The 60,948-nt window shown below is 39.7% G+C and overlaps 2 protein-coding genes across 3 annotated transcripts in view; both read left to right on the top strand.

The window, feature by feature from the left end:
• Positions 1-2,310: 2,310 nt before the first annotated feature.
• Positions 2,311-29,825, top strand: hmgcs1 (3-hydroxy-3-methylglutaryl-CoA synthase 1 (soluble)). Its single transcript, XM_088355670.1, has 10 exons — positions 2,311-2,604; positions 9,631-10,079; positions 11,320-11,445; positions 13,311-13,475; positions 14,877-15,045; positions 15,693-15,863; positions 21,720-21,826; positions 21,896-22,021; positions 24,417-24,577; positions 27,296-29,825. Exons 2-10 carry the CDS (start codon positions 9,632-9,634, stop codon positions 27,371-27,373), a joined length of 1,551 nt encoding a protein of 516 aa, XP_088211796.1. The 5' UTR covers positions 2,311-2,604; position 9,631; the 3' UTR covers positions 27,374-29,825.
• A 12,641-nt stretch (positions 29,826-42,466) lies between these two features.
• tln1 (talin 1) overlaps positions 42,467-60,948 on the top strand; it is a 165,364-nt gene continuing 146,882 nt past the window's right edge. The window contains exons 1-2 of one of the 2 annotated variants that reach the window (XM_088355363.1): positions 42,467-42,636; positions 46,958-47,017. The gene's annotated coding sequence lies outside the window, so the exon portion shown is untranslated. The remainder of the gene's footprint in view (positions 42,637-46,957; positions 47,018-60,948) is intronic. The other variant, XM_088355364.1, reaches the window with a different exon arrangement.

Raw genomic sequence — 60,948 nt, 5'->3', positions numbered from 1 at the left:
TCCGTGTCGGCGCCTGTCCTGAAATGTTGTCAAGTTTCAGTGATTTGTCCCTTGATAGGCTTACACAGATGGTCAGGAGCGCCAAACGAACTACTTGCCTGCTTGACCCATTTTGAGCTTTACTGGTGAAAGATCTGTTTGGGATCTTATGACATTCAGTTTGAAATAATATTAATATTATTGCTCTCCTTGGGTATTGTTCTGGTAGCCTTCAAGTCTGCTGTCATTAAACCCATGCTTAGGCGACCTAACCTTGAACTGGAAAGCTGATGTAATTATAGGCCAGTGTCAAATCTACCATTTTTTAAAAAAACATTATTTGAATAGATTGTTGCAAAGCAGCTGAATCACTTTATGTCTGAAAGTAATCTCTTTGAATCTGTCCAGTCAGCATTCAGAGCAAATCACTCTACTGAGACAGCCCTGGCTAAAGTAACCAATGATGAAATGAAATAATCTGCATTTATATAGCGCTTTTTAAGTAAAGACTTCCCAAAGCGCTTTACAGTGTGCTCCACATTTCCCAATAGCGGCCGTGCAGCCATGTAAGGCGCTAACCTACATATTGGGGGTATTAGGGGTTCAGTGTCTTACCCAAGGAGACTTAGACAGGTAACACGGAGGAGCCGGGATTCGAACTGCGATCTCTTGATCCCAAGACGAACGCTCTACCTCCTGAGCCACTGCATTGTGTTAACTACGGCAGTCTGACCTTTCGATGTCCCCCGTGGCATTCCACAGGGCTCTGTAATTGGCCCCCTTCTTTTTAGTATGTACTGTATATGCTTCCACTTGGTGATATTATCCGGAAGTATAATATTAGTTTCCATTGCTATGCAGGTGACACTCAACTGTATCTGCCACTAGAGGCAACTGCTCAATTAAATTCTAGAAATTTGGAGGCCTACCTTTCTGAAATACAAAGATAGAGGTCACTTAATCTTTTGCGCCTTAACCCAGAAAAAAATGAAATGATGATTGTTGGTCCAGCTCATTGTTGTGATTTGTTCTCAGACATTGCTCTGAACCTCAACACATGTAATATTACCCAAAGTTTAGGTGTTATATGTGATCCTAAACTGTCGTTTCAGTTAAAAATACTAGAGCAGCTGTCTTCCACATCCGTAAAATTGCGAAGATTCGCCAGATGCTGTTTCAATCAGATGCTGTAATTATAGTTCAATGGTTTATTACTTCTCTGTTTGATAATTGTAATGTATTGCTTTCGGGTCTCCCGATGTCTAGCATGAAAGGTTTGCAGCTGGTTCAAAATGCGCTAGTGAGACTTCTGACTGAGACAAGAAAGTTTGACCATATCACTCCTGTATTATTTAACTTGCACTGGCTCCCAGTCCGTTTAAGAAGTGACTTTGAGGTTCTTTTGCTGAGAATTAATGTTTGCATGGACTTGCCCACTCTTATCTCTCTGATTTGATTTCCCCTATGTTCCTGCATGGACCCTTTGCCCGGAAAATGCCAGGCTACCTGTGACTTCAAGAGCCAAGAAGAAGTCTGGAGGCTCGAGAGCATTCTCCTTCCATGCCTCAGTGCTGTGAAAGGTCTGTCTCTAAGATCTGCAACCTCAGTAAAAGTTTTTAAATCTAGGCTTATACTAGACTAGACTATTCAATAGTTTACAATTGATGCCCACCTCACACTTTTCTTTTCCAGTCCTTTACCGACTGCCTGGCTGGTGGTTGTATGAAGGAGGATGAATTGAGTTGAGTCAGCCGACCAGCGTCTGTACCTTTTAAGCATGTCAACGTCTGCATCAACCAGCCGGCAGAGATGGGAAGCTGTGTCGTTGCTGTCATGGACTTTTTGGACAATTTCCAGGCTTGAGGTTTTGTTGCTGTCATGCACTTTCTGGACAAATTTCAACACATTACCTATGTTTAATTTTAATGAAGTTAGCTATGTTTTGTGTACTGTTACCCAATACTAAATGTATTGCACCCCAGCCATCCAGGATGGGGGATCAACACTTGTGAGGCCCCTCCCAAGGTTTCTTATTTTCCTCGTGTTGAGGTTTTGAGTTTTTCCTTGCCTGCATGTTGGTTTAAGATCAGGGGACGGTGTTGTTGTAACCTATGCAGTCCTACGAAACCTCTTGTGATTTAGGGTTATATAAATAAATGTGACTTGAATTGACTTGTTACTACCATCCCTGTGAAAATGTTCTTTCTCACATTTGGCCCCCGAGCTTAGATGAGTTTGACGCTCCTGCTTTAACGCATGAACATGTCATGAAGCGGAAACGTTCGGCTCTTCCAACAAGATCCACTTACCGCGCCAGGAATTACTTACAAGCTTCTAATTGGTTGTTTCTTCTCACCAGACATCGTGCAGTTTATCCTATTGGTTAACTACTCCGGTGCTGACGTGTTGTGGCAAATCCTACATTTGGATTGGCGAGGAAATGTGTGCGCTTGGTAGCACTGCACATTGACTCGTCTTTCCTGTCATCTGATTGGTGGAGTAGCTGTGTAGCTTGTATTCTCGCTCTTAAATACTCTACAGCCGGGGTTAGTTTAATTTTTAAGCTGTCACTTAGTTAGCAACCAGTCACAACTAAAGTGTATTACTGGAGTTACAATCACAAAGGTAAGGTTTTTTGTTTTGGATGCCTTTTTATGATTGAGTTCGATCAGTTGTCTTCCCGTAAACATATATAAACATTAGCTGTATCTTTTCCAATGGCTTTGCTTGGACACGGATTGTTGTCATCATATGGATATGTTTTCATTGAAAATCTTTATTGTAAGTTTATATACAAAATATATCCCAAGAAGAAAAAATAAGCTAGCTTGACGCAGCGTTGACGCATGTCCGACAATCTTTTTTTCCGGCTAGGAAACAACACTACACTACTTCTTTTTATCTACAAGGATAATTTTACTTTCAAAGGTCAATTTATCACCACAAAGACTTGTGTTTGGGCAAATGCCACTATTATTACTACTTTACGAATTAATGACCACGGTAGACAGAAGTGACCCATCTTAACTTTAGTCGAATATTATTGACCTTTCGCCTAGTTTTTGCGATTGTTTTCGCTTGGGTTCATATTTAAAGAGACAGTGTGTATTGTTTAGCGAGACACACATGAAGAGAGACAAACAAAAGAAAGAAAGTAAATTAGACAGAGCGAGAAAGAGGAAAAAAGGTAGAGAAAGAGGGACAGATACAGAGATATAGTGGCTTGTCCTGGCTTTGACGACATCAAGGGGACATATTTCAAACTGCAGCTCATGTCTCTCTTGCGCTTCTCTTAGTGTTGTCTCGAGGGCCAGATTAAAACTCACGGCGGGCCTTATGAAATGAAATGAAATGATCTGCATTTTATATAGCGCTTTTCAAGTCAATGACTTCTCAAAGCGCTTTACAATGTGCTCCACATTTCCCAATAGCGGCCTTGCTGCCATGTAAGGCGCTAACCTGCTTATTGGGGGTATTAGGGGTTCAGTGTCTTACCCAAGGACACTTCGACATGTAACACGGACGAGCCGGGATTCGAACTGGGATCCCTTGATCCCAAGACGAGCGCTCTACCTCTAGCTACTGCCGCCCCGCGGGCTACATGTTTGACACATATAGTTTAGCGCCTCCCTAATGGGAAAAAAAATCATTCATGAAGAAATAATATTGAATTGTATAATAAGCAAAAATTACATGGACTTTCATACATGCATCAAAATTTCAATTTGTTTTACATAACATAAGCCTTATCTAGAAAGTGTGCAACCGTGTAAAATGTTTACTCCAAAACACGATAATGCCGACAGATTGAAAAAAAAATCACCTCTTAAAGCAGCCCTGCTTCGTTAGATGATCCTTATTGAAATCCGTTCAAATCCCTCTATAACTCCCTTTTAAAAAATAAACATACTTGTAATATTGTTCCCAATATGGTATTAGCCTCTTGACTTTTTGATTGACACGAGTCTTGGCCAATACCAGGCTTTTTTTCACAGTCCGCAGCCCACATCAGCCTATTTGGGCCTGTTTGAAAAAAAGGGAGATCGCCTCCAGTGTGTCTGAATACCTTTAGCCAGTAGTTGCCGTTTCGAATGATGATTGACACATTAGTTAGCCAATGAAATTCCCAACATAAATTTGTACATTTTTTCGATATGCATTTGAATTGGAGCAGAAAATAAATGTGCCTAAATGCAACTCGGTATCCATTTTTACGCACCGTTGTTACATGCAAGTGTACACAATTATTTACTTATTTTGAGGGGGAAGAGAAGTAAATTATTTCCAAAAAATGTAAGGTTTTAGTGTTGTGAACTGGTCATCTCCAAATGGCCACTTTTGGAAACTCATAAACCTACATTTAAAAAAAAAGTGTCAAATACGATGTTTAGGTTTTCAGATTGTGATCCAATTTGAGACTATTGTCTCACCTGTTTTCCAGCTTAGATGCTGACGCTACACTCATTTGCAGCCATTTGATCTAAAAAAGAAAACTTAAGGCGGGACAAAAAAGATTCTATTTCTGTGTGTTCCAACTCGCATTACTCAATGTTAATAGCCCTTGCGGTAAGTTTTACCTTTTTAAGAGACCAAAACTGTCTATCTTCTCAAAACGGTTCAAGAACAGCATTAATTTTACTTTAGTACGTCTTGTTTTAGATTTTAGGCGAATTTTACAGTTAAGGGGTTATATAGGCCCAATCCCATTTCTCTCACTCGGCCCTGAGGACCCTCCAGTGAGGTCCCTCGAAGAGGAGTGCCCTCCGCGAGTGAAGTGCAAAGCGGAAAAGGTTTGGACAAGACTTGCAAGGTTCCACCCCTGTCCAGGAGATGGCGGTAATATTAATTGGCTGTAGACCTCAGTGACGTATTGGTCTACGTCACATGTAAACAACTCGAGTCTCAACTCGTAGTGTGTCAGTTGGAGAGTTCGTGCAATGTTAAAAATGCCCGCTACTGCTGTGTTATTACCGATTGCCTGAAAGCTCATCATCTTTTCCGTGTCTCCAATAAACGGAGGAGAAATGTGCTATACTGAAGACAGCTTCGGCGCTATGTAGTGCTGATTCATCTTTACAAGGTACGTACACTCATTAAAAAAATGACCCGTTCGGTCAAATACAGTAAAAGTTAACATACAATGCACGTTCATATAATACCTTATGTTTGTGTAGACATAAATGGCAATCTACTTATTAGTATCTTAATGCCATTTTATGACATATAGTAGGGGTCTTTAGTGTGTGACATGATGAAAAGTAAACAAACACAAGAACAGTCCACCTGACCCTTAAGCTGACATAATATCGTCACCAAACTTCCCTGTACGACCCAAAAACCTTGGTTCATAAGGAATTTAATTCAAAAGAGTTGTCATTGGATATAAAAAAGCTCATTTCAACATGTTTTCATGATGCTTACATCATCTATGCCCACATTTATGTCTAAATTGTCTGTTATCTATTGTGTTCCAGAGTGGCTGTCCCATAAGCGTGGACAGGTTGGACAGGAATGTTCCCATCCTGTGCTTATGGTTCGATGTGAAGTCAAAACTCATTCAGGACTTAAGGTTGAGCAAGAAGGTCATGTGGGCCCTGCAGGAGCTGCTAAAGAGGGAACAGGGCCATGGCTGGAGGGCCTATACTGGCTGGCCCACGGTCTGTCCTACCGTGTGGTGTCACGGGTCTTCAGGGTTCCCAGGTCCACGATACACAGAATTGTCCACAGTTAATATGGAATAAATTGCCCAAAAGCCATGTTTTAGGCTTTGGAAGTCAGACCCACATTTGCATTCCGTGCTTTTCTGCATTACTATTCAATAAACATCTTTATTTTGAGTAACACCTTGGTGGTTTATTTCATAATGATGTGAGATACTGTGTGTGAACTATGTGACTGTTGGACAGAAAACAACTACAAATCACTCCAGTTTAAATAATAGTTTACTTTCAGAAAAACAAAATCACATTGGGCCGAAATACATAATAGTAAATAAATAATATGTCACAAATTGTAACAAAAATATACCAATACTTCCATAAAGCTGGAAAACACAAACTGGAACTTCATTGAGTTCTTAATAAAATAAAATATTTTCCTTTTATAAAACAAAGGGAAACATTGCAGGGATGTCACTGTTCTGGAAATTTGTCCACGAGCTTCCCAAAAAGGACGGGAACCGCTCAGTTTTGGCCACAGTTTCCTCGAGCCTTTTCCTCACTCCGGCAGACTCCGCTTTCAAAAAGTCAAGGAGTGTATCGTGCTTCCTTTTTTTTCTGGGTGATTTGGGGTTTGGCGCCGGATTAGAAGATGCCAACGACGTGCCCGTCGGTGTGGATGGCGTGGTAGCTGTGATGGTGGCCAGCTCTTCCACGGGACGTTCTACATTGGCCTTTAGGTTGGGTGGAAAAAACAAGAATTACTTAATGCTTGTGTATTGCACAAAAACAACTGTGTATAGGATGCTCAACAAGTTGATGTGAGAAATTATAGGATGTGTTCTGGATAATTATTTGATAGTGAATAGATACACAAAATTGACATGTTATTCTTATGGCTGTAAGAGCCTTCTATTGGCCAGCATCACATATGCTTTAGAATTGTCTCCACATTTGGACAACATTTTGAAAAGGTAATTAGTTTACTTAATATGTGTTTACAGAGAAGGCAGTGGACTGTGTGATAGTAATTTGTTTCAACTGTATTTCCACGTGAAATTCGGAGACATTACTCATAATGCATGATGAAAACTAATGCATTCTGATCTCACATGAAATAATCATATTGTAAATAAAACACGACACCCGAAATTGTGTGCAGTAAACAAGCGCGTATGTCCAGAACGTTATTCTGACTATGCTCCTTTAGCGACTGGCCATGTACATGTAAAAGCACGACTCGTTTAAGATACAAACAGGGATGGGCTGAACCGTGATTTTCTGCAGTTATCCTACTTTAGAGTTTGTAGCGTGAAGATTATTTTTTGGCAGCTCCCTTGGTAGATTTGTGCACTTCGTAAAGTAGCGATTTTGCAATGTTCATGTTTTAACGCGAAAATACGATTTTCTATTGCATTTACGTCCAACTAAGATATCTCAATACATTTTGTTGCAAATACATGCGTGGTTGTGGAAAACTACTTACATTTGTGCGGTTCCTTTCCGGGCATGTTTGTTGATATTGAGAATTCGCAAAGCCTTCTGGGTAGTCACTTCGCTGCCAAGGGAGGTCGAGAGCCCCCTCGGTCTTGAAGTGGCTACGACATGGTTTGAGGGCACTTCTGCCTCGGTCTTGAGAGTATCGGGACACACCCCATTTTCACGTGAACGCGCAAACCGAGTGACTAGGGCACATAGCGAGTGAAAGTGCGAAGAATGGGACTCAGCCATATACTCTTATAAATTGAAACCAAAGAACCAAGCCTATTTACAGAGTCAAGCATTTTTCAACAAATAAAAGTACTGTATTTTCCGCACTATAAGGTGCACCGGGTTATAGGGCGCACCCCGAAAAAATAGTTTTTGGTCCTATATTTGACATACATAAGGCGCACTGGATTACAAGGCGCTACAATGGGAACGTCGACAAAACAGTCAGAAAGTTCAGTCTAACTTATTACTCCCTTAACATTCCAAAAGCTTGCAAAAAAGCGAATACGTGTCTCAGACACGTGCGGATGCGGTGTCCGTACGATGTCACTCAGATGCATCATTCCAAATATCATTCGGAAGGTTAAAGTCTTGGGATTCAAGAAATGCCAACCATTCCTTAGTTTCTATTTTCTTTTTCGCTCGCAACTTTACTGTGCATATGACAATAAACACTTGGAATTGAGTTTAATTTAAAAATAGACACTCCATTCCATCCATTATCTGCACCGCTTATTACAGAAACATCGAGTTCAGTCTGAAACAAGATACTGGGAAAATATATAGCCGGAGTAGCTCACCGAAGTCGTTGTGTTCAATAATAATGTGGAACCATGGTCCTCTTATATCCGTGAATGTAGTAAATCCAGGAGAGTAAAATATTTACAAATACAGTACAGAATAGTAAAATATTTTTTCCTCCCCCGCCGTAGTTCGACCTAACATGCTATTCACATTCATCTTTTTCGGCCAATTGCAAGCTTTGTTTTGCCACTTTAGCCTATACAAGCCTGTAAATGATAAAAAGGATCCGCCCCCTTTACCTCCGAATAACTTAAGCCTATAGTGATCAATTCAACTGATGATTGACACATCTTTTTTTCCGGCCAATTGCAGGCTTTGTTTTTCCCCTTAGCCTATACAAGCTTGTAAATGATAAAAAGGATCCGCCCCCTTTACCTCCGAATAACTTTAGCCAATAGTGATCGATTCAACTGATGATTGACACATCTTTTTCGGCCAATTGCAGGCTTTGTTTTGCCCCTTTAGCCTATGCTAGCCTGTAAATGATAAAAAGGATCCGCCCCCTTTACCTCCGAATAACTTTAGCCAATAGTGATCGATTCAAATGATGATTGACACATTGGTTAGCCAATGAAACGCCGGTATATAAATCCCAGCATACACCGCGGACTACTCGTGTTCGGGGGAAATCTAGTCGGCGGCTGCTTGAAATAGTTGCAAGACTTTGGGACTTAATATTGATCCATAAATAAGGCGCACTGTATTATAAGGCGCATGGTCAGCTTTTGAAAAAAATAAAGGCTTTTAGGTGCGCCTTATAGTGCGGAAAATACGGTACATTAGTTTATAAACGTATTATTATTTATTTTTATTTTTTTGCAATTCCCAATTCTGTACTGTCAAATTATTATTATTATTATTTTGAAAACAATATCGCTGTTATATTGCAATACTGAGTCCAAAAAGGAGTGGAAATGATTTCAGGACACAACTTTTTTAATTCAGATGATATTTATTTGCTATCATGTGGACGGTATGGAAAACAAAAATGTGGCGTAAAAATTTTAATGTGAAAAGTACATGCCAAAAGATAAAAGTACTGCACTATGTTTTTTTTACAAGTAACTTTCGTTAAAAATTAGAATTTGGGAAATTATCTTGCTGCATTATGGAGCTACTGATTCCAAAAAAGGGATAGTAATGATTGCAGGGCAATACTTTGTTTTACCTCAGATGATCTTTTATTGTCATTATTTGGACGTTATTGGAAAACAAAAGTATGGCGTAGCATGTCAAGAAGTCCAACTTTGTCAGCAATAAAAGGCATCTTTGTCGCCCTCTTGGGGATGGCCACAGGTGCTTTTGTCGTTTTGTTGACATCATGACTTTCACAGAAACTTAAGAAAGGTTTGCGCGTACGTAATGTAGCTTTAAGTTGTTTTACTGGCGAGTACAACTTGACTGCAATGTTACCACACAGGTAAGACACAGGCAGAAAACGACAACTGTTTAGCCATCGAAATGCAGAACGCAATGCACGATGAAAATCCGCGGAAGCGAAACTGCAAAGAGTAAACCGTGATTCAGTGAGGGATTACTGTCTCTCATTTAGGTGTCACCCATTAGCCGAAATTCAATTTCCAAGAAGGGATCTCACGCCTTTACCAGTGTGTTGCTGCACACCGGTTGAAAAGCTCCATATTACAACGAAATAGTCCACTAAATGCTGTTGTTAAATTCACTTTCTTACCCTAAACAGGATGCCTGGATCCGCCTCTATTAACAGCTTGGGGCCATGGCCCAAAGACGTTGGTATAATTGCTATGGAACTCTACTTCCCATCACAGTACGTGGACCAAGCAGAACTGGAACAGTTTGATGGCGTTTCATCCGGCAAATATACACTAGGCCTGGGTCAAGCCTGTATGGGCTTTTGCTCTGACCGTGAAGATATAAACTCCCTTTGCCTAACGGTCGTTCAGAGACTGATGGAGACAAACAACCTATCCTACGATACAATCGGTCGTTTGGAAGTCGGCACAGAGAGCATCATCGATAAATCAAAGTCTGTAAAAACGGTTCTCATGCAGCTGTTCGAGGACTCGGGCAATACCGATGTGGAGGGCATTGACACAACCAATGCCTGTTACGGTGGGACGGCTGCACTTTTCAATGCCGTGAACTGGATTGAATCCAGCTCATGGGATGGTAGGTGAACATGCTTCATGAGCGCACAAACTCAACATTGCTTTTTGATGACAGAGGGTTTGTACGGGTGCTTAAAATCCTTGGAAAAAGCTTGAATTTTAATGTTGAGTTTTCAAGGTCAGGAAAATGCTTCAGTTTTGGGTGAAGTGCTTGAAAAAGATTTAAATTGTTGTCTTTGCCATGTTTCTTGGCAATTATAGGCAACGCAATAAATGAAGAAAAATGTAGATAAAACTGAAATGCGCAAATATGACGCCAACAGGCCTGCGCTGGTGGCCTGTCATTATGACGTTGTTATGTGAATCATCACTGCCCCCTACTGGTCGCACCCAAGAGGACAGCTCTATTTAGAAAACAGGCTTTTTTGTCTGCTCACTGAGAAGAGCAGCTTCCAAACGGATTCTCAGATTTTTTTTTTTTAATGACATATTCTCGTTACTAATAAAGATTATAAACCAAATTATTTCGTAATTAGTACATTTATGTTTTGCAGGTGATCCCTGAAAAACACATGATATATAACTTAGAATATTCACTGATCTACAAATGAAATTGTCAAATACAAAACAATTAGCTTTTAACAGACTCAGCAGATTTAAGGTCAAACAACACACAATCACTGTAAATGCAATAAAATTAAAAATTTACTCTTCATCGCTACAAATAAATAAAAAAATGCAAAATTGGCAATGCTATTTTAACCAATTTAATAAATTCAAATAAGTAAAAAAAAAAAAAAAGCAAAAGATCAGCAGTTTCAAAAATAACAGATTGAATGCACTCTGCTTCAAAATAATCAATATCATTAAAATGAGTCCAAATGATATTTTTTTCTGCTTTTTATACATACATTACTTTGTCATCTGCATTGAATTAAATTATTACCTATCAATCCCTTTCTGTGTTTGCTAACAAGTGTGGAGTATTCAAGCTGCATGTGTATTGTTAAAGCATAATGGCAGAATTCATGTCAAGTTTAGCGCAGCACCATTACAGAAAAAAAATCAGTAGATCATAAATAGGAACAGGTCAAAATAGCACAGTATGTGCAAGCAACAAGATGTCGACCTTTTCTTTGTCATTAAAGTCAACAAAAAAGTGTTCTTTTGATCAGTGCTGGATTTTGAAGGTACTGGAAAAATTGAAAATTGGCCTTGACAGTTCTTGGATTTTGCCATTAAAAAGGCGTAAAAGGACCGGGCTTTTTTTTTCTTATCTTGATCTTGTTCTCCCTCTACAGGCCGCTATGCCTTAGTGGTAGCAGGGGACATCGCTGTTTATGCCACTGGAAGTGCAAGACCAACAGGCGGTGCCGGTGCTGTGGCGATGCTCGTTGGGCCAAATGCGCCTTTAGCTTTCGAACGAGGTCAGCAAGTTTGTGAATTTGTTTAACTGTGACTAACTTGGTAATACAAGATCTCAGTCTTTGATTTAAAATACACTGGCCCGTCTACATTCGTGAAATTCAAGATCCTAGATGTAATTTGAGCAAAAAATCTTGCCCGACCTACGAGAGAAAATTCTATCATGAGTTCATCCCAGTGCCTTTTCTGCCTTTTTTTTTTGTTTTAATCACCTCAATCAATATTCCTTAAAAACATATAATACAAATTACGATAGAGACACCTCTCTGTCAAAACGCAGCGCTAAGAAGCAAAGCAAAAAACAAGTGCGCGTTCATGTCAAGGGTTGTGAGATACTTTTGCAGGGAGTCGAAGTTAGCCCTTACACTCGTACCTACTTTGCTCGGAAATACATGAAACGTACCTTGTAAAAATGCTGGCTGCAAACCCTAGAATAATTTGAGGGTTGCGAGTCCCTCGTTGTTATTTGCAGATAAACATCGCCGTATTCTCAAAACGGTTACGATAACATTTTAGATTGGGCTAAGAACCTTGCTGGTTGGCACAGCAATAATACGTATTTGTTTCAACTCTACTGCCTATTCACCTGCATATCGGGTGACTAGGTTTGGGATGCATTACTATAGGTTTCAATCCCCCGCTATACTGCTATTACACCTTGCAACCCTCACCTTCGAACTGATCAATGTTATATCCTGGGGTTCTACTAGTGTTTTTTCAAACTCATTCTGGGACATACAAGATGACTGATTCTGAGAGGATTTTGAAGTTTTATAATAGATATTTTGGGTTTCCCATTTATGATCAATACTACATGTAAAGTCATAAGAGTTGAGATTAGAGGTCCGCCGATAGTCTGCACGGATATTTGGAAATTTGTAATATATTGTTGTCAGCAATATAATTTTTTGACGGGCCGATTATTTAGGCTTATATGCAGCTGAGCCTCTCTTGACTCCCTCCTACCCAGCGCTTTCTGATTAAGTTTGCGATCGGGAGCAGAGCCACTGAAGCAGGGAGTATAACGTTAGAGCGGAGTAAACAGCAGCACCTCTGATGACTCCTGAGTTCCAACAACATGCTTTTGAATCAAGACCGCTGATAATATTGAGATTTTAAAAAGACCGTGCAGTGGTAGAAAAGCGTTTGTGTGATTAAGAGAGTGCAAAAAGTGTAGTTAACTTGTTTTAGGGAGGCACGTTAATGTGGAGACTGATATATTTGCTCTCATCATAGTTGGTTAATCAAATTTGTTTTTGTAATTTAAAAAGCATGCTAAAAGGGAAGGCTAAGTGATTAGCTGTTACCATAACATTAGTTTGTCAATCTGAATCTAAAATAGGAGTGCCCCCACTCTTCAATTCGCAAGCTCTGTGAAATTTCAATGCACATTTGCTTTAAGTTGACTTGAGTCATGTTGGTTGTTTTAACATTTTTATTTATTTATGTGTTTATATACCTCTTATACGAATTGCTGCTATGTCTAGTTTTATTTCCTTTTAGTTTTTAGTTTATGTAAAAGATGAATCATGTTAGTAGTGTTGAAATTCGTATTTATTAAATGTTAAAGGTTTCAGAGAGCTATTCATGTTTTATTTGAAATTATAACAAATATTCTTTGTCTCTCTTTGCATTATTAAAAAAAATATATGCCAATTTTGAAGCTTTTATAGCAAATAATTATTGTCTCCCAGTAACTGTAATCAGCCTCCTCTTAAAGCTAATAATTGGTATTGGCACCGAAAAACCCATATCCGTCGATCCTTGGCTCAATATGTAAATACTTCTTAACTATCAAAATGATTTTCTACACAGTTCTCAAATTAAATATTTTTTTTGTTTCATTTATGCAAATTGTTTTGCACAGGTCTTCGAGGTACTCACATGTGGCATGCGTACGACTTTTATAAACCTAACCTCATGTCGGAGTATCCTGTTGTGGATGGCAAGCTGTCCATTGAATGCTACCTGAGTGCCTTGGATCGCTGCTACTCTGTGTACCGAAACAAGATCCACGCACAATGGCAAAGAGGTTAGTTTAACCCCTTAATGTTCCTGTTAAAGTTTCCTAAACTCCCAATCCAAGATGTACCCAAAGTAAATTGAATGCTGTTCTTGAACTTTTTGGAGAACAGGAACGTTTGTTCTCTTTTGAAAGGTAAAACGTCTTTCCCCAACTCAAAAAAATCACTGCAAGGGCTGCTAACATTTAGTCCTCTAAGTTGGAACACACCCAAAAAGATTTTTATTCTCGCCTGAACTTTTTTTTTGCAATCAAATGCGTTCAAAAGAGTGTAGCATGGGCATCCTAGCCTGAAACCAGGAAAGATAATACCTTGAATACTTACCTGGTACCTGTCAAATTCAATCACAATCTGAAGAACCAAACAGTGTATTATAAACATTTGTCAAAGGGTAGGTTTAGGTGTTTCCAAAAGTGGCCATTTGGAGACAACCAGATTACAGCACTAAAACCTCTGCGACTGTATTTTACTTAGGCCAATTTATTTTAAACATTTTGAAAGAGTTGTAAATGTTTGACTTTTCTTTCCGCGTCGTTATTACTATTGTGCACACTTGCGCATAATAATGGTGTGCAAAAAATAATTACCAGTGGCAAGTTTATTTTGGGGTCAAATTTGAATACATTTTGGACACCTGCGCATCGTTCTTCTCAGAATTTTATTGGCTAACCAATGTGTCGATCATCATTTAATTTGGTTACTACTGGCTGAGGATTTTTTTTAAGCTAAAGGAGGCGATCACCGTTTTATCAATCAGGCCCTTATGAACTTATGCAGGCCGTGGACCATGAAAAAAAGCCTCCGAACTTGAAAATCATTTTACGGGTCTGTTTCTTTGCAAACGGGAATTATGTGGTAAAACAGATTGCAACAAGGATGTTGAAAGAGGCAGAAATACCTTTAGGCTGTGTGTGTGTGTGTGTAATATATATATATATATATATATATATATATATATATATATATATATATATATATAATGTCAGCATTATTGTGTATTTAAGAGTAAATATTATACACTGTTGGGTTCTCTGGACGGTCTTGGATGTCCATATTTGCAGGGAATCCTATAATCAGCTGACTAACGGGACGTAACTGGTGAGTTTTGCCGGTTTTATAGATTTGGGGTATTTTGTTTTTTGACAGTTAGAGACTGATAGTGATGTTTTTGGGATGAGTGTATTTGTCAATGGTTTTGAATCCCAAAAGGTTAAGCTTTCCGATGATATGTGCCATAACATATTTCAGTGACATCGTGAAATCTTCTATCTTTATCAACAATCCGAAAGATTTCATCTTATAGTCTGGCCCTTGTCAGATTTTTTTTGTAGCATGTGGCCCTCAGCCAAAATGAGTTTGTAAGCCCTGTATTAGGGAAGATATATTGAACCACCGCCCCCCCCTGACAGAGGATTCGGACAAGCGCTTCTCTTTGGAGGACTTTGGCTTTCTGGTCTTCCACTCGCCGTACTGCAAACTGGTGCAGAAGTCGCTTGCCAGGTTGATGCTCAACGACTTCCTGAACCATCCCAGTCAAAATACCCGGACGGGCCCATTCAGCGGCCTTGACGCTTTTAGGTAAATTAGCAGACTTTTTTCCTTTTCTTTTTATTACCAGGTACTAATCAGGTACTAATCAGGTATTAACCTGGTAATAACATAATAAAAACATGAAAAGTTGTTATTTTAGAAATTCTTATAAATTCCAGTTCATTGGCTTCATGAAAAAAATTCAAGCATTGATAATTACTTTCGAAGCAAAAAATTCAGAGAGTAGAATGAGATTTTTTTTGTTTACTAAACATATTTTTAATTAATCTTTTTATTGATTTGTTTGTTTGCTAGTTAGCTCTTTAAATTTTTTGCAGGCTATCCAGCTAACATTTTATTTTTTGCTAGTTATCAAGCTAAATTTTGGGCTCCTTTCTAGCTAGATTTGTTTTTAGCTTTCTATTGGATTATTTAAATAGCTAAAGTAGTGAAAAGCTATCTATCTCCCTTTTAGTTTTCTACTGTCTTGCCTGTATAGCTAACTATCAAGCTACTTTTGAGCTATTTCGCGTGTCATCCAGCTAAGTTGCTATTTTATAACTTAATTTCAAACTGGGTGACCTTTGCATAATTGGTAACAAACGTAGTTTGACACTTGGAACAGGTTGGAGACCCCTGCAATAGTAGTACTTTCATGTCCTGTCGTCATATTGTAATTGTGTCCTTCTTTTCAGAGATATCAAGCCAGAGGACACCTACTTTGACCGGGATGTTGAGAAGGCCTTCATGAAGGCCAGCGCGGACTTGTTTGAGAGAAAGACCAAGCGCTCTCTGCTTCTATCCAACCAGAACGGAAACATGTACACCCCTTCGGTCTATGGCTGCTTGGCGTCTGTCATTGCACAGTAAGTAGGTGAACAACAAATAAATGGAGGACAGATCCTGCCCTCTGTAGAAATTGATTTATAAATAAATCAGGGTTTGTATGGGTGCTTGAAATCCTTAAAATTTAATGATGTGTTTTCAAGGTCAGGAAAATGCTTAGATTTTGAGTGAAGTGCTTGAAATTGTTTCCATTACCATGTTGGCAGTCTTACACCAGGGTTCCCGCTGATCCTTAAAATCTTAAAAAGCATTACATTCTTTATTCTAAAAAAATAAAGCCTTAATTGGCATTAAAATTTCTTAATTAAATTTTTAAAAGTCTTAAAAATGCTAAAAAGATTTAGTTAAAAAGTCATTTTTTTGTGATTCACGATTAAAAAAATGCTCTCGAATGTAGCAGAAGAGTTCAATGGAATGAGTAGTTATCTGCCAGTTTTGACTGAACATCCATGATGTACTGCAAACATCATTTTTATTTATTGTTTTTCATCCCATGCTAAGAACATTATCGGGGACCCCTCTCACCCCCATCATGGACTGTTCACTCTGCTAGCCTCTGGGAAGAGGTACTGCAGTGTGCGGTGCAGGACCACCAGGTTCCACAGTAGTCTAGTCCCCCTGGCCATTAGACTGTTAAATGGTCAATCTAACATATAGTTAACCTAAATCTAAACGGCTGCTAATCTGACTTTTTGCACTACTGGCAGTTCTTTATAGCTTGCCACTCCTTGCACATTTGCTCTCTGCACTATTGTACTTACAGCGTTATTGTTACAGTGTTAATGTTACTGTTTACCTGACTTGAACCTGAATGCCCATTTTGCACATCTGGTTAGCTACTCCTCTTGCACTATCGGCACTATGGTAAAATACTATATGTAGCCATAATACAATACAACTTTTACTTATATCTGTACATTCGAGGAAACTGTGCGGGTCAGATGTATCGACATTTCGTTCTGTATACACGTGTACTAGAATGACAATAAAGTAGATCTGAATCTGAATGTCTAAAACTTTGGAGAGAGCTTTGTTTTTCAGGGGAGGGGTTTCAAATGGACCATATTGTGATTTAAAAAAACATTTGTTTAAAATTGCCTCTAATTCATGTGGTAATTTGGGGTTTGTTTCAATTGGAGTTTTTTTGTCTTAAATTTGATTTCAAATGGCATTAATGAAGTCATAAAAAGACTTGAATTCAACTTTCTTTCAGCTGTAGGAACCCTGTACTCTGTCGACTACGTAATAAAAGAAAAACAATTTTATTTAATGTGCGTAAAAAAGTCATGTTCATTTGTATTGCCCTTAATCACAATGGATCTCAAAGGGCTGCACAGACCACAGATTATTGCAAATGACAGACTTTTATTACACCATCCCTTGATCTAAAACCTACATGATGGCAAGGAAAAACTCAAAAACCTCAACATGAGGGGGGAAAAGAAAACTTGAGAAGGGAACGCACATGAGGTAATCCCCCTTCCAACACACCTGCTCTGGTGGATTGTCATCATGGCCTCGTCATGGGAAGCATTACCGCCCCCTACTGGTAGCACCCAAAAGAACAGCTCTATTTAGAAAACTGGCTTTTTAGGCTCAACTCACTAACAACTCCCAACGGCTTTTCAGTTTTTATTATCAATAATAATAAAAAATTATGCTCCATGCTATTTTGTGATGAGTAATTTCACATGTTTTGCAGGGATCTCCCCTGCACCAAACCCTCGAGACTTACTCACCGATTCCTTAACGGTTGATCGAACCCAGGTTCATATGAAAGAGATCCCCTGAAATATAAATTTAACTATTCACAGATCTACAAAAAAATGTAAAACACTGAACAAATTTTAAGATATTAACTATCCAGTGCTATATAAGTAAAATGCAAAAAAAAAATCAACTATTTATAATTCTTCTTTAACCTATTTAGACACAGGTCCTCTGAAAAACATGCAAAAGATAAAAATTAAAATAAGTTAAACAAAAGGCAAAAGCTCAGCAGTCCCTAAGATTTAAAGATTGAATGCACTCTGCATCGGAGCAATCAATATCATTGAAATGAGTCAAAATTAGGCTATTTTATTTCTGCTTTTTAACAGTACTTTCTTTTGTTTTGTCTTCCATATTTAACTCTATTACCCAACACCCATAGAGCCCCTTTCCGTGTTTGTAAACAAGTGTGATGCATATAATCTGCAGGTGCATTGTTGAAGCATAATTGCAGAATTCATGTCAGTTTATATCAGCCCATTGACACAAAAAGATCTTGGATCATAGATAGGAACAGCTCAAATGGCAACTATATTCTAGTCACCATCGTTGCCCCAAAAAACGATCTGTTGATCGGTGCTGGTTTTCTTCCTTTGAAGGTACTAGGAAAAAATGGCCTTGAAAGTGCTTGAAAGGTGCTTAAATTTGGTCATTAAAAATGTGTACAAACGCTGTCTGTGTGTCTTGACCTCCGCAGAAGAGGCTCCACCAAACCCCCAAGACTTACTCACCGATTCCTTAAGGGTTTGATCGAACCCAGGTTAATAACCACTGATTTAGGTATTCCGGGATTTATTTTGATGTGTTCATTTATTTATACATTTATTTATTCATATGGTAGAATTGGTCCTTACATTGACAAAAATATCAATTTTGTTGTCATAAATCACCTGAGTTCCAACTTGATCAAACTAAGACCTACAATTCTTTGAAACCACTGTATTTTCCACACTATAAGGCGCACCCCCCAAAAATAGCCTTTTGTTTTGTATTTTTCATACATAAGGCACATGAGATTGAAACTGCAGTCAGAGCTACTGTAGGTACAGTACATATAAATGTAATCATTTATATACACTGCAGACCGAAATAGCAACACATTGTAACATTGGGAATCAAACCCAAGTAGTGGAGGCGAGAGCGCAATACTGATTTGCATAGTGCATTCTGATTGGTAAAACAGTCCCTCCACTGCTTGTGTATGTCATTTGTACCAGTAGTGTCGGCACACTCACCGCCATTTCTCTGGTACTATTCCCGCTGCTAACAATGCAATTGCAATTTAGGTCAGCAATATATATATATATATATATATATATATATATATATATATTTAATTATTATTATTGCTAAATAATTCCTCGCACTTTTATATGATGTCTCATGTATTTTAACTTATCATTTTATTCTGTTCTATTTTTTTAATTTCCTTTTATTTTTACCACTAGAAGGCGCTAAATAATACCAGATGCTGAGAGGAACCTTTTTTTAAAGGGACAGTGTAATAATTTACTGAATCCTCCATCCATTATCTGCACCGCTTATCCCCAGTAGGGTCACGGGGGTGCCGGTGCCCATCCCAGCTATCTTCGGGCAGTGGGCATGGGACACCCTGAACTGGTTGCAGGACAGTCTCAGGGCACGCAGGAACAGACAACTCACTTGCTCATTCACAAATAGGGACAATTTGGACCGCCAATTAACCTGACATGCATGTTTTTGGAATGTGGGAGGAAACCGGAGTGCCCGGAATAAACGTACGCAAGCACGGGGAGAACATGCAAAGTCCACACAGGAAGGTTTGATCCTATTACCTCAGAACTGTGCCACACACGCGCTAACTACAGCAATACCGTGCTGCCCTTAGTACATCCTAGTGGTACAAAAAAACTTTCATTCAGTATAAAAAACAACAAAAACACTATTTTGAATAATAAGCAAAAATACATGAAACATCATGCCAATGTTAATTTTTATGAATATTTGTCAAGAAATTTGTATTTCATTTACATAGCACAATCCATACCTCATAGGTGTCACCTTGTTTGGTGTGATGTTACGCTTTGCACATTTGGCACTAGTTTTCGTTCGCATCAGACAATACAGTGCCATCTAATCGTTAAATATTACACAATGTACCATTAAGGTAGGGGTTGGGAACCTATGGCTCTCTTCATGAGCATATCTGGCTTGAAGATAAAATTGAATTTGTGCAGCCATTTACTGTTACATACATGGCGTATGTGTGAAGACAAGAAATCTCTGACTTCCATGGAGTTCGGTCCAGTATACGGGTATGTAGGGCACAGTGTCAACTCCAGTTAACAGTCAAGGTGTCAACAGACCATGTCTTGGCTGTAAATCACTAAATGATCCTTTATATGGAAGTTCATAAAACAATATGTTTATTGTTGAGACACTTTATTGTGAAAATCCACTGAACAAACTAAACACCTAAAAATTCTAGCAAAGCACTCAGACCTTGATTGGATGAGCGGTAGGAATAGGCGAACTATACAAACAGGACGCGCACTCCTTCACTCCTTGCCCAGCACCATCTGCTTCGGAGCAAATACAGTATCCTTTTTGTTTGCAGCCCCCCCCCCCCCCTTTTTTTTTTTTTTTTTACAAAAGAACTTTGCTCCCACCTTGTTTAAAAACATTATTTAGGACAAAAATCCCTCAACGCTATTAAGTGTTATTTTTCAATGATATTGGACTTAGGTTCGAGCATTTATTATTCTATAGATTTTATCAAACCATCAAACATCACTGCGTGAAATAAAATGAGATGAATTAGCTTTTGTCTGGAAAGCAAGTTTGGTGGTTTTGTTGAATGTTGTTTTAAAATAAATGGTGTGGCACTCTATTAAAATTAATATTAAAAAATATACATATTTTAGCTTTTATGGCTCTTTGGGTCAGAAAGGTTCTCCCTGACTGCTTCGAGGTATCTGTGTTGACAAAACAGAAATAATGTTAATTACTATTATCATAATTAATAATAATATTGTTGTTGTTATTATAGTAATCAATTTCTCCCTGCCACCCTAGTGAGAATAAGTGGTTCAGAAAATTGATAATTTCTTTCTAAAAATGTTTATGATTTCGACGATAAGATGTATATTTTTCTGTTTTACTAAAATAATTCTTAAAATTGGCAATCATCTTATGCAGCAGTGTAGATAGTTTATATTATGTAGATATTTTCCAAGAAAAAAACATTTTCCTTAAGTAAGCAATTTTTTTCTGCCAATAAGGTAAGGTTATTAACCCTTAAATGACCAAGTGTGATACAAGCAGCTTGGATTTTTTTCTTTTTTGTTGTTATATTGGCCTGGAAAGAGTCAGAAATGATGAGTGATTTATATTTGGCACTTTTCTTTTTCAGAACAACCCAAACTTTCAATATCTGGCAATATCTACCATAACTATGAGCTAAGACCATGTAATAATAATTTCAAATAAGAATTAAAACAAAAAAATGACTTCTTTTTTTTTCGGGATTATAATAAAGTAGAGACTGTAACTGAACATGAACACATTTTACTACAACATAAACTGGAAACATGATCTGTTCTAAATATATACAAAAACGTTTTTGAGACTTGCTCTTCACCATGACCAGGTGTTTTATGGGCCTGTGTGGTAGATGGTGACGCAACTCCTGGTGACAAGAGACCCACATCATAAATGACCCATCAGTACCTTAATTCATTCCCCTTTGACAATCAAAACTAATAAACTTATGCTCAAGACATGTTTTTTTTTTCATCCTAACAGATAATAAAAAATGCATTATTTAATATGCCCCGTCTTTGTCATTTATTGCTTGCAATTGGTCCGTTGCCACACGTGAATGGCTTTGAGATATGATTGTTTGAAACTGCTTCCATCTTGTGGGTGTTTTGAAGAACTACTTTGATTCAATTTGATTATGGTATTGTATCGCTGCAAAGCCCGTCTTCTCTTCTGGAACTGTCGCAGAGTTACGGTAATTCAAATAGCACTCGTAAACCGGCAACAACACCCCCAACGTTATAAAAAGGTTTATTTTCTTGCAATGTACAGTGTTTCTAATATCACTGTTGCCATCCTTTTTGCAGGCACACATCTTCAGAATTGGCAGGCCAGAGGATTGGAGTCTTCTCGTACGGATCAGGATTTGCTGCGACTCTATATTCTCTTCGGGTCTCGCAGGACCACACACCCGGTGAGTTTTTGAATTGTAATGATTCTATAATATTTCTGCAATGCATTTATTGAAGGTTTTTGCCAAAAGGTTCTGCTCTTGACAAACTTATCAGTAGTATGAGTGACCTGAAAGTCAGACTAGAGTCAAGGAAGAAAGTTTCGCCCGCTGTCTTCTCTGAAAACATGAAGCTCAGAGAAGAGACTCACCACCTAGGTATGATTTTTTTTTTTATTTTTTTTTTTTATACCTGTCAACCTCAGTCAAGCTCTCCCCATGATTGCAATATCCCTTATTAAGCGATACCAAACCTTACAGACAACGCAGCAACTATTTACTCACAGCAAGATGGACTATGCAGAATACTGTGACGATATTAGCATCTTCGATTACGTTGTTGTCTGCTATTAGCAGTGTTGGGCATGTTACAGTTACTAATTACTTCTTCCGACTAGTAACTGAGTTAATAATTGAGTTAATCTATAGTATAATAACCAACTATGACTGTGACTTTAAAAATAAGTTGTTGTATGTCAAAGAATTAGACATTTTCTGAGCAGTATTTGAGTCCGTTATAGAACAGACAGGTAGTTGTGTTACAGAGCCTTGTAGTATTGTTTGCACCTCCCAGCAATAGATCTGTCCTACCCTTTAAACAAAAAAAGTGAACAATATAATAACACGCACAAAAACATACGTAAACACACACAAAAATATACACACACACACACACACAAATGTTCATAAATGCATGCACAAAAACGGACATGAATATGCACGAAAACATATGTAAAGGTGTGCGGAGACACGCGCGAAAACGAACGTAAACACGCATGAAAAATCCCGAAGTTAAGCCAGGTCTCCGCGACTGAAATACAAGAGTCACAAAAAGCAGTTTCCCAAGAGTTGCAGCTCCAGGTCATTCGTCTTAGGGGTAATGGATCTGGCGTTAGTGAAATAGAGGCTCGGCAGTGGTGGCTTGCTATGTCGTCGGAGCAGTAGGCCGGACCTGCAGCACCGCGATTGCTTCCTCTCCCGACACCGCCATGGTCTCTTCCCGGACCCAATAACAATCCACCAAGCAACCGCTTGTCAGGTGATCAGTATTTCTTTGCGCCCTTCTTTCCTCACAGTCCTATTTAATTGATCAATTCCTTTTCAATGTAACACTTGGCTAAAATGCTAGATGTAACCGTGCTTTGAAGTTTGTTTTGAGTGGTCACGTTGACTAGTGCGCCTTCCCACCCCGGCTGTTTGACTGATACCATACACCAGCATATCACAGTTGCGTACACAGTCATGTACACCCAACTCTAGAGGTCGAGGCAGGCTGATAATCGGTCCAAATATTTGGGAATCTGACGGATATCTGTATGGGCTTTATTTTTTATTTACTCCTATAGCTGATCTAAATACATCTAAAACTGGGTTATTTAGGGTCAGATGCAGCAGTCTCACCTGCTCCCTGCTCTTTCCTCAGACGCTACCCCTCACGCCTTCTGATTGGATAAGTGACCGAGAGCGGAGTCACTCAAGCAGGAACAATCACGTTAGAGTGGCAGCTCTGCTGACTCATCCCGACATGCCTGTGTCCGCACTAGAAAATCATGTTTGTGATTGAGATAGCGTAAAAAGTGGAGTTAACTTTTTTTAGGGGGGAACGTTCAGGCTGAGACTGATATATTAGCTCTTATTATAACATTAGTTAGTCAATCAAGCATTTGTGATTGACAAAACATAAAAAGCTGGCTAAGCTCGAAAGCTGAGTAATAAGCTGTTACCATAAGATAAGTTTGTCAATCTGGCTCTAAAACCGGAGTGTCCACACTTTTCAATTTGCGAGTTCCGTGAAATTTCGATGATCTTTTTTTTTTGACAATTTAAATATTGTGTAAAAAAGACATCACGGCCGTGCAGTTTGGAGCGCGTGTGCGATACAGTTCCGAGGTCACTTCCTGTGTAGAGATTGCATGTTCTCCCCGTGCTTGCGTGGGTTTCATCCGGGTACTCCGGTTTCTTCCCACATTCCAAAAACATGCATGTCAGGTTAATTGGCCGGTCCAAATTGTCCCTAGGTGTGAATGAGTGAGTGAGTTGTCTGTCTCTGTGCCCTGCGACTGACTGGCAACCAGTTAAGGGTGTCCCCTGCTCACTGCCTGAAGATAGCTGGGATGGGCACCTGTATCTCTCTTTCACGCTCTCTTTCTTATTTTCTTCCTCTTTTGTTCTTTCCCCTCTTTCTGGTCTCTTTCTCTATTTTAATGTCACTCCCGCTTTATCTTGTCTCTCTTTTTGTCACTTTTTTCCTTTCATTCTTTATCCCTTTCTTGCTTTACTTCTTTTTCTCTTTTTCACTCACTCTTTTCTTTCCCTCTTTCTTTAGTCTACTAGTCCGGTCCCTTTGAGTGTTTTTTTACCATGTGGCCTCTGAGCTAAAATGAGTTTGACACTCTTGATATAGATATAGATATATATATAGATATAGATATAATGCAAAAGCAGTTATCATTTTTCACATTATGTATGTTTTAGAATGTGGGTATCCCTTTAAGCAGCCGCAATGCACAAAGGAGTGAAAGCCAGCTAACATGTCGGAAATCTCTCTTAACAGCAAGCTACATCCCTCGTGCCTCTGTGGAGGATCTGTTCCCAGGTACTTGGTATTTGACACGAGTGGATGAGAAACACAGAAGGGAATACGCCAGGCGAGCCCTGGACAGCGACATGCCTTCAGACCTGCCTGAACGGCTTGGTGGCAACATTGCCACTGAGGTAAATATTCCATTAACAGACACTGAAGTAATGCATTGCACAAAAATATTTGATGCAGGGTTTGTATGGGTGTTTGTTAGCAGTCTGACCCTATAGACAACGCAATAAATTAAAAGTTGAAAAGAGGGCGTAAAAATGATGCCGAACCATCTGCTCTGGTGGCTTGTTTATGGCGTTCTGATGTGAACCGTCACCGCCAACTCGTGGCACATAAGAGGACCGCTCATTTGGCTCAGCTCCCAAAAGACTACTCAGATTTATTTAGGGTTTTTTTATGATAAATTTTCAATAATAATGAAATATTTGGCCTCAAGTTATTTTGTAATTAGTATTTTTAGTTTTTTCAGGGTATCCCCTCAACACATGAAATAAACTAAACTATTCAGATTCAACCCAAAACTAATTATTATAAAACAATATTAGCTTTTTACACACTGTACAGATTTAAAGTTGAACAATGACACAAAATCCCTGAATTGCAAAATAAAATTAAAAATATTATTTCTTCAGTGCTTTAACTATTTACAATTATATTTTAACTTATTTAGACATAGATCCCCTGAAAAACATGCAAATAATATAAAGTTAAGTAAAACAAAAAGTAAAAGATCAGAAGTCTCTAAGATTGAATGCACACAAAATATTTTTAATGAAACCAAAATACCGTATTTTCCGCACTATAAGGCGCACCTAAAAGCCTTTTATTTTTTTCAAAAGCTGACCATGCGCCTTATAATACAATGCGCCTTATTTATGGATCAACATTAAGTTTTCCAACTAACTTGCAGCCGCCGACTCGATTTTCCCCCGAACGCCAAGTAGTACGCGGTGGATGGTGGGATTTATTTACCGGCGTTTCATTGGCTAACCAATGTGTCAATCATCAGTTGAATCGATCACTATTGGCTAAAGTTATCCGGAGGTCAAGAGGCGGATCCTTCTTATCATTTACAGACTGCCATTGGCTCAAACGGCAAACAAAGCCTGCAATTGGCCGAAAAAGATGTGTCAATCATCAGTTGAATCGATCACTATTGGCTAAAGTTATTCGGAGGTCAAGAGGCGGATCCTTTTTATAATGTACAGGCTGCCATTGGCTTAAACAGCGAAACAAAGCCTGCAATTGGCCGAAAAAGATGAATGCGTATAGCATGTGGCCGATGGCATAGAGAAAGCATTTTTTTCTATTCTGTATTTGTAAATATTGTATTCTCCTGGATTTACTACCCTCACGGATATAAGAGGACATTGCCTGCACATTATTATGAACACAATGACTTCGGTGAGCTATTCCCGGTTTTATATTGTCTTGTTTCAGACTGAACTCGATGTTTCTGTGATAAGCGGTGCAGATAATGGATGGAACGGAGTGTCTATTTTTAAATTAAACTCAATTCCAAGTGTTTATTGTCATATGCACAGTAAAGTTGCGAGTGAAAAAGAAAATAGATACGAAGGAATGGTTATCATTTCTTGAATCCCAAGACTTTAACCTTCCGAATGATGGAACGATGCATTTGAGTGACATCTTACGGACACCGCATTCGCACGTGTTCTCGACACGTATTTGCGTCTTTGCAAGCTTTCGGAATGTTAAGGGGGTAATAAGTTGGACTGAACTATCTGACTGTTTTGTCCACGTTCCCATTGTAGCGCCTTATAATCCGGTGCGTCTTATATATATATGTCAAAAATAGGACCAAAAACAATTTTTTCGGGGTGCGCCCTATAACCCGGTGCGCCTTATAGTGCGGAAAATACGGTATACTTATTTTTCTGCTTTTTATACACAAAGTATTTGTTTTCAGTATTAAACTCAATTATTACCCAGCACCTATAGAGCCCTTTCCATGTTTGTAAACGAGTGTGACATATATAAGCTGTGGGGGCATTGTTGAAGCAGAATGGCAGAATTTATGTCAGTCTATAGCAGCCCATTGACACAAAAGATCTTCGATCATAGATGGGAACAGTTCCAAATTGGACAAAGTATGTGCTAGCAGCAAGATAGTGACCTTATATATAGTCAGAGTCAACAACAAAAAACATTGGCTGTGAATTTCTGCCTTTGAAAGAACTGGAAAAATTGACCTTGAAAGTGCGTGCACTTGGCCATTAAGGTGTTCAAACCCTGTATTTGACAACATTTCCATCTTCTTTCCTGTTGCGATTAAAGTAGCGTTACTTTCAGAACGTTCGATGTTGTACGGTGCCTTTACTGTGAAGCCAAATTGACTTGGCTTTGCATTTGTCATTGATGCGTTAACTGACCTCAAAATGAGGACAGAAGACATCCTACACAATCTCCTTTGCAGGTATCCAATATTAAACACCGTCTAATGTTGTCATTCATCCACTAATAAGAGATTTCATATAGGTTTCTGGATTACTAATTGTGAAAAATTAATAATGTGTTTATAGTTAAGTAGAACTTATACATATAATATACAGTATATGATGTTTTTGTATTGATACATTTAACAAAGACATGTTTAGAAAACCATTACTCTTATAATAACAAACTACTTGGGGATGATTTGGACCAGGTCTGAATAATTATTTGGAGTTGGTGGCTTTGGTAAAAAAAAATCTGGCCAAGGGCCCTCTGGAGACAGATTCAATTTCATTTATAAATAAATGTTATATTCATTGAATATGAAGACGTTTATTATAGTCCCTAATTTTGTCCTTTCGTGACTGCTGTCTGCGTCCTTCTAGCACATCCCGAGTCCAGTCAAGAAGATGCCGCGGATCCCGATGCCCACCTCCACGTGCGATGCTAGCGTTAGCAACTGAAAGCCGTTAGCGCTTCTTCAAGGTACCAAGGCCCAGTGATTAAGGAAAGTGCAAACACCAAGCTGCCCAAAAGCCACCGTGTCATCTGGTCTCTAAAAAAAATCCTCAGATTTCTTCTTGGCTCTTGTCACTAAATACAGTACTAATCTACAAACTGTAATAGAAAAACTAAATGACTCATAATTAAGAAAAAGCAAGTCTCCATGTTAAGTTTTGTTGTTGTTTTTCTGGGCGTTGGTTGTGGCAAGTTTTTATATGTGGCGTCTCTTGTTGTTCTTGACCACACTGACTGTAATGCTTAAAAGGACAGTGTGACAGGGTTTGTACAGGTTCTGAAAATCTTTGACAATGCTTCAATTTTGATAGTGTATTTTCAAGGTTTTAAAAGTGCATAATAGGTGGTGGTAAATGCTTGAAATTATTGCAATCTTTCTTGGGTTAGAAGCTAGGGTTTGGACTTCAAATAAGAGTTTTAACCCTAACCCTATTTGGTGATAGAAACTAAAGTTTAGGCTCCTTATCTGGGTATTAAACTGAATTTAGAGTTCTGAGGGGTTGGGGCTATGGTTCACACCTACAGTTAGGTGCAGGGTCAGGAACTAAGGTTTAAACGATAGATGGAGTTCTAAACTGAATGTAAAATTAAAAAAAATAGTTAAAGGCTAATGTTATATTTTGAAATAAGATAACATCTGTGGTTAGATGTAGAGTTAGGATTTGGACTGCAAGGTAGGTCTTTAAACAGATTTTAGGGTTCTGAAAATTGGCTTTAAAGGGTCCTTGAATTTGACCATGAAAAAGATATACCAACTCTGGATTGTGATATTTGACCACTAGATGTCATATGTTGTAGTGCAGGGGTCTCCAACGTGGTGCCTGCGTGTATGGTTATTGCAACATCTGTTGCAGCCTGGTAATCATGGAAGGGGTATTACCTCATGTGTGGTACCTTCTCAAGGTTTCTTCATTCTCCTCAAGTTGAGGTTTTTGAATTTTTCTTTGCCCTCATGTAGGTTTTAGATCAGGGGACGGTGTAATAATAGTGTGCAGTCCGTAAAAGGTTGTGGTCTGTGCAGCCCTTTGAGACTCCTTGTGATTAAGGGCTATACAAAGAAACATGACTTGACTTGACCGGGTAGCCTCCCCTAAAAAACCTGAGTAGCCCGCATACCAGTTCTAATAATCGCACACTTGTGATGAATCAAAAATTTTCTAGTAAATTTTATTTCTAACTGGCATTAACATGATCAGTGTCTTTAAATAAATGATCATTTCTTTCAAAATTCTTTTTAAAAAATAGGGTATAATTTATATATGTAAATGACTCTGTACTCTTATTCAAGACATGTTTTAATGGTTCATTGCTCTACTTCGAATAACTTTGTAATAACACAGTAGTAACATGAAAAGCTAGTAAGTAGCCTTTCACGCTAACCGGGGACCAAAAAAGGCTATTACTGCTTCAATAATAATAATAATAATAATAATAATAATAATTTCCTTGTATTGTCATTCTGTGTAACAATGTACACAGAACGAAATGTCGATTGCACCTGACCCGTTGTAGCGAGCCGATGCAGCCGCAGCCAACAGAGGGCGCCGCCGACCACTTTTTAAGTCTTAGGAATGACTCGGCCGGGGCGCGAACCACCGACCTCCCAAAGGTCTATTTGAAGTTTTTGGGTACCCTTAGCAAGATGGCGAATAATCTGTCAGATTCCATAAAGTGAGGCTCATGCAATGTAAAATAAAAGCAAATTTTCTTGACCTATCGTTATATAAAAATGCATGTTTGTAATTATCCATATTAGCGTATTTTTGCTTTTTAAAATCAATATAGTTTTTCTTTAATTAAGTTTTTGTACTACTAGGAGGCTGTAAATACACACTGTCCCTTTAAACCCCAAATTGCATTTCAGTATTTTTCTGACGTTTATCTGTGTCTTTCTCGGTGTTTAATTCAAGCCCAATGTTGTACAATACAGTCTATCCATCAAGGGCAGGAAAGTACTCTGGTAGAAAGCATCACATCTTGACATTCACTGTGATGTGGACAATTTAGAGATGCACTTTTGAGTTTGGCCCTTTTTTGAAAGTACGTTTGCAGTATGTTCTTAAGATGCCTTACAATAATGAGTATGTAATAATAATAATAATAATAATTTCCTTTGTATTGTCATTCTTTGTAACAATGTACACAGAACGAAATGTCGATACACCTGACCCGTTGTAGCGAGTCATGCAGCCGCAGCCAGAGGGCGCCGCCATTATACCAATTAGGTATGTCTCGGCCGAGGCGCGAACCAGCGACCTCCCAGTCATGTACAGGAAAAGAGTAGAATTATTTATGCTACGTAGTTAAGATTGAATGGATGATTAGCCACATTTTTAGAGTGGTCATACAATTTCTGTCAATCTTCACAAAAAGAATGAATTATGTATACAACTTTAATCGGTTGTCAGCTGTCCTTCATTTTATACTAGTTTGCACACTAAAGGTATGCTGCATGTTTTTAACACGAGAAATCCCAGGAGTTTTTTACCCCTCGTGAATGACCAGCAGACAGCCAAAAAGCTGTGTTATTTAAAACTAACAACTCAACTGCCCATTTTATCACAATTGTTCTGTAAATGGAGCAAAGTCGGGTTGTTCAAATGGAATGTGCTGGGTGTGGTCTTGATAGATGCATAAATAGCTTGTGCACAGGACCCTTGTTTAATGATTTGTTTTATATACACAGTTCTTTCTTAAAAAAAAGGCATATTGTGATAAAGTCTGAAGTAGAAGAATCTAGGGCAACAGTGCACCGGCGTGTGAAGGAAAATGGGCTAAAGGTGCCGCATTCCTTAGGTCAAGCCACCTTTGAACCAGAAACACTAATAATGGATTGTTGCTCAGTGGAGGAAAGTACTTTTCGGATGACAGCAAATTTTGCATATTCTTCGGAAATCAGGGTGCCAGAGTCTGGAGGAAGACTGGGTTGAATAACATGCCAGAATTCCAGAGGTCTACTGTAGTGTCAAGTACCCACAGTCAGTCATGGTCTGGGCCACCATGTCAGCTGCTGGTGTTGGTGCACTGAATTTTATCAAGGGCTGGGTCATTGCAGCTTGCTATCAGGAGATTTTGGCGCACCTAAGGCTTCCATCTTCTGAAAAGCTTTATGGAAAATGTTTTATTTTTTCAGCATGACATGGCCCTTGCTCACAGTGGCAAAACCACAGGTAAATGGTTTACTGACCATAGTGTTACTGTGTTAATTAGCCTGACCTGAACCCCATACAGTATGTGGGATATCGTGAAGAGGTAGTTAAGTAACGCAAGACCCAAAACTAGCCGCTATCGAAGCATTCTGGGCCTCCGTAAGACCTCAGGCTAATTGCTTCAATGCGGTGTGGCATGGAGGCAATCATTTCTGCTATAGGATTCCCCACCATGTAATGATTGCATAACTGAAGATAATTATTTGAAGGTTGACTTTTTAACTAAAAACACTTATTGGTCGGATGAAATATGCTAATAATAAGATTTTGTTTTTCCTTACTATTGTTGCCAAAATCATAATTTAAACGATAAAAGGCTTGAACTACTTCAGTTGTGTGTAATGAATCCAAAATAAATATGAATCTAAGTAAATTGCTAAACATAATGAACTTTATCACTATACGCAAATGTTTTTAGAAGGATGTGTATTTGTTTTTATGTTTTAGTAGTTTACGCTTCTGCGGTACATTTCTAGTTCAAATCCAGCTACCAACTTTTCTATGTGGAGTTTGCATGTTCTCCCCGTGCCTGTGTGGGTTTCCTGCAGGCACTCATTTCCTACCACATTCCAAAAGCATACTTGGCAGGTTGATTGGTGACTCCAACTTGTCTGTAGGTATGAGTGAGTGTATGAATGGTTCTGTCTGTGTGCCCTGCGACTGGCTGGCAACTATGGGCAGTAGCACCCGTGCGACCTACTAAGGATAAGTGGTGCAGCTAATGGATGGGTGGCTGTTCTTGTCAGGGACAGTGCAATAAACAAAGAAAGAATTATGATGTGGTTCATATAGGATATTAGGCATTGAGCTAGTTCACCACACATAGCATACCAAGTGTGAAAGAACAAAGCACATACATTACAATTTAGATACTTATTCACTTGTCCCCCACTAAACATTCTTATCTTCACATTAGGATGCAAAGGATCATTACTGAGTTGTTTACATCATTTGCAAAACAATGGTCAAACTAATCTAGTAAGCAAAAATACTACGCATTAAACGTCAAATTTTTAGTTTTTCAAAACGCGGACCAACTATTGTGTTGTCTTCTTTTTGACAAAAAATTCTATAAAAATACCATAAATGTATAGCTACAAAACATACAACTACAATCTCATCTCATTAGCTGCACCGCTTATACTCAGTAGGGTCGCGGGGGGCTGGAGCCCATCCCAGCCATCTCCGGGCAGTGGGCAGGAGACAACTACAGTAATACTACAAAATGCTACCCAAAAAAATGCTGTAGAAATACTACAAAATAAAAGTACAGTATAATATAATTTAACAACAGAAGTATTGCAAAAATCAGAAAGAAGGCATGTTAAAAAAATACCACAACTATAATAATACTTGTACTGGTTACACCCCCAACAAACATTCTTTTCTTCACATTAGCATGCGAAGGGTCATTAATGAGTTGTGTTCTTCACACCACAGTTTGCCTCATTTGTAGATAATGATGAAACTAATCCCGTCAATTGGCTGTCCTTTGGGCATTCTATGTAGGAAAGACAAATGGTTTGGCTGTGGTACTTCTAGTGTTTTAAAAGTCTGAGTTTTCTATTTTAACATTCAAAAAAAGTTAAAAAAAAAAAAAAACTTTCACATTGTCATAATGGAGTATTTTGTGTAGAATTTTGAGATAAAAGATTAAATTCATACAATTTGGAATGAGGCTGTAACATAACAAAATGTGGAAAAGTGAAGCGCTCTGAATACTTTCCGGATGCACTGTGTGTATATATATATATATATGTATATTTTTTTTAGGCATTTTTGAAGGGGCGTCGCTATTTCACGGATTTTCACTTTTCGCGGGTGGTTTTGGTCCCCATTAACCGCGATAACCGAGGGATTACTGTATTTTGGTTTGGCACACTAAGACCTGTCTCTTTTGGCTCCTCAGAATTTTTAGTTTTTTTAATGATATATCAACATTAATAAAATGTTATGCACCATGTTATTTAATTTCATATGTTTCCGAGGAAATCCCAGCAAAATACACGTTTTACACACTGAAGAGATTTAAAATCAAACGACACAAAAATCCGTGAAAATGCAAAATTAAAATTATGAACTCTTCAGTGCTATTAATAAATTGCAAAGAAATCTCTCAAATAAAAAACCCTATTTACAATTCTTTTGACTTAATTTAGACCCAGAAGAAAAGAAAAATTGACCATGAAAAAAAAGGTGTACAAACCCCGAAAGAAAGACTGTGACGATGGTGGACATGATATTGTCAATTGAAATTACTTTTCCGGATGGTGACAAATTTCAACAATACAATATCATGCGTTGAGACCATGTACCAATAAGTTAGTGAAAATAAAGTTTATAAACTTTACATTTGTCTGAACTATAACATTTTATAGTTGTTATAAAAGACATTTAAACACATTTAGAAGCTTAAAACATTGCCTTGTTAATTCTTCAAAAAGGATTCAACATGCAAAAGTCCTATCAGCCATCATGTGAGTATGTTTATAATGAGCTGGCAGAAGTGAAAGTGACGTGAGAAACCTGGAAGTAGTATTAATTCACTACCACTTTGCAACTAAAAGCTGAAATAAAAAGACAATTTACATATAGAACACTTAATGAACTCATGGCCGCTTTCAGCCTTGTGTTACATTTTATACACAGTTACTTATATGTTAAAGAAAAAAAAATTGCCTTAAGGGCAACACATGAACAGTAAATGTTAGTTTAGCGAGGCATCAATATCTAGAATACCAGAGTCAACAAACATGATCCAAGTTATATGCCAGCGGTTGCTACTTGAGTTCTAATAAACTCAAGTAGCACCGCAACAATTATGATCCAGAAGGGCAGGCAGGGGTTTAGTACACTGGAAGAACTAGGAGCCAAGACAAGAGTGCGGGATATAACAAGGAACTGTTGGCGTAGATATTCCGTGTTCAGTTTCAGGGACCAGACAGTATTTGGATGAAGAGAAAATACAGCTGAAGAAAACGGTTCAGTTGAGGACATTTATTACACAGTTACAAAATAAAAACCAGTGCCCACCTGACCAATCAGGAGAGCGTTTTCCCCCTGTCTTTTAGGAAAAGGGCTTGGATTTGACAAATGAAAACGGCAAAGAAAGGAAGTCACTTATTCATAAGCAGATAACGTATGACAAACTAAAGAACACTTGGAAAAATGACTGGAAAAGTCCCAAATTATGGAATCATTGAAACTTTAAGGGAACACATAAAGTGAATACTTTAAATACTGTATGTGCATAAGTACACGGTGCATTTATAACAACTATATTGATTATGTATGTCATGATTACTGATGTGAGTCACCTGTGCCCACTCCTTTGGCGCCAACTGCCTCGGACACTGATTGGCTCCCTGTTCCTATTTAAACCCACTCCTTTCTGTCACCTGTTGTCAGTCCGTCTGCGAACCTCAGTTTGCTCTAGGCAAGCTTTCCGACCCTGACTCACTCCTGTTTTGGCTCCTGTCTGTTTCCCGGCTCCGACCCGTTTTTTGTTCTTGACCACGTCTACTCTCCTCTCCTGGCTTTCGACTCGTTGCTGATCTCAACCATGTTTTTTGCTCTCCTGACCTGTTTTTTCCGTTCCCGACACCGCCATCGCTCTCCACGGAAGTGCCACTTCTGCGTTCAGAGCGACCTGCTCCCCGCGACCAGCGATCACTGGGTTGTGTGTGCAATCCTTTCCCTTCTTCCCAATAAAACTGAGAGAAACGTAAGCCAGTGGGTCCTGTCTCTGTTCTGGTCCTGACAATGTAGTTGTCAAAGTAATGATATTATAATTAAATAATAAAACTCATGTGATAGTGACAACATACACAGTGACTCATTTTATTCACAAAACCAAGGGGCAGATTACTAATAAAGGGCAGAAGATGAGTTGTGATTGGAGAGAAAGCCGTAAGGAAGTCAAGACAAGTGGCCACAGATGTGAAGAGGAAAATTAAAACCGGAAGTGAGTGAGCATATAATGTGAGCTATAGAAAAATAAGACTGATAGAAACCAGAGGGCAGGACTGTAAAATAAAGACTTAGTAAACCAAATATGCGAGTAGAAAATTATATTAAGTTTCACATGTGTAACTTTCTGGACATGAGCGGACAGTTTAACATGAAAATGGCTTTTCGCCAGGCAATTTATTGAAATTTTAAAATTTGATCTGCCCCTCCGTGGCTGAAAATGGCAGCTGCCACAAAAATTTGGCTACTTTGACGTGTGAACAGAAGCAAAAACTCAGATTAACCGTTGTGATACAAGACATAAACTGATCAAATGTGTTTAACACAGTTGACCCAAAGGCAAAAACTCATTGAAAGTTGCTCACAGGTGCGTTCAGTACGCCAGGGATGTCAAACTCATCTGAGCTTGGGGGCCAAATTGTAGAGCAAAAAAACAAGTGATTAAAGACAAAAGAAAAATAGAAAAATGAATAGACAAAGCGAGTAAAAGAATGAGTAGAATGAAAAAAGTGAAAGATACAAGAGGAAGAGAGAAACAGAAAGCTAGAGACAGAGAGAGAGAAAGAAAGACAAAAAGAGAGCAAGAAAGAGATAGAAAAGATAAAGAGACAAGAAAGAAGGAATCGATAAGAGACAGAGAAAAGATAGGAAAAGAGGAAAACAAAAAAGTCTGACAGAGCAAGAGAGAAACAGAAGACAGAAAAAGAGAACTGGAGAGAGGAAGAAAAAGAGAAACAGAAAGAGAGCAAGTAAAGAGATAGATGAACTGAGAGAAAGAAAGAGACAAAACGAGAAAGAGGGAAAGATGAGAAGAAAAAAGCGAGGAAATAAAGAAAAAGACAGAGGGAGAGAGGGAAAAGAAAATAGACAAAAAAAGAGAAAGTAAAAGAAGAAGAGAGACTTTTTTTGCAAGTGGCGCCTGGATTTGCAGACATATTTCAAACTGCGAATCCTTTTTCTCTGCACTTTTCCCAGTAAGGATGTCATCTTGAGGCAAGTTTGCATAGGGACACTATGTTAAAGTTCTCCCTCAAACCAAAACGAGCACAAAAATGCACTTTTCTTTCATATCGAAAACCACATCGAAATGGCAGTACAGGTCTGAAAAATGGCAATTAGGTTTTTCCTAAATTGTGCAGCCTGAGTTGTTATGTGGCAAAAAGCATGACATTCAGTAGCACTCCTCCTAAAGAGATACAAGGCTCAATTGTTTTAGAAAAATTACATCCCACATAAATCCAAAACAACTGCGTCTGCCTAATTGGCCAAGAAACTAGCCATTTTCAAAGAATAGAATATCAAGAGGCACTGCCAGACAAAATTAACTACAAAGAGCTAACTGAAAACAAATGCTATAAAAAAAGGTGAAGCAATTGAAAACTGATTTAACAGCACACCAGCACTTTCTCAGGAGACCCTGTGAGCCAAACGAAAATGCTACAAAGGCGAGCTGTGAGATTTCTACGCACATCACCAAGCACTGCAAACCTTTCACGATCTGCTACCTTATCGTGGTGGAGGAGTTTGTGTGTCCCAATGATCCTAGGTGCTATGTTGTCGGGGGCTTTAAGCCCCTGGTAGGGTCACCCATGACAAACAGGTTCTAGGTGAGTGGCCAGACAAAATGCAGATCAGAAGACCTCTATGAAGAATAAAAACGCAATTTTCCTCGCCCGGACGCGGGTTACCGGGGCCCCCTTCTGGAGCCAGGCCTGGAGGTGGGGTCTGCTGGCGAGCGCCTGGCTGCCGGACATTTGCTCCTGGGGTCCTGCCGGGCACAGCCCGAAAGGACGATGTGGGTCCCTCTTACCATGGGCTCACCACCTGTAGGAGGGGCCAAAGGGGTCGGGTGCGTAGAGAGCTGGGTAGCGGCCAAGGGAGGGGTCCTTGGCGCGACGTTCCCCGGCTGACCAGCTCGGTAGCCTAGATGGTAGGGCGCCCGCTCCGAGACTGGGAGGTCGCTGGTTCAAGCCTCGGCCGAGTCATACCTAAGACTTACAACATTGGTACCCATTACCTCCCTGCTTGGCGCTCGGCATTAAGGGTTGGAATTGGGGGGTTTGGTCACCTAATGACTCCCAACACAGCAGTTGGGTCTAAAAAAACCCGGCGCCGATCGAAGGCGACGAGTCACGTCGATAGCTTCGCGTGACAAAATGATTTCCGGTAGATATCATGTTGATGGTTGATACTGGCTGAATAATAATAATAAAATACAAAAACTGGCTTTTGGGACATGGAATGTTCCCTCTTTGGCAGGGAAGGAGCCTGAGTCTGTGTGTGAGGTGGAGAAGTTCTGACTAGATATAGTCGGACTCACCTCCACGAACGGCTTGGGCTCTGGTACCAGTCCTCTCGAGAGGGGTTGGACTCTCTTCCACTCTGGAGTTGCCCGTGGTGAGAGGCGCAGAGTATGGTATGGGCATATTAGTTGCTCCATGGCTCAGCGCCTGTACGTTGGAGTTCACCCCGGTAGAAGAGAGGGTGGCCTCCCTCCGCCTTCGGGTGGGGGGACGGGTCCTGACTGTTGTTTGTGCTTATGCACCAAATAGCAGTTCAGAGTACCCACCCTTCTTGGAGTCCTTGGAGGGTATGCTTGAGAGCGCGCCCCCTGGAGACTCCCTCGTACTACTGGGAGACTTCAACGCTCATGTGGGCAATGACAGTGAGACCTGGGGGGGCGTGATTGGGAAGAACGGCCCCCCTGACCTGAACCCGAGTGATGTTTCATTATTGGACTTCTATGCCCGTCATGGTTTGTCCACAACGAACACCATCTTCAGACATAAGGGTGTCCATATGTGCACTTGGCACCAGGATACCCTAGGCGTAGTTCGATGATCGACTTTTTCGTCGGACCTGCGGCCGCATGTTCTGGACACTCGGGTGAAGAGAGGGGCTGAGCTGTCAACTGATCACCACCTGGTGGTGAGTTGGCTCCGATGGTGGGGGAAGATGCTGGTCCGACCTGGCAGACCCAAGCGTGTTGTGAGGGTCTGTTGGGAACGGCTAGCAGAATCTCCTGTCAGAAGAAGTTTCAATTCACACCTCCGGCAGAACTTTGCCCATGTACCGAGGGAGGCGGGGGACATTGAGTCCGAGTGGACCATGTTCTGCGCCTCCATTGTAGAGGCGGCTGATCGGAGCTGTGGCCGTAAGGTGGTGTCGGTGCCTGCCGCGGCGGCAACCCTCAGACCCGTTGGTGGTCACCGGCGGTGATGAATGCCGTCAAGCTGAAGAAAGAGTCTTATCGGGCCTTCCTGGCCTGTGGGACTCTGAAAGCAGCTGGCAGGTATCGGCTTACCAAGCGGAATGCGGCTTCGGCGGTTGCTGAGGTGAAAAGTCGGGCATGGGAGGAGTTCAGCTCCGAGGAAATTCTGGTCCACCATTCGGCGTCTTGGGGGGGGAAGCAGTGTGCCATCGACACTCTGTATAGTGCCGATGGGGCGCTGCTGACCTCGACCCGGGACGTTGCGAATCGGCGGGCGGAGTACTTCGAAGACCTCCTCAATCCCACCGACACGTCTTCCTCTGAGGAAGCAGAGCCGGAGGACTCTGAGTTGGGTTCTCGTGGTTGAAGTCACAGATATGGTCAAAAAGCTCTTCGGTGGCAGGGCCCCGGGGGTCGATGAGATCCACCCAGAGTTCATTAAGGCTCTGGATGTTGTGGGCGTGTCATGGCTGACACGCCTCTGCAACGTCGCGTGGACATCGAGACAGTGCCTCTGGATTGGCAGACTGGGGTGGTGGTTCCCCTCCTTAAGAAGGGGGACCGGAGATTGTGTTCCAACTACAGGGGAATCACACTTCTCAGCCTCCCTGGTAAGGTCTACTCAGGGGCACTGGAGAGGGGTGTCCGCCTGGAGGTCGAATCTCGGATTCAGGAGGAACAGTGTGGTTTTTGTCCTAGCCGTGGAACACTGGACCAGCTCTACACACTCTGCAGGGTCCTTGAGGGTGCATTGGAGTTTGCCTGTCCGGTCTACATGTGTTTTGTGGACTTGGAGAAGGCATTCGACCGTGTTCCACGGGAGGCCCTGTGGGGGTGCTTCGGGAGTATGGGGTACCGCACAGGCTGTCCGGTCCCTGTATGCTCGGTGCCAGAGTCTGGTCCGCATAGCCGGCAGTAAGTCTGATTCGTTCCCGGTGAGGGTTGGACTCGGCCAGGGCTGCCCTTTGTCACCAATTGTGTTCATAACTTTTATGGACAGAATTTTTAGGTGCATCCTTGGTGGGGATTGAGTCCGGTTCGTGGGCCTCAGTCAATGCTTTTTGCAGATGACGTGGTGCTGTTCGCTTCCTCAGGCCGCGATCTTCAGCTCTCGCTGGAGCGATCCGCAGCCGAGTGTGAAGTGGCCGGGATGAGGGTCAGCACCTCTAAGTCCGAGACCATGGTATTCAGCCGGAAAAGGGTGGCACGCTCCCTCTCGGTTGGGGACCAGATCTTGCCCCAAGTGGAGGAGTTCAAGTATCTTGGGGTCTTGTTCACGAGTGAGGGTAGGATGGAACAGGAGATCGACAGACGGGTCAATGCAGCGTCTGCCGTCATTGGTACCCTGTACCGGTCCGTCATGGTGAAGAGCGAGCTGAGCCAATCTACCGGTCGATCTACGTTCCTACCCTCGCCTATGGTCATGAACTTTGGGTTATGAACGAAAGAACACTATCCCGGCCGGATTCAAGTGGCCGAAATGAGTTTCCTCCGCAGGGTGTCTGGGTTTACCCTTAGAGATAAGGTGAGAAGTTCAGTTATCCGGGATGGACTCTGTGTAGAGCCACTGCTCTACCGCATTGAGAGGAGCCAGTTGAGGTGGCTCGGGCATTTGATAAGGATGCCTCCCTCGGGAGGTGTTTCGGGCATATCCCACCAGCAGGAGGCCCCGGGGGAGACCCAGGACACGGCATGTCTCTCGGCTGGCTTGGGAACGCCTCGGGATCCCGTCGGATGAGCTGGAGGAGGTGGCTGTGGATAGGGACGTCTGGCCTTCCCTTTAAGGCTGCTTCCCCCGCGACCCGATAAGCGGAAGATGATGGATGGATGGAATTTTTTAATGACTCTTTAAAGAATTCCGGGCTGGATTGTCAGCCCTCACACATTTTCTGCTTACCAAATCTGGCCTACGATCTGAAGGTTTGGACACCCCTGACATAGGACAATAGTATGTTTGGGAATAAAAGCGTACTTAGTTAAAGAATGATTTAAAAAAAAAAAACACACACAAAAAAACACCAAAACAAACAAAAAAACAACCATGGCAATTAAGTAAAATTTATTTTTTCTATTGTAAAAGGCAGTTTTATTAATTAAATTATGGCACTCTTCCATACAGCGATACCAATCAACAAATAAACCACCACCATAAACAACCACCACCAAAACAACCATACAACCAAGATAACATTCGAGCAAAATGAAGGCAGACTTGCTGGTGGTGTTTCTCTTCCCTCTACCAGGGTTAGCACGTTACTTTGAGGAGTTGAGGCCTCTCCAAAATGTACGTCAACGTGCACTCTTCCGTTTCAATTTTGGTAGCGCGCCTAATTTGGATCAAGCACTCCTGATTTTGATCAAATGATGGCCCAAACTGCACACCCGCGAACCAACCAGTAATTGATTACTTCTTCTTTTCCCCGCTCCAAGAATAAACGTACAGAACTACTTAAAAATACTACAAAATTACTACAATATTTAGTATCAAATTCATTGATTAAAAACTATTATTTCGCTTTTTTCTGAAAAGAAAAACATACTTTCTAAATACCGCAAAAATGCTATTACAGCAATACTATAATACAAAATTACTACGACAGGGATATTATAATACAAAACTACTACTACAAAAATACTACGACAAAATTATTATAATTGAAATGTTACAAGTATTGAACAACAGAAATACGAAAAAAAATACTACAGATGTACTACATAAATATAATTACTACTGTAAATATACTACAAAATAATACTACAGTAATACTATAAAAATACTTCTGAAATACTACAAAAATCTGACTGCAGACATAGTACAAAAATACCACAAATCTACCACTCAAGTAATACAAAAATACTACAGATATACTACAAAGATTACTATGGAAATACTACAAAAATACATCTGCAGATATACTACAAAATAAAACTACGGTAATACCACAGCGATACTACAACATTATGACTACAGAAATACTCCAAAAATTAAGCTACAGTAATACTACAAAAATACTACACATATAGTACAAAAATTCTACTATTGAAATTCTACAAAAAATACTCTTGCATAATTACTGCAAAAATACTATAGAAATATAACTAAAGTAATACAACAAAAGTACAGTGTGAGGGAAATTATGGTCTAAATGTGCCTTTTATACTATATTCTTTCCAATATATACTTTTACGTTTATATTTCTATCGTGCTCAATAAGTGTGTGGTTTTACGATTTCGCAAACGCCTTCAGGGTCAGGAGAGTAGGTTTCCCAAGCCAAAGGAACTTTGCCTCTACAATTTGGAGGCGACTGGTGGGCTTCCTGTCTGTTATCAAACAGGTGCACAGGACTCCTTTAGGCCAACCCAAGGACAAGAGCTTCCCAAGCCAAAGGAATGTTGTCTCGACAATTTGGAGGCAACTGGTAATTTTTCCAAGACTCCTATCTATGTACAAACAATAAATTACTTTTATGTATCATTTATTATACTCTTAGCAACCAACATTATCCACTTCATTTAAATATGTGATTCCTGCCTAAACCAATCAGAATGCGCTTACGTGCACGTGTTTTACTCTATCCTCCAATCAGAAATGTATGAAACAGTATAAGAAAGAGGCTCACGCTTCAGTCTGTGGGATTATTTCATAGCAATGCAAGAACGCAATTTTTCCTTGTTTCAATAGGCCTGCTTTTCTTTAATGAGTTTGATTGTGACTCAAAAGTCTCCTATTTCATCTGGACATCATTTTGAACCTTTCATACAGAAATACCACAAAAATGTGACTCTTGAAATTCTACAAAAATACAAAAAAAAAAAGCAAAAAACAAAAACAGAACTGCAGTAATACTACAAAACTAAATATTGAAAGCTGTGCTGGGAATCAAATGGAATGAACCACTTTAGGACAGTGGAGTATTTTGGATGCTAAATTGTTCATATTTGTGTTTTACTTTACTTAAAAAAACGTAAAAGTTTTTTTAAAACAAATATTTAAACCATCCTGTCCTTTATTACGTAAAAGAGAGTTTTAAATATGCTATAATTTGTTAGAGTGCTTGGGTTGAATTTGGGGGTGCAAAAATGGGCTCGTTACTCCCATGGACTGAACTTTTTCGTTTTATTTTTTTAAATATGGCGTTTATATCATATTTTAGCCTGTCTTGCCCTTTATTGAGGATTGGATCATTTTAAAAATGCTACCATTTTGGGGGGTGCTTGGGTTAAATTTGAGAGCAAAAATGGGATAGTTAGACCCATGGACTGCACCATTTTGTCTTTTTTGTTTTTCACCATATTTTAGTCTATCTTGTCCTTTATTAAGGAACAGAGAGTTTTAAAATGCTATAATTTATGTGGGTGCTTCTGTTTAATTTGGGGATTCTTGAACATCCCCCAAAACATCCTGGTTGCACCCATGGACTGAACCATTTCGTTTTGTTTTACTCTTTTTTTAATCTAGCCTTTTTCATCACATTTTAGCCTATCTTGTCCTTTATTAGGGAACGGAGAGTTTAAAATTCTATAATTTCTAGGGATGCTTGGGTGGAATTTGGGGGTGCTTGAGCACCCCCGGAAAACGGCTGGTTACGCCCATGTTCCTCCGTGAAGCGAGACACCGCCCTCACCACGACGCCAGGGAGGAGTTTGCAGCTAGCCCAAAGTCGACAGGGAGGGGAAGTTAGGGAAAAAATTGCTAATCTGCCCTTTTCCCCCGGCTCAAATTTGACCTGTTTCTTGGATTATTTCAACCCAGGATAAGGGAAATTCCCTCGCAAATCCAAGGGCAACTCTCATTGTCTTTTTGAATTGCGTACACAGGTAAGAACTTTCCGTTTTGTACTTAAAAAAAAACTTTCCCTGACGTCACTTTGGACTTGATGTGGACACGGAATGAAAAAGTTGTGTTTGTTCATTTGTTCGGCAGAAGTTTTTGTTGGATTAAAAAAGTAATTTTAGTCGAGAGTGTATGTGAATTCTTTTAAAATAGTTAGCCCGCAGCAACTTTCAGACCGTTGTTCTCATGTATAGCTAACGGGGATTAGCTACGCCTTTTTCTCTCCACAAGAGTAGTTTGAAAAAGGCAGTTCTGACGTGTGAAGTCATAAATGTATATTAAAGACAATTTTTTAGTATTCAACAAAATTTCTTGTAGAGTGTGGGGATCAATTGGGTTTTGGGGGGTAGCGGGGGTCGTGGGGGGTGTTACTGGGTGTAGGGGCTCATGAGGTTAAAAAATGGAGCCATGGGGCCCACCCTGCTGTTTTATTTATGAATGAATATGCATGCAAGGCTACATGTAGCATTACTTTTGAAATAGATTCGTCTCATCAAACTGGTTTTGAAAAGATAACAAATCAGACAAACTCCTATGGAAATTCCTCAGAAAGTCGACCGAAATACTACTTAAATAGTCCTTTGGAAATGCTTCAAAACTACTTCTACAGAATTGCTACAAAACTACTGCAACAGTAATACTATGATATAAAACACTATTAGAGGAACATTACTACAGAAATACTATAACAATACTACAACAGAAGTATTATGACAGAGGTATTGCAACAATACAACTACAGTCATTATTACAAAAATTCCACTATGGAAATACTATTAAAACTAAACTACAGTAATACTACAAAATACTAAAATACTACAACAAAAATCCAACTGTCGAAATACCACAAAAATACAAAAAAATCACTACAAAACTAAATTTCAAATGTAGTGCTCAAAAACGGCGACCTCATATATTATTTTGCTTTCATCCTTAAAAGAAAAAAACTATAGAAATGCCACCAAAATACTTCTATAATAATAATATCATAGAAAAATAAAAACTGCAGAAATACAACAAAATACAACTACAATGTTATTATTAAATTAAGAAATACTACAAAAATCGACAGAAATACTACTTATACTCCCTTGGACATACAGAAGTACCGTATTTTCCGCACTATAAGGCGCACCTAAAAGCCTTTATTTTTTTCAAAAGCTGACCATGCGCCTTATTTATGGATCAATTTTAAAATTGGAAAGTTTTCCAACTAACTTGCAGCCGCCGACTAGATTTTCCCCCGAACGCCAAGTAGTACGCGGTGTATGCTGGGATTTATTTACCGGCGTTTCATTGGCTAACCAATGTGTCAATCATCATTTGAATCGATCACTATTGGCTAAAGTTATTCGGAGGTCAAGGGGCGGATCCTTTTTATCATTTACAGGCTGGCATTGGCTTGAACGGCAACACAAAGCCTGCAATTGGCCGAAAAAAGATGTGTCAATCATCAGTTGAATAGATCACTATTGGCTAAAGTTATCCGGAGGTCAAGGGGCGGATCCTTTTTATCATTTACAGGCTGGCATTGGCTTAAACGGCAACACAAAGCTTGCAATTGGCCAAAAAAGATGAATGTTTATGGCACGTGGCTGACGGCATAGAGAAAGCATTTTTTCTATTCTGTATTTGAAATTATTTTATTCTCCTGGATTTACTACCCTCACGGATATAAGAGGACATTGGCTGCACATTATTATGAACACAACGACTTCGGTGAGCTACTTCGGGTTTTATATTGTCCCTGTATCTTGTTTCAGACTGAACTCGATGTTTCTGTGATAAGCAGTGCAGATAATGGATGGAATGGAGTGTCTTTTTTTAAATTAAACTCAATTCCAAGTGTTTATTGTCATAAGCACAGTAAAGTTGCGAGCGAAAAAGAAAATAGTTACTAAGGAATGGTTAGCATTTCTTGAATCCCAAGACTTTAACCTTCCGAATGATGGAACGATGCATTTGAGTGACATCTTACGGACACCGCATTCGCACGTGTTCTCGACACGTATTTGCGTCTTTGCAAGCTTTCGGAATGTTAAGGGGGTAATAAGTTGGACTGAACTATCTGACTGTTTTGTCCACGTTCCCATTGTAGCGCCTTATAATCCGGTGCGTCTTATCTATGTCAAAAATAGGACCAAAAACTATTTTTTCGGGGTGCGCCCTATAACCCGGTGCGCCTTATAGTGCGGAAAATACGGTACTGTAAAATACCGCGGCCGTGACACTACAATACAAAAACTACTGGGGAAGCATTACCACAGAAATTCTACTACAGAAGTATTATGACAGAAGTGCTGCAACAATACTTTGGAAATATTAAAAAATAAAACTGCAGTAATATTACAAAAAGACTACAGTGCAACAGCAAAAATTCAACTGCATAAATACCACAAAAATACTTGACATGAGTACAAAACTAAATTTTAAATTTAGTCCTTAAAATCAGTGACCTAAAATAATAATTTGCTTTCTTTCTGAAAAGAAAAAAATACTAGAGCAAATACTACAAATATACTACTGTAGTAATAATATAATAGGAAAAAAAACTACTACAGAAATACAACAAAAACACAACTCTGGTAATATTCCAAATATACAGTCAAAGCCCCAACGTGTAAATTAATAATCAATTGAAGTACAAGTAGTTGGTATTTTCTGCTGCTGTAATATAGTCACTACAGTGCCATCTAGTGGTCGAATATTACACACTTGGGCTTCAAGCACTTCAATCAATATTTAGTGTTGAAGTCTTACTGTAGTCTTTTTTTTTAGGATTTTTGTAGTACAGACTTTGCTCTACTTACGTACGAGATAGGTTCCGGTGATCGTAAGTTGAATTTGTTCGTAAGTTGCTTCAGTGTTATATTTTGTATGTTTAAGGTTTATATAAGTATGTTTAAGGTCGTCGAGTGAAAGAGAAGTATGCCTCCATAAAAACAGTTGGTATTAGGCTCAAATCAACAAAGAATTGGTAATTTCTTCAGTGTCGGTAATAAGTCGAAATATAACACAGAAAGTGGTAACAACGGCAATAATTCCGGCATGAAAAAACGGCGGAGAAATTCTTCAGAAGACCGCGAAGGCAAGGAAAACACGTGTTCTGAAGCGAACGATTCGACGAAAGAAAATAAACAAAAGGATACTCCGAGCAAGAAACGGACTTTTCTGCCAAAATGGACTAAATTATATTCCTATATTCCTGGTTACGCTATGAGGAGGATGATAATGGATTGGACCTTGAGAAGGCATTACAACTATGGCGGGACAGCAAACCACAAAGAATAGATGAACTGAAAAATTTGAAGTGATAATTGCTTTGTATTACCAATTAACTGTGATGATTAAAACTGCAAGAATATATAAATATTTCAGCAATATTATTTTGTATAGTGTACAATATTGTGAACTGAAAAATCTAAAGTGATAACTGCTTTGTATTACCAATTAACTGTGATGATTAAAACGGAATAAAAATATAGGTTAATGTGATTATTTCAGCAATAATATTTTGTATAATGTACAATATTGTTGTGCACATAAAAATCTTTAAGTGATAACTGATTTGTATTACCAATAAACTGATGATTAAAACGGAATGAATATATAGATTTATATTATATATTTGTCGCCGATTTACAATTTCAACTGCGCAAACACTAAATTTTGGGGACCCATAGATCTCTGTTGGGACCCATAGATTTTTGAGCATGCGAGTCCCTGGGACCCATCACTTTTCAGAGGTAAAATGAACACTGTACTTTAGTATTTTTGTTGTATTTCCATGCCAGAATTTTTATACTAACTACTGTAGTTGTATTTTTGCAGTACTTCCGTAGTAATGTTTCTCTAGTAGTGTTTTTGTATTATAGGATTACTGTCCTGGTAGTTTTATAGTATTTTTGTAGAAGTATTTCCAAAGGAGTACCTAAGTAGGATTACTGTTGAATTTTTGTAGTTTTTCCATATTAGTTTGTTTGTCATATTTTTAAGTAGTTTTGTAATATTACCGAAGTTGTACTTTTGTTGTTTTTCTGTTGTAGTATTCCTCTTTTTTTACTACAGTAATATTTTTGTGGTATTTCCAGTGTTTTTCTTTTCAGAATGAAAGCAAAATATTAAATGAGCATAGGCTCCTAGTGTCAACTGCCACACTGCTATGTCGACAGGGTGTAACAAGTGTGTAGAAATTGCCGTTTTTAAATTTGCAAATCTTAACTCTGATTAGTAAACCATTTTTATTTTGCTAAAAGACAGGTTTTTTTTTTAACCACATGGGTCTGTATCTATTTCTATGTGTAGTTGGTACAGGACTTTTGTCTTCCTCATTGATCGCCAACATTTTGCATCCACCACTTCAAGGTTAGCATCTTTGGACACCTTGATGCCATAAATATAACTGTATATTAAAGAGACCCCTTTCTTCTGACTTTTCAGGTACATTTGTGTAATACGGAAGAAATGATTCGACTATGCTATCAGGAATAGTGACTTAAGACCAGAACAGAGCAGGAGACCCCGGAGCGTTCGTACAATTCTTTATTTGGGGAAGCGTAAAGGGTTAGCGGGAGACGCGATGACCATCGGACGTCAGCAGCAAAGCCGTGAAGACTACTTCGGAACACGTAGCCAATCGTAGCGTGGGACGGAAGCAGGTCGAGTTTACCGGGACTGGAGAGAAGATCGTAGCGTGGGATGGAAGCAGGTTGGATCGGAGGCAGGCAGAATCAGGTAACAGGTCAAGAAGGCACAGGTAATCAGGAGAGTCAAACGGGGTACCAAAGTAATCCTCAGACGAAGAGGTCTCGGCGTAGCGTGCTTAAAAAGGGAACATAGAATAGAATAGAATAGAATAGAATAGAATATGCCTTTATTGTCATTGTTACAACATGGGATATGCTGTGACAACGAAATTGGACGACTCCAGTCCCACATTTACAGTGAGGATAAGGAAACATAAACATAAACCAAACATGATTGTTTAACAAACCTTCGCTGGCGTTCCTCGGGGGAAAGAGAGACCCGGTCCACCTCCATCCTTTCTTCGATGGGTATGACCGGGACCTGGTCCACGTCCATCCTTTCTACGATGGGGATGACCGCAACGGTTCGGTACATTATTAGCTTCTTGAACTTGCCTGGTGACGAATTGGCTGGAACCTTCCCTCTCTCGGCGTCTCGCCTGAACCCTACGGTCGATCCGGGCGGTCAAGTCGATAGCTTCGTCAAGTGTTGCCGGAGGAGCGTGGGACTCTAATTCATCCTTGAGATAACTGGACAAACTGTGGAGGTAGGCGTCGACCAGCGCCTCTTCATTCCAGTGAGTTTGGGCTGCTAGTGTACAAAAGTCGACAGCATAGTCGGCAATGGAACGTCTCCCCTGGTGGATGTTCATGATCGAACGGGCGGCGTCGACCGATGAGGAACCAGAGTCAAATACCTTAGTCAGCTCTTGAGCCAAGAGGTTGAATGACTTGCACGCCGTAGCACCTCTCTCGTAGGCGGCTGTTCCCCAAAGACACGCTCTTCCCATGAGGTGATTAATGGCAAACGCTACCCTAGCTGCTTCAGTAGCACAATTGCGGGGCTGGAGGTCAAATATTAATCTACAATTTACTATGAACGGGCGGATCTGAGCGGGGTCTCCCCCAAACTTCTCTGGCGCGCCCACTCGCGGCTCAGCGAATCCTGCGCTGAATGAACTGGGAAAGGCCGAAGGTGCCCTGTCAGTGTTGGGCACCGATGAAGTGGCTTGATGGGCCATTACTTTGGAGAGATAGGACCAGTCCCGACCCAACAGATCCCACTCGAGCCGTAACTGACTCACTTGCTTAGCCAATTTCGCCACGTCGGAAATGACCTGCCGAACTGCACATTCTAAAGGGGGAATGGGCTGCTGGTTCTGGTTTTCATAGTCGTCAGGGGGCAGATGTACGAACGCGGGGTCCATTCTGGTCTGAGGATTCTGTCAGGGGGACCAGAACAGAGCAGGAGACCCCAGAGCGTTCGTACAATTCTTTATTTGGGGAAGCGTAAAGGGTTAGCGCGAGACGCGATGACCGTCGGACGTCAGCAGCAAAGCCGTAAAGACTACTTCGGAACACGTAGCCAATCGTAGCGTGGGACGGAAGCAGGTCGAGTTTACCGGGACTGGAGAGAAGATCGTAGCGTGGGACGGAAGCAGGTCGGATCGGAGGCAGGCAGAATCAGGTAACAGGTCAAGAAGGCACAGGTAATCAGAAGAGTCAAACGGGGTACAAAAATAATCCTCAGACGAAGAGGTCTCGGCGTAGCGTGCTTAAAAAGGGAACATAAACCAATCAGGAAGCGCACTCAAGCGCGCCAGATGATTACCCCAGGTGGCTCCACTTAGGTAATCACGACATTAAGAGTCGCTCGCTGTTGTTGTTTTGGCGGCCATATTTGCTTTGCTCATGATACATGGATACTGTGACTACAGTGCCTAGCGCTCGCTGTTGGATGTATCATTTGCAATCATTACAAAGGAGTGCAATTGGCGGAGGTTAACAGGTATGGCCCAGCCTACTATTGAAATTAAATAATGTAATAGTTTCTGGAATTGATGCAGAATCTGAACATAGTACCGTCTTCATACGAATCTCAATCACAATAGTAGCAAACAATGTAAATGTACAGGTAGCTACCCATCCAACGTGGCTGCCTCTACTGGATCGGCCAGATGTAGATCATGTGCTTAGGACCTGCCTATAGAATAAAATGTGTGAAAATAGTTAAGCATTCATTTTTCTTGACTTGTGCAATCGCGAGAGTTTGTAAATTAACACTTAGCCGAGACACTCATATCCATTGGAGGTGGACGATACAGGATTTTTTGTACCAATCCGTTCCAAGTAAATACATGGTAGTATCGATAGATAATGATCCAATACAAATACTCTTTGCTTGGGAATGTCATGATCATTGAAATGTACAGATTTTGTTTAAGAACAGCAACATGCTTACATTTTTGGTTCCACTTCGTTGGTCTCTGCAGGGGGAATTTTTCTTTCATGTGTTAATGTAAATTTGTGGTGTTGCCACAATAGCCCACTTTACCACACAAATTATACTTGGCATTGTCTTTTTTCTGGAGTTTAATAAAAAGTCCACACCGCGCTTTGCTCTCTGCTTGACACTGTCATTTTAGCTTTTAGCAGGAGTGGGCACATATATTTGGCCTCTCATCTGCCTGGCAGGGTGATGCAGTAGGTCATGTATTTTGTCACATATTTTATCACTTATTTTGTGGTGTTCTTGTCGTGCAGTTTGTCCTGTATTTAGTTGTCACAACAAATGTTATTCAAATGAGAAGGTGGCCATACTGGCTGATCTTTTCACTTCTTGGTTGATTGGTGTAATAGCTGATTCTCTCATCACTACACAGTGTTCTCGTTTGCCCGTGTCCCTGCGTCCTAGACGCATTATTTTTGCTGGGGACGCATCGTGTCAAATCAACTTTTTTGACACGAAATTGTCATTATCATTTTTTAACAAAGATTTGCCGCACTCCAAACTTTTCGTGAGGCAGTTCCGCCATTGTTGTTTTGTTCGAGTTGTGTAGTGAAAGTCTGCTTCTTTTTATTGAACCGGCTTTTTCGGCTCAACTAATTAAAGAGAGCCGGCTCTCAAACGGCTCACTTGCTTTGATGCATTATATTACGAATGATTATGTTGTATGAAGAAGTTAAGAAAAAAAAGAAGTATAAAAGGAGAAAATAAAAAAAGACAGGTTTTGGTGATCCTTTTAATCAGTATATTACCAACAATAATTTAATGCAGAAAATGAATTAATAATTTGAATAAGAAAATGTATTATTCTACTTAATTATATTTGCATGCATATTTTCCTTCTACAGTGAACGTCCAAGCGACTTCATTTTTGAACTTTTTTTAATAATAAACCTCATTCATGTCGAGGAACTCAGTGTCTCACAACAAAATGTTCATTAACAGTATATATGATATAAGGAAACACATGTAGAATAAAACATGTTAAACTACATAAATAAACATGTTTCAAAAAAATAAATAAATTGTATTTTGTAAGGGAAAATACGACAGTTATGTAAGGGCATGGAGCACACTAAATTTATTCAAGGAAACTGTGCGGGTCAGATGTATCGACATTTCATTCTGTATACACGTGTACTAGAATGACAATAAAGTAGATCTGAATCTGAATCTGAATTTTGGGGACCCATAGATCTCTGTTGGGACCCATAGATTTTTGAGCATGCGAGTCCCCGGGACCCATCACTTTTCAGAGGTAAAATGAACAATAATGTCTCTTTTAAATAAGACAGTTCAGGACTTTCTCAGAAAATTAGAATATTGTGATTAAGTTATATATTTTCTGCAATGCAATTCATGGGACAGTGTGTCCTTATTAGTGCCTCTTAGTCTTAAATTTAACTACATTCATCCCAAAAACAAAATCGATCTCGATAGATAGATAGATAGATACTTTATTCATCCCCGTAGGGAAATTCACTGAATAATTAGCAAAAATATATAAACTAACATACAAAAGTTTCTTTTTAAAATACTCATGGATTAAGACATTTGTATTCATTTAAGAGAGCTGATATAATTGTCTGCTATATTGCTGCTGCAGGTACCCAAAAAAAGACAAAAAACAAAGATAATTAGAATGATGTGTTCTGGTCACATTGAGTCTCCCTAGTTTTTAATTCTTCCTTGTGCTTTGTAGCATTTGTTTTGGTCTACCTACACTATTCAGTATAATAACAATAATAGACAGTGTCCCTTTGAAAAAAAAAACATGTCATACATTTTTATTCATTACAAAATAACTGAACTGTTGCAAGCCTTTCACTATTTTAATGGATGGGAAATTTGAGTTTTCGCCTTAATCAGCAACATTAAAACAATAAAAGACTTGCAATTGTTCAATGTAAGTGTAATAAACCCAAAATGTATGACATATTTGTTTTATTAAATTGCATTACAGAAGACTAACAACTTTATGACAATATTCACATTTTTTGAGACAGTATGTCGAATCCACTGTTTTGGCAATCCGTGTCTCCCTGAACTATGCTAGGTGGCCAATTATGCTGCTTTCTTGTGCTTATGGGGAGGAGGTTCACCAAGGTTCAGGGGCTTGTCATTACTTGCTTCCTGCAAGTATGAAAGAGGAGTGTGAGTAAGAATCTGTTCTCAGTTTACAATGTATAAGAGCGCCCTTATGCATCCGCGTTGGCTCTTTGTTTGTCACGATTAGAAACATCTGGAGACATTCACACAAATAATCATGTTTGACGAATAAATGGTAATTTTTTTCCCCCTCGGAATTACTAATTTGTGCAAAGGCCACCCTGTTTTATGTACAAAAAAATAGTTCAAGACCAAGTCCTCCGAATGAAGTTAAACATGGGCGGACTTTTTATTAACAATAAAATTTTATCAAGTGAATTTAAAAAACAAAAAAAAACAAACCCTGTTTGATAAGGATTTCTAAAATAACACATCATGTTACTGCTATGTAGTCACTATGTCATGACCAGGTTAACTATTAAGGTAGTGTTAAATAGAGTCGGTCAATACTAAACATTTTTTATTTTACTTATTGTGCTTGCGGGCACCATGTTGGAGACCCCTGATGAACATCCATCCATCCATTATCTGCACCGCTTGTCCTCAGTAGGGTCGTGGGGGTGCTGGATCCCATCCCATCTATCTTCGGGCAGTTGGCAGGGGACACTCGTAATTGGTTGCCAGCCAGTCGCTTGACAGACAACTTACTCGCTCATTCACACCTAGGGACAATTCGGACTGGCTAATTAACCTGACATGCATGTTTTTGGAATGTGGGAGGAAACCCATGCAAGCACCAGGAGAACATGCAAACTCCACACAGGAGGGTTCGAACCTATGACCTCAGAACTGTGAGGCCAACGCGCTAACCACTCAGAGTTCCTTGTCCTCGCTTTCGGGAGGAGACTTGTTTGTCTCCTTACACAGTCTCTCTTCGCCTGTCTGCATCCATGTCAAACACTTTTTTGACGGGGTCACTTGATGGTCTGCTACACTTCGTGACTACACTTCATACTCGATGCTTATACTCTGTGCTTAATGCACTGTGTGGAGCTTAACTGTGAACAAAACACTCTTCTAATAAGAACGTCACTGCGCTCTGGTGTTGTGGAAACTCAATCGCACTTTATTCCGGGAAAGAAAAAGTTCCCCAAAATCGACGGACCCACGCCTCCCCATGACAGAGCCTCACATCCCCCCATAGGGGCCCGCCCTACTAATTGAGAACCACTGGATTGGACAAATATGTCCAGTCCAGTGTCTCTTTAGCCAATCAGGATGCAGAACACAATTCACGATGAAAATCGGCAAAGTAGCAAAATCGCGAAACTAAACCAGATACAGTAATCCCTCGGTTATCGCGGTTAATGGGGACCAAAACCACCCGCGAAAAGTGAAAATCCGCAAAGTAGCGACGCGCCTTTAAAAATGCTTTAAAAAAAAAAAATAAAAAATATATATATATATATATATATATATATATTACTATTATTATTATTTGTTGAACCCGCGAACGTGGAACCGCGAAGTAGCGAGGTCCTACTGTATACAAATGGATTACTGTACTTAAGGTCTACCTTTTCCTGTAAATCTTATCGAAAGAGGTCAGAAGTATTTATTTTTCATATATTTTTATAGTTTCCCCACATTGTCTGTGGTCCAGTGTTGGGTTATTATTATTTTTTTTTCCAATGATTGTTCAGCTTTTATGTGATTGTCACAAAAAACTTGACAGTTAACTGACTCCCCTCACACTATCAAAGAGCAATTAAGCTATATGTAGGCTATACATATATTGTATGTAGATTTCCGGATCTTGTTTTCTGGCTGGAGCTTTTCTAGCTGTGTGCGCTTTAACAAAAAGGAAAAACCATTCAGATTAAACCCTAAATTACTATACTGAAACTAGGGAATAAGTAATAATCCTTTTGTTTCCTCTTTGTTCACTTGGTTGTAGAAATGATGGAATGATTTTGAAAGTGTGATGTATGTGGTGCATTTGTTTATTGTATACGGAGAGTTTTGGACGCGTTACTGAATAACAGTAATTAGTTACAGTTACTTTTTAAATGAAGTAACTAATAATTCAGTTACCCCTTTTACTCTGCTTCAGACAGTGCTGCCAAAACTGTATTCAGTAATACTTTTTAAGTAAATATAAATATGCCCACCTTTCATAAAATATTTCTTGGGTATTGAGGGTTGTAAGCACTGTTCCCTCTAAGCTGCGCGCGTTCCAGCTCGATGGCGTAGATGGTAGGGCGCCCGCTCCATGACTGGGAGGTCGCTGGTTCAAGCCTCGGCCGTGTCATACCTAAGACTTACAACATTGGTACTCATTGCCTCCCTGCTTGGCGCTCTGCATTAAGGGTTGGAATTGGGGGGTTTGGTCACCTAATGACTCCCAACATGGCAGTTGGGTCTCAAATGTCGGCGCCCTGTTTGGCTGCGGCTGCATCGGCTCGCTAGTTTTACATTTTGTTCTGTTTGCATGGTTACAAAGAATGACAATAAAAGTAAATTCTATTCTATTCTATTCTATTCTCAGCGCACAAGAAAATCTAGCCAGCTCACAAAAATCAGGGCTCGAAATTGCTAATTAAGAAGCGAATTCAGTCAAAGTTACAGTGCATGAGGGTAAAAATACACGGGTTCCCCTGATGCTTTTTTCTATATGCGGTATTTTGAAGACAAGTTCCAAGTAGAACGAAGTTTAGTAAAGTCAGTAGAGTTTTTAGAGAACCGGCTTCTCCCGCTCGGCTCACTAAAGAGAACCGACTATTTTGGGTAGAGAACGGCTCTTCAGGTTGTTTTTGCTTCTTTAATCCATACACGACTAAATCTCATCTCATCTCATTAGCCGTACCGCTTATCCTCATTAGGGTCGCGGGGGGGCTGGAGCCTATCCCAGCCATCTCCGGGCAGTGGGCAGGGGACACCCTGAACTGGTTGCCAGCCAATCGCAGGGCACACAGGGACAGACAACTCATTCGCTCATTCACACCTGGGGACAATTTAGACCGGCCAATTCACCTGAAATGCATGTTTTTGGAATGTGGGAGGAAACCGGAGTGCCCGTAGGAAACCCACGCAAGCACGGGGAGAACATACAAACTCCGCACAGGAAGTCTGGAGATGGATTTGAACCTACGACAGGTTCCCATGACATGAACTGTGCCGCAAAAGCGCTAACCACTCCGCTGCCGTGCTGCCCACACGACTAAATATTATGTAAAATTGTGCACAAAATGACTTAAAGGAAGGGGGGGAAATAGAACAAAAAGGAAAAAAAATACCAAAATGAAAAAGTAGTGAAAAGCTGAGAAAAAAAGAAACAAAAGGAAGAGAAAAAAGAAGAAACATTTCAGAAAAAAGACAGAAGAAAAGAAAGAAACAAAGGAAAAAAAATGTAAATAGAGGACAAAAAGAAAAAAGTAACAGCTAAGAAAAAATAAACACAATGAGATTTTTTTTAAAGAAATTGAAAAAAAAAATAGAAATAAACAGGGAAAAAAGTTTGTGTTGCATTCAAATAATTTCCTATTTACCAAGTCAATATTGTTGCCAACATTGAACTTCCACTAAAAAAATTTAATTATATACAGTTCTGTATCGCGCAACCGACTAAATAAGCCCCCAAAAATGTAAGTATTATGCGACAAAAAATACCAGGAAAAAAAGAAATGAAAATCTTGTGAAAGAATTGTAAAAACAAATGACGTTTGTAGGCCATACAACCTTTGCAATAATACATTAGTCAATTCATTTAAAACATTTTCTTTCATTGCCGGAAACTCAGCAAAATGTAACTTGATGTCAAGTTTTGGACATGTTTGATAATGATTTAGTTGCCACACTTGGGATTTCCGTTGCTCACTGTTGTTTCAAGCGTTGCTCACCGACTTTGTGTGAACGCTCAGACCCGTGAAAGATTAGAGGGAACATTGGTTGTAAGTGACGGGTGCAGGAATTTACAACAGGCAACTAGAATAGACTTTTATTCGATTCATAATCTCAATTTAATAAGTAGCAGAATAATGCAGTAATGCACCATTTAGTAACGAGTTCAGCATTTTTTTCATAACTCATCACAGTACTCGTTACCGACAAAAGTAGTCCAAAATGACTGCCTCAAATGTTGACATTTTTAAATGTTTTTAAGTGACCAAAGCCCCTTGGCAGACACATTTGGTGGAGAGTTACAGTGACTGAGTGTCAATGCGTAGTCTCATTCTACACGTTAACACCGGTTAAGGAGAACAGCTTTTCTTCCGACATGCTGCACAGATATGCTCTGTGTATTTTTACTCAGCCATATTTGGTCAAGACACGCTGCCCCTCCTTAGGCACAAGGACTCATTTTTTTAAGACTTGAGACAATTCCTAAAATCCTACCTTAAATCAAAACGGCGCTGCCACGAGCGGCTGCCTTTTCCAGCAGCTGCCCTATTGTTTTATTGTCTGCTCCTATCTTCGGTGTTTTTTCTTCCCGTTTTGACAACTACACTATGGATTACTTCTATCCTATGGACATGGGTTTTAACGCACAAGAAATGCGTGTATTCAAGGAATTTCAACTCCTTGCCCTGAAAAATTCTCGTGCCGGCGTGATGAAGGGGCCTATCGTGGAAGAAAAGCCGGAGCTAGCGAAGCGGCTAGCGGCGTTATAAGTCTTCGGTACCATCCGTAATCATGGTAAATGCGAACTCACGACCAAATAAGATCATCGAGTGCTGGTGGAAAACATCGAAGCGCACAGGGAGCGCAGTTGCTGTGTTTTGCGGAAACGTGGCTCACGTTTATCATTCCGGACGCTAACGTGTAGCCACCCGGAGCAATCCGGCTTTAACGCCGCTAAACAGAGACACGAAAGCCGGGGGAATCGGAGAGGAGGCGGACATGCTAACACGAGGTGGTGTATCCCTGGAGTTTCACAAAGAAAAGTTTTCCATCTGCCGCAGGGATGTCGAATTTTTGGACTGGCGTGACGTCATCCACTTCGCTACAAGCACCCCTAGGGCATCATGTTCATCTGTTAATAAACAACAGGGTAGACTGCTGGAAGTGTGAATTTCCCTACGGGGATGAATAAAGTATCTATCTATCTATCTATCTATCTATCTATCAATCATGGGTTTGGTAAATGATAAAATTTTGTTCAAAAATGCCAAAATAGAATAAATAAGATTATAGGTCTCTAGTGGTAAAGTAAGGGAATTCTCGTAACTTGGATTTTCTCTTGTATGTAAAGCAAAATCTTTGCTCAAAAGACATTTTGTAACTAGAATTTTCTCATGGTTTGAGTGGCTTGTATGTAGAGGTATCACTGTATTTAATTCCTAACATAATATATACGGGTAGTGACATTTCAACTAATGCAACTGTACTGTTTGGGAACTAAATAATTATTTAATTACAAGTTACTTTATATGAAGGAGTAGTTACATTTGTTTTACATACCAATTAATTCAAGTTACATTTGTAAGTTACATCATGCTCTTTGAGGACAGCTTTTACGCTAATCAGTGGCCATCAGTGAAAATGAGTTTGAGACCCCTGTATTAAAGACTTATCAGTGGGTCAGGAAAAATTCTGACATGTGTTCAGATGTTGGCGTACATTATTCGTACAAGTCCGCAGTTCTTTGCGGCATCAGCGAAGAAAAAATATCAGAGATGGGAAAAAAATATTACCATTCAGTTGCATACGCATTCCTGTGCCATGCTGTGTATTTTTGTTGTTGTATTTACTCAGTCGCATAAGGAGTCAAAAATAATTATCTCCTTCACAACTGCAGTCAGTTTATGTCTGTTGCTGGCAGGGTTGCGTAGGGTTACTTTAACATGATTACTTTCAATTACTTTTGCATTACTCCAATACCAAATAGGCTAATAAAAGACAAAAGACACTAAATATGAATCAAATTACTAAATTTTGTGCAGGCTTCGGGGGTAACGGAATACATGGAACGGCAAAAAAAATGTTGGCAAGCTGTTTGGATTTATTTTCATTTTGTTTCTGTCGCATTTTATGTTAGTTTTGCCGGAGATCAAAGCCAGGAAAAAAAGCTTACCACGTGTTGTGAGTCATAATTTTATGTTGACAGTCTAGGCGAATCAGATTGCAGAACATACAAATACTTTTACAAGTATTGGGCATCTAAACACACTGTATTTTCACAACTTTAAGGTACACAATTTTATGCTTTCTTTTGCTTTTGGTGCTTGTGCCACTTTCCTTAGCGCCAGTGTTGCAATTGCGACAGTGCTTTTTCATGTTATTGTTCGCATCGATATTCCAGGATTTGCAGCGAGCAATTCTTTACAAGGTACGTTTGATGCACCCCGAGCAATTTTATGTTAAGAAGATACGAGTCATGTCAAAGACACTCGATTTTATATGTACAGTGGAACCTCGGTTCTCGACCAAAATCCGTTCCAGAACCCTGTTCGAAAACCGATTTGGTCGATCACCGAAAAGCGTTTTTGCCATTAAAAGTAATGTAAAATCATATTAATCCGTTCCAAATCCTTGAAGGCTTACCATGAACGTAAACATGAAGCGAACCCAGGCTAATCGTATGTTCGCGTCAGCGTAATCTTCCGTACGAAAGATTACGCTAACATGAACGTGTAAAAATAAAAAAATCAGGTCGTTTGCACGCCATTTAGCACCGGAGTCTCCACAACAAGTGGTGAGCGGTTAAAGGATAAAGAAAAGATTTATGAATAGGATTTCTTACCGTTGTGAAGGTCTGCAGAAGCCATGCTCTATTCCCTCGAAAGAAGGGAAACTCGCACATCTTCTTCATATTTTGCTATTATTTCTTTCTTAAATGCAATAGTTGTCGCACTACTCTTCTTTTTTCACCTGTAGCAACTTTGTTGCTTGCACCGCCCTTCTTCCGAGGCATAATTAGGGGTTAAAACACTCCGTTCACCGATATTCAAAACGAAAGCAAAAAGAAGTCCGCGGTCACATGATAACAGTTTTTCACGAGGGGTGGGGGCAATCTACACCCGTACGCCGCTCAGCATTGCCCCTAGCGTACCGGCGTTCGAACTCCAATTTTTTGAAAGAAAAGCGAAGCAAGAATTTCTTGAAACTTTGGTCGAGAAACGATTTGTTCGAACTGAGAGGCGTTTGAAAACCGAGGTTCCACTGTATGTATGTATATATATATATATATATATATATATATATATATATATATATATATAGGCAGCGCAGTGGTTAGCGCTTGTGCGGCACAGTTCATGTCATGGTAACCTGTCGTGGGTTCAAATCCAGCTCCAGACTTCCTGTGCGGAGTTTGTATGTTCTCCCCGTGCTTGCGTGGGTTTCCTCCGGGCACTCCGGTTTCCTCCCACGTTCCAAAAACATACATTTCAGGTGAATTGGCCGGTCCAAATTGTCCCCAGGTGTGAATGAGCGAATGAGTTGTCTGTCCCCGTGTGCCCTGCGATTGGCTGGCACCCAGTTCAGGGTGTCCCTTGCCCACTGCCCGGAGATGGCTGGGATGGGCTCCAGCCCCCCCGCGACCCTAATGAGGATAAGCGGTACGGCTAATGAGATGAGATGATATATATATATATATATATATATGCCAAGTACTACGGTTTTGCCGTAATGAGTACGGTTTTCTTGAACCCATTACGGTTGGGTCACAAAAACTACGTTTTTTTTTTTTTTGTTTTTTTTAAATAAATCTTCGGTGCCGTCCGTACACTTTGGATTACTTTCTATCATATCGTTATGGGGTTTAACGCACAAAAATGCGTTTATCCGAGGAATCAACTGCTTGCCCTGAAGAATTCTCACGCCGGCGTGATGCGGGGGCCCTATCATGGATGCAGTGCCGGAGCTAAGGCTAAGCGACTAGCGGCGTTGTAAGTCTTCTGTACAGTCCGTTATCATGGGAAATGTGAACTCTTTACCAAATAAGACCGACGAAATGGCTGTGCTGGTGAAAAACATCAAAGCGTACAGGGAGTGCAGTTTGCTGTGTTTTACAGAAACGTGGCTCACGTCTAGCACCTCGGACGCTAACGTGTAGCTACCTGGAGCAACCGGTAGCTACCGGACCTAACCTCTCCGATTCCCAGCATAGCGTGTGACGTCATCCACTCCGCTAAACGGAACTCCGGAAAACGAAAAATCTCCATCGGCATACATCGCAGGTCATTGACTATGCAATTTATTCAAAATTATTATTATCTCATATTGAAACTGATCAAAATCAATTATAATTATTCACTCACAAATATATTGGAATATCTCAAATAAAAAGTTTCCAAAATAAACTGAAAACCAACACTGAATAATATTACTTCAATGATAAAAAAATTAAATGTTTTGTTTCTTATTGTATCAAATATTGAAAAGAAAAGAAAACTATGAGGGTTTTCTATGATATTGTTATATTAAATACATTATCGAGCTTTAAATAAATTTCTTTTGATTAACCCCCCCAGCGATTTTCTATGCAAGGTGCGCTTAAAATGGAGCATCATTTGCGTGGTGCTCCACAGCAAATGTGAAAAAAACATGGGGAAAAAAATCAACTCTGAGCTTGCTGTCATTTCAAGAGGCCTGACTTAGGAAGTCCAATCGCTGGACAACCGTGTCAACGGACCGACATTTTACACTGTCAATAAAAACCCCTAGAGGTATTTTTAGCCATAGTTATGTGACGTTGCTTGCTTAATATTTGTCTAAAAAAGAACTAGATTTAGACCAAAATCCAATATCCAAAAGATGTTCGGTTCAGGTTGGGTGACTGTATGCTTGTGAAACATTTTCATCGTATATTTCCATTGCCATTTCTATTAAATTTTTGGTATCTTGTAAAAGAGGAATAATATCGTTGCATTCATGTTTGTAATTTATTATTAATTTTAAAAGATGTCTTTGTTGAAATACAATGTGTATTTAATTTGACAATGCCAAGCCTACATTTTAAAAGAATATGTGGGAATATTGGTAGGAACCAATATGCAGAACTAATGTGCATGTGTCGTTAGCTGACCAGAGACGTTACGGTAGCATCCATTCCCAGAAGGCCTGCATGTTTTAGATGCCACTAGCTCATTAAGTTGTTAGAGAAGCATAAACGGATACTCTCTTTTTGTCAAGTTTTTGTCATAATACAACGTATGGAACACAGATACATAATACATAAAATATACAGTTGATGGCTTCTCTCCTTAATCAGT

The sequence above is a fragment of the Urocampus carinirostris genome, chromosome 16 (genome assembly GCF_059441175.1).
Source record: "Urocampus carinirostris isolate Australia breed hairy pipefish chromosome 16, RoL_Ucar_1.0, whole genome shotgun sequence".
In the NCBI taxonomy this organism is placed as follows: Eukaryota; Metazoa; Chordata; class Actinopteri; order Syngnathiformes; family Syngnathidae; genus Urocampus; species Urocampus carinirostris.
Note: the sequence above shows the minus strand (reverse complement) of the source record. Positions and strands in the feature narration are given on the sequence as shown.

Excerpts from the sequence above, each read along its gene's own strand:
- hmgcs1 (XM_088355670.1), top strand. The coding sequence starts at position 9,632 with ATGCCTGGATCCGCCTCTATTAACAGCTTGGGGCCATGGCCCAAAGAC. Across the intron at positions 15,046-15,692 it reads AGCGGCCTTGACGCTTTTAG|AGATATCAAGCCAGAGGACA; the intron begins GTAAATTAGCAG and ends CCTTCTTTTCAG. Across the intron at positions 21,827-21,895 it reads CTCGCAGGACCACACACCCG|GTTCTGCTCTTGACAAACTT; the intron begins GTGAGTTTTTGA and ends TTTTGCCAAAAG.